Source organism: Tachysurus fulvidraco, chromosome 18 (assembly GCF_022655615.1).
Source record: "Tachysurus fulvidraco isolate hzauxx_2018 chromosome 18, HZAU_PFXX_2.0, whole genome shotgun sequence".
In the NCBI taxonomy this organism is placed as follows: Eukaryota; Metazoa; Chordata; class Actinopteri; order Siluriformes; family Bagridae; genus Tachysurus; species Tachysurus fulvidraco.
The window spans coordinates 7,740,711-7,812,159 of record NC_062535.1 but is presented as its reverse complement, the minus strand read 5'-3'; the positions used below and the strand labels follow the sequence as shown (position 1 = coordinate 7,812,159).

The window sequence follows — 71,449 nt, the reverse complement described above, 5'->3', positions numbered from 1 at the left end:
AAAGAAGTACCCCCTGCATCCCGTCCCCAGCCTCCTCCACCCGTACAGAATGAGACTCTTGTAGCATTCCGGGTCTATCATAACCAGCATGAAACTCACACACTGGTATTTAAAGGTCATGATGTTGTGTGTTTTGCTGTTGGAAGAACAAGCATTAAAGTTTGGTAAAATGCCATTTTGTGGCATGTCGCGGAAGTGTTTTGCTCATTTATTTGCACATTTTACTTTTCAACAGACTGCTTCGAATTGTGGAAAGCACAACAAGCTACCCAAGACAAAATGAAAAAGACACTCTGTTCTTCAACAACGACACACACTGCATATATTTCCCAATCTTGTACTTTCTACCTCCACCCCATCCATCACCCCAAGATAAAAAAAAGACATGATATCAGTATAAGAATTCCTTTTCGGCATCTGCATCAGATGTTTTTCTGTAAACAATGTTTTTTAGGTGGATTCTAAATGGTAGAATATAAGGTAGATTTTTCTGAAAGCAAACACAACAGCACCACCAATGGTCATACAAAATATAAACAGAAAGGTATTAAGCTGGGGGCTGATTTCTTTCAATCCCAGATGGTACATTTATAGAGCCTATTAGTCTCAGTCATGTCTAATGAATACATAGAGTGAATCCCCCCAAGATTTGATGTCTGCTTGATCTGATGTTTTGACGCATCAGTAAAACACATCATTAGCAGTGATTGAGAAGACACACGAGTTTACTCTATCATGCTTTTCCCTCCAATATCATTGTGGAAAACAGAAAAATTTTAAATAGATCTAAACTAAGAAGACATTGTCTAAATAAGGTACAAATTACACACAAACAAAAATAAATAAATAAATTAAAAACACAGAAAGGGGGGCACGGTGGCTTAGTGGTTATCATATTTGCCTCACACCTCCAGGGTTGGGGGTTCGATTCCTGCCTCCGCCTTGTGTGTGTGGAGTTTGCATGTTCTCCCCGTGCCTCGGGGGTTTCCTCCGGGTACTCCGGTTTCCTCCCCCGGTCCAAAGACATTGTACGTAGTGTGTGATTGCATGAATGAGAGTGTGTGTGTGCCCTGCGATGGGTTGGCACTCCGTCCAGGGTGTATCCTGCCTTGATGCCCGATGACGCCTGAGATAGGCACAGGCTCCCCGTGACCAGAGAAATTCGGATAAGCGGTAGAAAATGAATGAATGAATGAATGAAAACACAGAAAAACAGACAAATGTTGGTTTGATGTTTGTTATTCATGGTATGATCCTAGTGAAACATTATGGACTCGAATAGATGGTTATAAGTAGCACTTAAAAACTAGAAAGCAAAGATGCAGATGCCTATCTGCCTCGAAATGTGTGTGTGTGTGTGTGTGTGTGTGTGTGTGTGTGTGTGTGTGTGTGTGTGTGTGTGTGTGTGTGTGTGTGTGTGTGTGTGTGTGTGTGTGTGTGTGTGTGTGTAAAAGTTTGCCCCACATCACTCTTATCATGCCATTAATATAATTCTGTAACATAACATAATGCATTGCTCAACCCTAAATGTTTCTATGCTATTGATAGATTTTTAGATCTTACATTGAAAATCAGGAGAGTAGTTTTTATGTGTAATCTGCTTACTTTATTATTGTCCAGTGTGAAATAAGCTGAATACTTGATACCGCGTTATGTTGTATTGCACTTGACAACATGCTACTCTTTCACAATATGTATGCTCGGTTATGTAGTCATATGTACTTCATATCATATATGTACTTGTATGAATCGTCTGTCCAATGTATGCTGAATTTTCTTGATGATCAACCATGTCACCTTGTGACTATTGACAAAGTTTCAATGCTGATAACGACATCACATCACATCTGCTGCTCTGTGCTCTGGGATAGCATTTACACAAAGCCTGTCCTCACCTTTTCAAAGCAACATTCAACCTCTCTCCAGCAAAGGCCCTTAGGAGAGCATGTTAACAACGAAACAACACTTCTGCTTCTCACACACCACACCTCCAGCTCTCCTTGGCTTTGCTACAGAGAGCCTGCGACAGCATCATCCATTGTTATGGCAGAAGCGGAGTCTCCGGGGACGCGAACAAGATGGAGTGGCTACCATGGACCACAGAAAGGATTTATGCCACGTTCCTCTGGCGTTGCTCTCTGCGCCTTGAGCAGCGAGCTGGGGATGGAAAAACAGAGCTGTCGGCCAAAGGTGGTGGCCAGCTAGCCCTTAGGGATGCAAGGGTATTAGTGATGAGAGAATTTGTTGGTAGACAACAATGGCAGAAATAAGAATAAGAATGTGTTCTCTCAGTACTCTGTTTTTGTGAGGTGGCTTACATCAACAGCTTTTTAATCTAACACAAGGAAATATTTCATGACAAATTTGTCTGACTATTTTTTTCTCCGAAGGTTTAAAGAGAGGTTATATGTTTTGCCTTAAAATTCAATGGAGACTTTCTTGGATATAATATATAAGACCCCAAGGCGCTTGAGGTGCAGATATTAAAATCACTATGAATGATGGTTGTGATATGCTGCTGCATATTTAAGGCTGTGGCTGGCTTTCCCAAAAGCTCAATATGGAAAACGGTTACAGTCCCAACCAAGTGTACAGAACATAGTGAAGATAGATTGGTTACTAGTTTGGGTTCTAGATTATTCCATAAAACATTTTAAGGTAATTTAGAATAAAGGCAGCAGCTTTCGAGACTTGGGTTGAAGTATGAGTTTGAGTTCATGCTTACATGAAGTTTTGCATGTTCTCTCGTTTCCGCATGGGTTTCCTTTGGGTTTTCTGGTTTTCTCTTCCCTCCCAAATACATGCCAGTAAGTGGATTGTCTTGCAGATTGTCCTTAAATGTGAATGTGAATGAACATTATACCTGGTGAAATGCATCATGACCCTGTCCAGGATAAAGCAATAACTGAAGATGAATGAATGAATGAATGAATGAATGAATGAATTTAGAGCAAGTAAACTGACCTCAAATTACCCCAGCATGGTGCTACAAAACACAATTGTTCCAAGAGATCTTGGAAACAGCAGGAACTGCTCATCAATATACTAGTGTGCATCAGTCAGATTGTTACGATTTTTTTCTTAAATTACTATAATAACCGTAATTATGTCCCAATTGTGTCTGGCAAAGTCACTGTGTTAGCTTAAAAAGAAGAAGTAAAATACAAAAATCTATCATACATTACACAGCATTTGATGAAATCAATGAGGCTAAAATGAAAAGCAGCAACTGTGCTTTTCCCCCCTGCCATTAATGTGATTCACTCATTTATTCTTGAGGTATCCTCCCAAGTCTCACTGCTGCTAGTCTTTGTCTTTCTGCCTTGCTCGCTACTGCCATCTAGTGGCTACACAAGACTCCAGGCTTTATTATTCAGGCGCAGAGGTCACTCTGACATTGTTTTAAACGAATTAGGGAAAGATAGTGTACTATACATGTACTCAGCTCTGATTTATTTTAGATTGGGATGCCATTTGTCTATCACTCATATTATATCATTTATTATATATATATATATTTCCTATTTTTATGATTTTATGTATTTCAGAGTGTAGATATTCTAGTCTAATTCAGTCTTATTAGAGCTCTAGATGTTTTTATTTTTTTATTAATGCAAATGTAAATACATTTTAGAGCACTAAGAAAACAGTATTTTAACAGGAAGTTGCACCATTCAAATTCCCAAAAGATCTGGAGAAGAAGAAAATTCAGTTCTTCTTTGGACAGTCATGGCCTAATGGTTAGAGAGTCTGATTCATAACCCTAAGGTTGTGGGTTCGAGTCTCGGGCCGGCCACTACTGAGGTGCCCTTGAGCAAGGTACCGAATCCCCCAACTGCTCCTCGGGCGCCGCAGCATAAATGGCTGCCCACTGCCCACTGGTGTGTGTTCACGGTGTGTGTGTGTGTTCACTGCTGTATGTGCACTTTGGATGGGTTAAATTCAGAGAACAAATTCTGAGTATGGGTCACCGTACTTAGCCATATGTCACGTCACTTACTGTTATGTCCAGTGATGATATAAATATTGTGATGAATAGTCATATGAAAAGCTTTGCTGCCCATAGTATGGAGTGTAAATAAAACGAAGAATAGAAATCACCCTTAATTGCTTGACCTTCAGTTTTTTTCCCATCTACATTTCCATCTTCCATCTTGTTTCCATCTATCTGTCTACATTTTCTCCATGCGATTTGGCTCACCTGTAGTGTGATGCATATTTTCAGCATTTATAACAAAAGCCCCAGTAACCATCAACCTCCATTCTTACCACACAATGCTACACACATGGCTGCACAACAGCATGCTACTATACTGCAGAATTAATCACAGCATACTGTATTTACAACACAAGAGGTGAGGGAATACTGAAACTGACTACCTAGGGCCCCTAGGTGGATGAGGACCTCTAGGGGATTGGGCTAAAATTGTCAAGAACTGTGAATAGGGACCTCAGAGACGGTATTTGCACAGAAATTTGCAGAAAAGCCCTGAACATTTACACATACTTTTTTACTATGGTAATATATGGGTTTGCCAGAACTGTGGAGCTACTATGATTTATAATAGTACATCAGATAGCAATAGAATATACAATAAATAGCGATATAATATACAGTACATTTCTATTTAACATGATAATCGATAGGTGAGGATTCTTTAGACTGTGGTCGTAGTATCAGAGTGTTTCTAAAAAAAAAAATTGGCTAAAAAATTTCAATTTATTTGTACAGCACTTTTCAATTCCCATTCCCACAATTCCCATAGTTTCAAAGCAGCATTACAGAAGTATGGAAACAGAAGAGAGAGAAAAAAATAAATAAATATATAATAAGAAAAAGAAGAAAAAGAAAAAATAAGGATAAAAAATAAATAAATGAATATATGCAGTTAAAGTTTAAAAAATATTAACTTAAAATTTAAATACTATATATATATATATATATATATATATATATATATATATATATATATATATATATATATATATATATATATCCCTATGATGAGCAAGATATGAGGAAGAAACCTTGAGAGGAATCAGGCTCAGAAGGGAACCTCATAGTCATTTGGGTGACACTCTACAATAAATATTGTAAATGTAAATAAATAATGTCCTTTCTAACAGTTTATAATAGTTCAACCGAGAGCTCCTGAGGAACGAATGTGTCATCATAAACTCTGAGTTCAGCACAGACCTGATTGACGATAAAGACCAGACCATACAGTTGACTGACACAACATTAAATATGTTTCTATTTTATAATACTTCCCCAAACATTTGCCAAGTATTTTTTTTCCTACTACAGCTGGATACTAATCTACCTGTATGCATTTTGAGATACAGGCTAATTCGATTTTGTCATATCTATCTTTCTAAATAATTAGCAATCAACTGAATCACTCATCCATGCCACTCAAGCTTGACGTGTGCTCTGTGGTGTGGTAGTAGTGTGTGTTTATTTAGGATGTATCTCCTGTCTGATCCGCTGTGTGACCTTGAGTCTCCACGGTTGCATGAAACGATGCAATCTTCTCTTCGCACATGCGCGGATGTTGCGAGCACACCTGCTGTCTCAGACTAATACAAATGCGCACTTGGGTATGAAATGCATCCGGTTGGCAAAGAAATATATATTAATGTATTTCTTTTGAAGGGAAGGGTTGTGTGTCGCTTTGAGTTGCCATCACCTCTTCCTTCAGGTGACAAAATGCAATATGTGGTGTGAAATTGGGTCAACACAACACTGAAATAGCTGTGAGGAAGACGCAGGATGAGGATGCATTTGCATATTCATATGGGCAGAATGGGCCTTCAAAAGGACACTTTCATCCTCCACACTCTGCCTCCGAATAAGGGGGGGGGGGTGTATGGGAATTCACTAAAGTCTTGTTGGTTTCTGAATTCTAAACTAAAAAAGTAAGCTTAATTACTGAAGTTTTTTTTTTTTCCATTGAACTATAAAGACTTAAATGTTAAATACGTTAACAGTAATTGTTTGATAGGTTTGATCATATAGTCAGATCGTACAGCAGAGATGTTCATCCGTCTCAGCAAAAGGTTTGGTTTTGGCTCGAGCTTTTTATGGCCTTCATTTGGACACTGGCCCTTTGCACATAATACTGAACACATTTGTTATGTGTAGGGGTAAATGCAAATACATGTGAGTATAAGTCGAATATCAATCTTGAATTTTTGTATTGTATTAATCTTTATATTAACCTTTAGTTTTATGTTTATGTTCTGTAAAGCTGCTCTGAGACCATGTCAATTGTTATAAGTGCTATACAAATAAATTTGAGTTGATTTGAACTGAATTGATTTGGGGGAGGCACGGTGGCTTAGTGGTTAGCAAGTTCGCCTCACCCCTCCAGGGTTGGGGGTTCGATTCCCGCCTCCGCCTTGTGTGTGTGGAGTTTGCATGTTCTCCTCGTGCCTCGGGGGTTTCCTCCGGGTACTCCGGTTTCCTCCCCCGGTCCAAAGACATGCATGGTAGGTTGATTGGCATCTCTAAATTGTCCGTAGTGTGTGAGTGAATGAGAATGTGTGTGTGTGTGTGTGTGTGTGTGTGTGTGTGTGTGTGTGTGTGTGTGTGTGTGTGTGTGCCCTGCGATGGGTTGGCACTCCGTCCAGAGTGTATCTTCCTTGGTGCCCGATGACGCCTGAGAAGTTCGGATAAGCGTTAGAAAATGAATGAATGAATTGATTTGAATTTGACACTTTTATACCACAAAACCTGTAAATGTTATGATTAGTGTTTTAGTTTTTTTAGTTTTGGTGCAGTTATAAAGGAACAGCTTCAAATATTGCAGATTGAATTTAGTACATTATTAGTTCTTCTCTTCTATGACGGATTACATGTAATTTATACAAGACTTATGGAAATCCATTTGATTGCCTGTATGAGGTTATATATGTGTAAGCCTACCATCTTTTCCGTCTCACAGGACTCACTGCTTTCTTATATTACAAACTGAGGCAATTTGAACCCCTACGTTTCTATGACGATGACATTGTCGTCTTTTGTCCTTTTATTTGCAGGTCCGTGAGCAATCTCCAACCTATTTTCAGATGTATGGGATACCTTGTATGAGTCAGCACTTTCATTCAGCATTCTGCTGTGATCTAGTTGCTAAAGTCACACACATGCATATTTGAATATCAATTTAACACATTTTTGAGCGTTACAGTTTTAAATAACAGAATAAACAAGGACACAGTGTTTATTCAGCCTCCAGACAGATTTGTGTGTGTGTGTGTGTGTGTGTGTGTGTGTGTGTGTGTGTGTGTGTGTGTGTGTGAGAGAGAGTGGGGGGGGGGAGGCAGAAAAAAGAGACAGACAGACAGACAGAGATAGAAAGAGAGAGAGAGAGAGAGAGAGAGAGAGAGAGAGAGAGAGAGAGAGAGAGAGAGAGAGAGAGAGAGAGAGAGAGCGAGAGAGAGCGTCGGAGTGGAGGAGGATGGGTTTGTATATGCTGCACTTCGGCATGCTAATGTTTCTTTTGATCTCCTGTTGCTTTCAGAAATGGTCTTGCTGCGATCCTGTGCTTTGTTTGTGTTGTCCCTCTCAATTTCTTCTTAATTCAAAGTACACACACGCACACACACACACACACACACACACACACACACACACACACACACACACACACACACACACCACACATACACAGATGTCTTTTTTGAACTCATCAATTCCATCGGGAGCTAATTACAGTCGTACATATTTTGCAATCTGCATCCTAAAACAAATTAATTTTTCATGTGAGAGCAAAAAATATTTGATATGTACAAACTGTCTCTAATAATTGCTCTTTGTTATACAAGTGCCTTTCTTAGATTCTAGTCTAAACTTTCTAGCAATGCTGCTACAGATGTAGCACAATGGGAAGAAATGACGCTTTGTTTCACAGAAAATAAAATTGGATTTTAAAGAATACACTTGCAAAGCAAAGTAGAAATAACAACTATCCCGATGTGTCTGGGAAAGTGAGTATTTTCACAAGAACTAATTAAAAGATAGAAAGTGAGATCGAGCAACAGTAAATATTGAATTAATGTCTATTTTTATAGCATTATAACTAACTTAAAGTGGAATAAAGGTGGAATTAATGTTGGGATAAAACATTTTGATCACAATAACTGCTTTAAACCTGCTTCAGTTTCTCTTCTTTTTTTGTTGGGGTTCTTAAACTAAAAATAAGGTTTTGAGTGAAATGCATGAACAAAAGTTTTAGCAGAAGGAAAAAAGACAGATTACTGGACAGACCATTAGGTAAGTAACAACTGGGAACAGCTAAGCAATTGGCAGCATTTTGGTTGGCTGAGGTGTGAAGACCCTTTGCTTTAAAAAAAAAAAAAGGTCATCACTAATATCAAGTAAATGCTGTGCAGGTTTATCAAGAAATTTCTGGTAATTCTATCGAACTAAGTCTTTCATTATGTTTTGTTGTTGATGATGATGTTGTTTGTATCATAAGTAATCCGTTATATAACACAATATATTCTTTACTGACATCTAAGCATTAAAAATTACTGAGCAGTTTGCCTTTATGACTCATGAAACCGATCGATAAACATGCTAACACATGGGGGAAACGTGATAAAGGTCATGTGTGGTAAGTTATCGAACTAAAGATGACCACGGTAGAGAAAGGTAACTGCTGAACTACTGAAATATAGATTTAGGTTCGTTATAAGGTGCTTAAACACACTATACGTTGGCACGGCAACCAAAGAATCTCCTCGATCTGTCGCATTTGTATTCTTATACTCTGTCACTGATTCCTTCATTAAACACACACACACACACACACACACACACACACACACACACACACACACACACAGAATCGAAGGTGTTAAGTATGTGGGTGTCCCGTCTCGATATGTCATCCTCCCATCTGCTGTCCACAAACACACTTACACCCTCCCATTTGTCACTTTAGTCCTTTACTCAAACTAATCCAGCTTTTCAGCTCAGCACAAAAGGCCCGAATGATGTGTCACCTTGGTAAAACTCCAGCTGTCCTTGTGCCACCTCTGAGGTGACATGTATTTCACTCCTTAAGAACACACATAGATAACATTATAAGCAAGACTTGCTTAGCCAGCGACGTTAAAGCAGCCAGTGAAACGTAATGTCCTACAGTATAAATAACATGAACATAAGATACGAAAGTCCACTCTGTGCAAAATGTAATAAACGTATAGATAGCGTTTAAATTGATTATTGAATCCTACGAAGACTTTAATTAAACGATTCTTCTTCAAAACGTTACCAGGAAATTTGTATTTATTATAGGACTTAGTGTAGATAGTACAGTTTCTTATCCGTACATGCCGGAGAATAGATTTGTAATTCAGTTCAGTTTGCAGTGGTTTACTGCGTTTAATAATAATAATTCAGTGTTTTTGTGGGAAATATTTCATGTGACAAAGGATTTCGGACGTGTGTAAAATGATAAAATGGGACTAAATCTTTGGTATGATAGGTGTGATAGGTTCAAGGCTGAGATGTTGTTGGAATTTCTACATGGAGACTACATGATTATTACAGGACTATTTTTCATTGAAAAGTTTCATTGCTTGTGCATACCACCAAATATTATTTTCATTCCAATACCTTTTACCTAACTTGTGTAGAAACGGTGTAAATTGCGTTGCAAATCCAATCTGTACATTACATTAAGTTCTTTTTATTTATTTATTTATTTTTTTTTACAAATAATAGCAAGTGTCTCTTTTTCAGTCTACATTTTGCAACACATCAGCTCCTCAAATCAACACATCTGATTGCACTCACACCTAAACACTTGGCTCATCCTGACTGACTGAGCGCTAATGTGCTTAGAGCCACCGCTCAAGGCACTAATGGCGTCTGTGATCTGGCTTTAGCGCCCTGCCGACGTGTCAAACCGCATGCAATTTGAGGTCACATGAAACCTCAGCCAGACACCAAACTCCTGTTTAATTCTCTAGCTTAGTCCCAAAATAGATCTCATGTTGTCAATATCAGTGCCACATACAGAGCTGATGTGCCATTGCTTCTTACCACATCGAGTGCTATCCATTGCTAGATTCGATCATGGGTAGGTCTCCACACATGGAGCACCGTGGTACTGAAGGAACGTTCTCTCTTTTCACGATGTACTGCACCAGCTTTATATGGTAGAAATGACAAGAAAAGCTTCTTGAATTGACTTGAAAAATAAATAAATAAATAAATAAATAAATAAATAAATAAATAAATAAATAAATAAATAAATAAATAAATAAATAAATAAATGTGACCATAGAGGTTAAACTGGCTAAACGTCTGACGTTGACATTAGTACATTAGCAGGTTTTGGACATTTTCAGCTAGACTGATGAAAAATGGCACATTAATCTTTTAAGGCAGCTTACTTAATAGCTGGATTATCCTCAAATCCACACTTGTGGATTAGTTACAGCCCCATTGCCTTAATGACCATCATTAATTAGCATTAAATGTAAGAGCTTTAAATAAAAAAAATTAATCATGTCTAAATTCCAGTAAATTGCTGGCCATTTTTCACCTGACTTCGATTTCGTATCATCCTTGCTACGGATAATTCTGGGAATAAAGTATCTGATGGGCGGATAATTAATTTAATGTAATACAATTAACCTCACTAAGCTCTTTCACAGAAGCTCCAAATAAGAACAAGCATGTCAATCTCTCTCTCTCTCTCTCTCTCTCTCTCTCTCTCTCTCTCTCTCTCTCTCTCTCTCTCTCTCTTTCTCTCTGAAGCCTACATTCCTAAATCAGAGCGGACAACTTCAACCCCTTTTCAACTTTTATCTCAAAACCATGTTTGTTCCATCCTCTTAGCTCCTGAGCTGAAATCTCTCTGGCTTTTTTTTTCACAGTTTATATTTATTTATTTATTTCTTTTCTAACACAGCACAGCCTCACTAGACCTATGAAAATCCTTGAGGATGTCTGAAAGGATTACGACATGTTGCACTTGAACTTGGATTTCCACAGGATGTTGTAATACAGCTGTGGGGATTTGAGTTGATCCAGCCACAAGATCATTAATGAGATCAGACACTGATATGGGTGATGAAGTTAATGGTCAGTCAGCGTTCCAATTCATTCCAAAGGTGTTCGGGGGGGCTGAGGTCAGGGTTCTGTATAGGACACTCAAGTTCTTCTATCTTCATCATCCTTGCACCCGCTTCGAATGAAAGTGTCCAACGTTGCCGCGTTATCCAGTCAACGTCCAGTCATCGGTGAACTGGATTCCCGGTGAACTGGATTCCTCTGTGTGGATCTGGAGTCTTCTCTTGTAGTTGTATCATTGATTGAGCATTTGATAGATGATAACAACCTTCTGAGCCTTCCAGTAGCCACAGCATGCCCCAGCTGGACCATATCGATGGTCCCATTAACCACTGATAACATCCATTGAATAGTGTGATAACATTCGAAGTGGGTGATCCTTGGCAAACCATGTTGTTATGAAGCTAGCTTTGTGCAAAGGGAACAGGCTGGAACAGGTTTGGATGTTAAGTTCCAGTGAAGGGAAGAAAAGACATACATAAACAAAATACTATTCTGGCTGTCCAGCTTCAAGTCAAGTCGAGACACATTTATTGTCATTTCAACCATATATAGCTGACACAGAACAGGGTTTCTCCTGGACCACGGCTCTACATAAAACAAAATAGAGCTTAAGAATAAAGTAAGTTGTCCTAGCCACAGTACAATGTGCACAAATGTAGGGTTGTTAACAAAAAAGTGTTCTTGCCAACATACAGTGGTGTGAAAAAGTGTTGGCCCCCTTCTTGATTTTTTTTTTTTCAAGTTTTTTCACACTTTAATGTTTCAGATCATCAAACAGATTGAAATATTAGTCAAAGATAACACAAGTAAACACAACATGCAGTTTTTAAATAAAGGTTTTTATTATTAAGGGAAAACAAAATCCAAACCCACATGGCCCTGTGTGAAAAAGTGTTTGCCCCACCTGTTAAAACATAACTTAGCTGTGGTTTATCACACCTGAGTTCAATTTCTCTACCCATGCCTACAGTAGGCATGATTACTGCCACACCTGTTCACAGTCAAAAATTACTTAAATAAGACCTGACTGACAAAATGAAGCAGATCAAAAGATCCTCAAAAGCTACACATCATGCCGAGATCCAAAGAAATTCAGGAACAAATGAGAAAGAAAGTAATTGAGGTGGTGAACCTTCCCAGGAGTGGCCAGCAGACATAAATTACCCCAAGTGCGCAGCAACAACTCATACAAAGAACACCCAAAGAACTGCAGACCTCACTTGCCTCAGTTAAAGTCAGTGTTCATGACTCCACCATAAAAAAGAGATTGGGCAAAATTTCCAAGACGAAAACTGCTGAGCAAAAAGAATGTAAAGGTTTGTCTCAGATTTGTCAGAAAACATCTTGATCCCAAAGACTTTTGGGAAAATACTCTGTGGACTTGATGAGACAAAGGTTTTTGGAAGGTGTAAAAGTAGCATTGCATTTCAGAAAAAGAACATCATACCAACAATAAATATGGTGGTGGTAGTTTTATGGTCTGGGGCTGTTTTTCTGCTTCAGGACCTGGAAGACTTGCTGTGATAAATGGAACCATGAATTCTGCTGTCTACCAAAAAATCCTGAAGGAAAATGTGCGGCCATCTGTTCGTGACCTCAAGCTGAAGCGAACTTGGGTTCTGCAGCAGGACAATGATCCAAAACACAACAGCAAGTCCACCTCTGAATGGCTGAAGAAAAACAAAATGAAGACTTTGGAGTGGCCTAGTCAAAGTCCTGACCTGAATCCTATTGAGATGCTGTGGCATGACCTTAAAAAGGCGGTTCATGCTCGAAAACACTGCAATGTGGCTAAATTACAACAATTCTGCATAAATGAGTGGAGCAAAATTCCTCCACAGCTCTGTGACACACCCATTGTAAGTTATCACAAACGCTTGAATGTACTTCTTGCTGCTAAGGGTGGCCCAACCAGTTACTAGGTTTAGGGGGCAAGCACTTTTTTACACAGGAACATGTAGGTTTGGATTGTTTTTTCCCTTAATAATAAAAACCTTCATTTAAAAACTGAATGTTGTGTTATCTTTTGATTTATAATATTTAAATTTGTTTGATGATCTGAAACATTAAAGTGTGACAAACATGCAAAAAAAAAAAATCAGGAAGGGGCACACACTTTTTCATACCACTGTATATCCATTTTTGTGTGTGTGTGTGTGTGTGTGTGTGTGTGTGTGTGTGTGTGTGTGTGTGTGTGTGTGTGTGTGTGTGTGTGTGTGTGTGTGTGTGTGTGTGTGTGTGTGTCTGTTCAGTAACAAAAAATAATCAAATATGGGTATGATATTCAGGTATCCACAATTTCCGGCTATATTTTATACACTGTATATTTTTCATGCTCCAATGCACCATACATTTGTAAAAATGAAATCATACATTTCACACACGCACCATACATTTGTTTCTGAAATATCTCTCACTGTAGTGTTTCCATCCATCCATTTTTATACAAGGTTTAACAGTAGGCATAAGAAAATCCAGTAGGCACAGTGACTTAGTGGTTAGTAAGCTTGTCTCACACCTTTGGGGTTTCCTCTGTAGGCTGATTGGCATCTATTAAAATATCTGTAGTGAGTGTGTGTGTGATTGTGCCCTGTGTTAGTGTTGTCACCCAGTCCAGGGTGTCTCCCTCCTTGTGCAGTGAGTTCTCTGGGATAGACTGCTCCCTATGATATTGTGTTTAATCATGATACAGAAAATAGAAAACAAATGGATGGATTAATAAGACTGAAAAAATCTAACTTTCCAAAAACTTTACCAGAAATTTGTATCTAAGGTGGAAAAACTGACTTGTTTCTAAGAATAAATTAAGATGTCATATTTCATTTCTATTTATTTAATTATCCATCCACACAACGCAAACGGGTTCCCACTCGGACACCGTATGGCGAGCTGGTGACAGGTTGCAGGCAGCACTGAATCTGCTGAACATGTTTAAAACGTGCTGAGGCTTTTTGAGGCAATTACCCTTAACGGCATCCTGTCGGGATGAGACGTGCGCAGACAATAGAGCTTTACATCTGACAAGTAAAGGAATGTCCAAAGAGTATGGTTCAGTGAGTGTGTGTGTGTGTGTGTGTGTGTGTGTGTGTGTGTGTGTGTGTGTGTGTGTGTGTGTGTGTGTGTGTGTGTGTGTGTGTGTGTGTGTGTGTGTGTGTGTGTGTGTGTGTGTGTGGGTGGGTGCGTGCGTGTGTTTGTATGGGTGTGTGTGTATATGGGTATATGTGTGTGTGTGTGTGTGTGTGTGTGTGTGTGTGTGTGTGTGTGTGTGTGTGTGTGTGTGTGTGTGTGTGTGTGTGTGTGTGTGTTAGTTAATTAAAGTCGAACACTCAAGCAGTCTTTCTGAATGACTTGGTTTGCGTTCACTAACCGCATTAAAAGAATCTTTTGTGCTCCGGAAGTTCCGCATGCTTGCCAATTAGTCCCATTTGAGTCTATTGAACATCCCCAGTGTTAAATCAACAAAGTCCAGTCGATTCATAAAGCACTGGTTTTGTTTTGTGTGAAGCGCCATTCACTCCAAATCCCGAAGTTTTAAATCCAGATGTATGCGCATTAGAGCTTATACCTGTTCTTGAAAAGTGTTTTTTTTTACCTGTGTATATTGCATTTATAGTCCATTTACTTAGCTTGTATATTTGCCTGTAATTAGACCAAATTAATATAAATGACTGAAGCCAAAAATACACTGATTAATGTGATGAACAAGATCTGATTGCACGTGGATATTTTATAGGCGTGCTATTCATAAAGAGACAAAACCAAATGAATAAAATAGGGGCAAATCATAGTGCAATATCTCACTTGTGTTAAAAAAATGAACATAGATTAATGCATAATTCCAGTTTCAGACATTCCAGGTCTTTTGGCATGCTCTAAAAAGCCGTTGATGGTGGTCTGTGTTTAGATGATAAAAGAAGCAGAACTCAACAAATCAAACAAAGTCCAGAATTAAGTTTACTTAGTCATTAAGTCATGTTTACTAAAAGCATCAGAAATAAGGGAGAATTGTATTCCTTGCAGAGGGAAATGGAAAAAAAAACATCTGGGAGGAATTTGTGAATGTATTTGTTTAATTGCTTAAAAGGTTATAAACATTTTTCACAAGAACATTAATTAAATCAGCCAGTCTAATATAATAAGCTTCCGCACTCCCTCCTCTCCATGATGTAGTCTGTCTGAGAATATCTTGTTAAGGGGCTGCGCTTCAGTAAGGTGTGAGGAGCAACAGGGCGCAACATCTTCACACCTCGCGCTTTACCCCCGTCTGGCAGATGGCACGGTCACACCTGCCACACACACACACACACACACACACACACACACACACACACACACACACACACACACACACACACACACACACACACACACACACAAGGCGCTAAATCTCTAATTCTGTCAACATACTTACAATATACATTTATTTGTCTCCCATCCGTTTCTTGTCCTTAAAATGTGCACAAACGTTTTGTCTCAAGCAGGATATCTAAATAATTGTTTAAAATATCAAAGAGAGTGTCAGTTAAGGTTTTAAACTTGGCACAAATTATTGATGTATAACTAAAAAATTATACCATAATATTAGCTGTGTATATTTTAGACAGGTAAACCTATACATCATAAATCAGCAGCGTTGATTCATTGTTGATGGGTATATATGTATATGTTTAGGCCTAAGTTTAAGCATATAAGTGTAATATGATACTCTTTGGGAATAAAGCCAATCAAATTGGTAATACAAAAGCAAACGGAGCCTAATTTTGGCACTACAATTTGCTATAACATAAGGAGGCTGTTAGTAAAAAAAAAATAAATGGTGCACATTTGTTTGCGTTCCTCAAAGTTTGCACATGACGTCGAATACCTTTTGGTGTATCCGAGCAAGCTCATTGGTCAGTGGGATACCTCATTTGCATAAATGCATGGTTTAAACGCAGTCCTTGCGCACACCATCTACACATCGACTGAAACGCGAGGAGTCTCCAAGCGCGAGCACTGAAGCCGTTTTAAATGTTTTTTGACCGTTTTTAAGTATTTACGTACTTATTCAGAGATGGAGATTATAAAGTTGCTACTAAATTTGAGCTTAGTTGTGATCTTTGCCGTATGGACAGTGAGAGGCACAACAACAAAGTATTACACGTATGAAGAAGACGCACCAGGAACCTTTATCGGAAATCTTTCAATGGATCTGAAGATCGACCTGTCCGAAGACCCACACACGAGCTTTCGGTTCATGCAAGAGGGCAATGCATCACTGATTCGCATGCGAAAGAGCGACGGGCTGCTTACTGTAGGAGAGCGCATTGACCGGGAGAGTTTGTGCGGCTCCTTTACGCAGTGCCTGATCTCCGCAGATGTGGTGGTTTTCTCCAAGGAAAAATTCCACCTGATACACGTCGAGATCCACGTGAGAGACATTAACGACCACGCTCCTGTATTTCCACGTGACGAGACACGGCTCGAGGTTTCAGAGAACGCGGCTTTGGACGCACGCTTTCCCATAGAACTCGCCACCGACCTAGATGTCGGAAACAATTACATTCAAAGTTATCAGATTTTTAACAGTAGTCATTTTGATATTGAGGTGGGTACAGGTGAAGATGGCAAGAAGTTTGCACAGCTTGTGCTTGCTCAAAAGCTTGACAGGGAGCTTGAAGAGTCTTACACACTTCAAGTTATTGCGGTTGATGGCGGAAGTCCACCAAAGTCTGGATCTGTGACCGTGCGCGTAAAAGTTTTGGACTCTAATGACAACAGTCCACAGTTCGAGCATGATGCGATTAGAGTCGAGCTGCACGAAGACGCACCTGTTGGATTTCTTTTGCTTAGAGTTCAAGCGTTCGACCCAGACCATGGCGTAAATGGGGACGTGCGCTACGATTTTGCAGAAGGCGAATCCAACGAAATCAAAAGCACCTTTGATGTTGATCCCATTAGTGGAGCGGTGGTCTTAAAGTCTTCGGTCGACTTCGAAACGAGAACATTTTATGACCTGCACATAAGGGCGTATGATCTTGGTGACAATTCGGTTCCGTCGACTTGCACGGTCACCGTCGATATCGTGGACGTAAACGATAACGCACCAGAAGTCACGATTAAGCCGATGGCTTCGAGGAGTGGAGACATGGCGTACATCACAGAGGCGGCTGCGGTGGAAAGTTTCGTTGCGCTAGTGAGCGCCGCGGACAGAGACTCCGGCGCAAATGGCTACGTGCGCGTCAGTTTACACGGACACGCGCACTTCAAACTCCAGCAGGCGTACGGAGACAACCTCATGATTGTCACCACATCTGTTTTGGACCGGGAGAAGATTCCTGAATACAACCTCACTGTCATAGCAGAAGATCTTGGCTCGCCGCCATTTAAAACTTTCTCCCAGTATACAATCCGAGTGAGTGATGAGAATGATAATGCTCCATCCTTCAGTAAACCTGTCTTCGAAATTTCAGTGATGGAAAACAAAGCACCAGGATCCTACGTGGCTTCTCTGGTAGCTCGTGATCCTGATGAAGGAGCCAATGGCAAGGTAACTTACAAGCTTCTCGAAAATGATGTTGATGGCGTCCCGGCGAGTTCTTTTCTAACTGTAGACCCAGCTTCTGGCACTATCTACACAATGAAGTCTCTGGACTATGAGGATGTAAAGCAGATCGAAGTGGCCATCCAAGCCACAGATGGTGGCTCCCCGCCTCTCTCGAGCACAGCTCTGGTCAAGGTCAGGGTTGTGGATGAGAATGACAACGCACCCTTCTTTGTTTACCCCATGTTTATTAATGGCTCAGCAAACATATCTTTACCAAGCAACGCTCCTGCTGGTTACGTGGCCCTGAAACTCGAGGGACGTGATAATGATGATGCAATGAACTCAGAGCTTTCCTATACCATAATAGAGGATGAGGCATTCCTGTTTGCTGTAAATGAAAATACAGGTGAAATGGCACTAAAGCATAACCTGGCACTTGGACTTGGAGAAACACTGCATGTCAGAGTGGCAGTAAGCGACCATGGCCGAACACCTCTTGTTCACAAAGCCTCAATACGCTTTGTGGTTTCGGATGCCATGCCCATAGAAGAACAAGTGTTGGTGGTTCTTGAGTCAAGTCAGAAACAAAACAGGCCTAAATTTGATGTTTCCTTCATCATCATTGGGCTTTTGGGTGCTGCTTGTGCTGTATTGCTGGCCGCTATTGTGGTCGTTGCACTATCACGCTGGAACTTCCAGAGGCATGTCAGCTCCATCAGTAAAATATCTAGGCAAAACTTCAGACAAACTCAATTACCAACACACAGCATCGACTCGACAGATTCCAGCAGCCTCTCCGGCGGTAGTGTAACAGTTACTGAGCAGATTTCTTCCTCGAGGGATGAATCATCTTTCTCTTATGAAGATGAACAAAGCAGAGATTCTGACAGTAAGGTAAGTATTATGCTCAGGAATAAATGCTATAACTTCCATTTTAATGTATTAAAAAAGAATGAAAAATAGAAACTTTTTTTTTAATTACTGTCAATTTCTTTCCTTAGATATTTCGACCTCTCCTGACTAAAGGTCAGCTTGAGCCCGCTTCCGTTTGGCAAGGAGACAGATACACACTTCATTCGAGGTTTGTTGAATTTATCTTCACATACACTAAACATACAAACTTTGGCATGGCTGTCACTGCAATTATGTGCATTCGGCTTACATTGTTATTCAATTCACAGTGAAATCGGATCTGTTGATCAGACGAGCATCAAGGACAGCGGTAAAGGAGACAGCGACTCTAACGACAGTGACTCTGACAGCGGACAAGCCAGGCAGAAAATTGCTAACACTGGCCAACAGCGAGCTAGCGGTAAGTTGTGCTAAATCCTTTATTTTATTAATATTCTTAAAACACTGGCTTCAGTTTATCGTCTAATTCTTAAGCATTTAATTAGCTGCATTGAGTGTTGAGATAAGATCTGAAACAAATTTTTAAATATTATAATAACTAATCTTTATCTTAAGATTTGCACTTAACAATAGCCTGATATTTCTTGAGCATTTCATTTCAAATGTGCTAATGTGAATTATAATCAAATCACAGGTTCCTTGTACCCTGGACCAATGGATGGAGCTGGAGTATACAGAACCAGAGAAGTTCCGATACACACTACCAGCTCTTACACGGGCAACAATGCATACACTGTCGCATATCGGACACTGGGCTATAGCCGCCATCCAGCTGCGGCCAACCAAGGACAATCCTTCAGGGGCTACAGTTGTAATACAGTCTTCAACCAAACCAAAGATTACCCACATGCCCCTGTGTTCTACAGGATGGCAACACAATCATCCTTTTACAATCATCATCAGGTGCACAGACAATTAGACAAACAAGCGACATCTCCCAGAGAGCCGATTACAGACATCACCAGCATACCTGTAGCATCTTTTTAAAAAAGCTCTTGAAGCATAAACCTCACATCGTGACACACTGTTTAAAGCTCACTTTGTTTTTCTTCAACGCTGTAGTTTTGTCTGCTTTATATCTGTTCTTTTTTTTTGTATACTATGGTAGTAAGCAAAACAAAGTGAATTAGTTCATTTCACATAGAATGTCATACAAGCTTTTTTGTTTATGTAAATAACATGTGTAAATAGCTGTAAGTAAAATATCTCGTATTTATTGGCACATCTTGTATAGATCCAGTGGAATTTTGAATAAATTAATGAAATGAATGGGTGGAATTCTGTGAGTTTTTTTTTCTACTTGATGCTATTGAATTTAATTCATAAATTCAATTAATTCCATAGCTAACTAAAGCTTAATAAAATTCAAGCTAAAGAAATAAATTTCAATAGCTAACTCATGCTATTGAATTTGCTATGGTTATTTAATTAAGTAGAGCTGCTTGTGATTTACGTGCTACTCGTGAATTTATCATGTGAGTGATAAACAATAAAGCTTAATAAAAAAAATACAATTTCTTCACATGTCACATACATAAACATACACAGTATGCAGTTAAATGCTTGTATGGCTGTGTTAGTATCAGAGAGTGTTAATAAGAGTTAAACAAGAGATAAATAAATTGCAGTACAGTTCTGAAATAAGGTTAGATATCTGTAAAGGATAGATACAGTATAGTGGAAAAAAGAATAAAAATGAAACTTAAGTATAGTAAAATTTGAACAAATGATTTATTAATTAGGGAGTTCAAGGGAGTTACCTTTTTAGTATCTTTGCTGTCATGTGAAAACGTATATAGAGTATGGTTTCAGAAGATATTTTCAGTGTATGTTGGGACTAACTTGAGCTAAGATGAATTAACAGCGAAACAACTTAGACTTGATTTTCCCAGTATGAATTCAAAATGTCTGCTCACATCATAAACAAGAGAAATAACGAAGCACTTCTTTAATTCCGAACAAGTACAATTCACTGTTTTGTGGATCAAACATATCAGTAAGAACAGCTGTCTAGATTGTTATTAAACTAAGACAAACACAGAAGGATTCATGTTTTCCACTTTGTGGCCTGAATACACAGAAATCTAGAGACTTTTTGAACAGACATTGGTAAGTGCCCTGTACTCCATACAGCTCACATCATAGCAGTTGGTTTTTGTCCAAATCCTTTTTATTTTATCCAATGCAATCCAATTTTATTTGTATAGCGCTTTTAACAATGGACATTGTCTCAAGGCAGATTTACTTAACATAAGAAATATAGAGCAAAAGTTGTATTATTATTATTATTATTATTATTATTGTTATTATTATTATTATTATTATTATTATTATTATTATTATTATTATTATTATTATTATTATTATTATTATTATATTATGAGGGGCACGGTGGCTTAGTAGTTAGCACGTTCGCCTCACACCTCCAGGTTGGGGATTCTATTCCCGCCTCCTCCTTGTGTGTGTGGAGTTTGCATGTTTTCCCCGTGCCTTAGCTGTTTCCTCCGGGTACTCCGGTTTCCTCCTCCAGTCCAAAGACATGCATGGTAGGTTGATTGGCATCTCTGGAAAATTGTCCGTAGTGTGTGATTGTGCTTGAGTGAATGAGTGTGTGTGTGTGTGCCCTGTGATGGGTTGGCACTCCGTCCAGGGTGTATCCTGCCTTGATGCCCGATGACGCCTGAGATCCCTGAGCAGTGACCCGTGACCCGAGAAGTTCGGATAAAAGCGGTAGAAAATGAATGAATGAATGAATATTATATTATATTATTTATTTTATACAAAGATTAATATGATATGAAAATTCAAGATTAATATTACATATATTTAAATGTGTTTGTATTTATCCCTAATGAACAAGCATGAGGTGACTGTAGTGAGGAAAATCTCCATTAGATGGAAAAGGAAGAAACCTTGAAAGGAACCAGACTCAAAAGTGAACCTCATCCTCATTTGGGTGACACTGGAAGGTGTGATTATAAATGTTATTATGAATATTGTCCTTCTTATGGTAATATATAGGGTGATATATATATATATATATATATATATATATATATATATATATATATATATATATATATATATATATATATATATATATAGTCCTTCCTCGGGAAATGTTGCTATGCAAATGAGCACGACAACTCTATGAATATGCATATGCAAATCAGCATATAGTTATTTGGGTATTAGATGTTTAGAAAAGACGCAAATGAGCAAAGGTGCTTGATCGCAGCCACCACACACCGGCTACAAACCACAAAACCACAGAACCAATGAACGTGTGAAAGGAGAAGGTTGTTCCTGACTTCATTTCCCACAATGCATTATTTCTAACGCGGAAGCGCTTTGTGTATAAATAAGACTCCAGTGTCTTTTAAAAGAAAACGAAACCTTTACCCTTTATATACTTATTTTACGTATAGAGACGAGTTTGACGGGTTTTTATAACCAGACAGAAATGGTTCACGAAGATTTGTTTGTACGTCTTAACGAAGTTGGATATAAAAACTGGTTAAAAGCAGGTTTTTGCCTCCTGAAAGTTAAAGATGGATTGTGCGGATTTTTAGACAGCGAAATGCGGAGTTTTCACAACGCAATTGTTAATAACAACATTGTCTTACAAAGAGGACAGATTTGCAGAAGCAACTGTAAACCGAGGGGAAATCAGGTACTGGTTTATTCATAATAATAATAATAATAATAATAATAATAATAATAATAATATTATTATTATTATTATTATTATTAACAACAACAACAATAATAATAATAATATGAACTAGACTTGACAAACTTTGCTGTTGGCTTGTCGGAAAAAGTATTCCCAAAGGCCGGTTTGCTAGGGTGCCAATACTTTTCAAATTCAAACCCTAATTCAAACATTTCGTCCAGAGCATCAACCTAAAGAATCTGGCTGAGTTTGGTGTAGATAGATCGAAAGCTTGCAGAGTTATAAACCTCTAAATTTTATAATGGGTGTCTATAGCATAAAAAAGGCCATTTTGAGACCTGGTACCATGAGTACCGGAACTAGGACCGCTTAGAAAAGTAATAGCAACAAACCTCAGACCAGGATCTACGACATATCCGATTTTGGTGCTTGTGGCTCGAAGGCTCTAGGACGAGGCTTGATAAATTTTTGTCTAAGAAGAATAAGCAAAACAAAATATTGGCTTTTACAAGCCACCATAATAATAATGATGATGATGCTGATAAAAATAATAATACTACTACTAATAAAAATGCCTGTTACACCATGTAGAAATGAACAGAACTACAAAAATATCTCTGTTTCTGTAAGTCTGACTCCTAACCCTAAGGTTATGGGTTCGAGTCTCGGGCCAGCCACGACTGAGGTGCCCTTAAACAAGGCACCTAATCCCCCCAAATGCTCCCCGCGCACTGCAGCATAAATGGCTGCCCATTGCTCCGGGTGTGTGTTCACGGTGTGTGTGTGTGTGTGTGTGTGTGTGTGTGTGTGTGTGTGTGTGTGTGTGTGTGTGTGTTCACTGCTGTGTGTGTGCACTTTGGATGGGTTAAACGCAGAGAACAAATTTTGAGTATGAGTCACCGTACTTAGCCATATGTCACATCACTCGCTCACTCACTTTTATATTAATTATCAATTCACAGTTAGTAAAACACTAATTTTGTTAAAGCAGTAAATACTGGTAGAGCTCCAAATAGGATTAAACCAGTAAATATTCATTTAAACAACTTCTGTCTTTTTGTGCTATTCTTTCCAGTTTGAATCTGCTTGTCACATCTGTACTGAATGGAGAATGGAAATATTGAAACACCACACTAAACCACATTGTACTATCAACTGGGGAAATTGCAGACCCTGGCTGTGGCCGACTCAACACTGGGAACTGGCAAAGGTGGGTTGCAGTAAAGTGTGTGAAGTGGTTGTGTATTGTTGTAGATCTTGAGTGAGTGTTATAGAAGTCTCAAAGATCATTGTAAGATGCCGCTCAGGTCCATGTTGTCAGTGACCCACATTCTTGTTTTCTCACCTCTGTATGTCACTGCAAACTCCCTTTGCATCACAGGTTACTTGACTGTGATGATAATCTTGAATTGGTTGTACTTAAAGGCAGTACCTCTATTTCTGCATTCCAGTTCTCTATCTCTGTTCTCTCTCTCTCTCTCTGTCTCTCTCTCTCTCTGTCTGTCTCTCGCTGCCTCTCTCACTCTTTGTCTGTCTGTCTCTTTCTCTATCTCTTTCTGTCTCTCTCCCTCTCTCTTTGTCTCTCTCTCTCTCTCTGTTTTTTTCTGTTTCTCTCTCCTCTCTCTGACTTTCTCTCTCTCTCTCTCTCTCTCTCTCTCTGTCTGTCTGTCTAAATCTGCTTTCTTAATTACAGTCCATCAGGTTCTCTTGTAAGTCTGCCTGCTTATTAAAAAGGAACGAAAAGAGGAAAACACTAAAGAAGGCCATCAGTTTGGCAGAAATGACCCAGTATGACTTCACTTTGTGTGTTAAATGAAGTGGCTCCCCTTATCACGTTCAACAGCTCAGGTCATTCGGATTTGAATATGTTCAATAGCTGTTCTCACATTGTGCAGGCTTATATGGGACGTGGGCTGGAACATTTATCCAGAGCAGACCAATGTGATGCAGCTGCACTGCTTAACCTTCTCCACTTTTGTGACCATTTCAGCTTTATCAATCCGACCGTCGTAACTCAGGTAAAACAATGTTGTACATATCTCTTTATGCTTGACGCACACTTGTGGAATCACACAGTTAAGAATGAGCAAAGTAACATTACATATATTATCTTTATAGGATAATAAAACATTCTGAAGAAAATGTCTGCATTTATAACGATGACGTTATTGATGACTTCAGATTACATTGAGTTTATTTGTTTGTAGTGAAGACGTGCGAACACATTTTGTCCATTTGGCCGATGTACATGTGATGTCCGTCTGTTCCCCACAGGTCATCCGCTGTAGGAATGAGTTAATGCACTCGTGTGAGATGCAGGTCTCAAATGAGTGGATGGCACACTTTCAGAAGAGCCTGGAGCAGTTGTTACTAACTTTATGCCATGTCCCTGAAGTGGCTGCAGCAGGTCAACAGATCCAGGAGGTATAAGACAAAACAACACTACATAAAAGTGTCAATCATCAACATCGTGGTTTTTAATGCATGTAATATCTGCCTAGTAACATGACTATTACAAGACATCGTACACTGTAACGTAGTGCGCTTGGTGTTATAGTATATTAATGAACATGTGATATCAGGTGATGATACAGTATAAATGATTAAGCAAATAGCATTTTGTTTATTTTGATAGTTACAAGAATGGACTTTTTTCCCCAGATACAAAAAAATGGAATTTGCACCTATTTTAGTCCAGAGTCCAGAATCAGCAGTGTATGTATATATATATATATATATATTTTGTCATGTCACATTTTACAGTCTTGATTAATGGCTCATATGAAAGTAGACACTCAAGGCTTTAAGACTACTTGGTTGGCTCAAACACTTATGGCTCTGGGTTGTATTGTGGCTGAGTCTGTGATCTGACCCTAACTTATGTGATATGTGAAGAAAAGATTTTCACTGTTCTGTTGTAACCGTTACACGTGCATGTAACTCTGACTGTGCGTCATAGCTGTGAAGTATGTAAAATAAAGGCTAGTTCTGCTTCTCTGGTGGCATATGATGCATGATTAAATGACTTTATTGCGGCAAAATGACACTTATTTGCATTAAACCTCTTTCAGTATTTCAGTCTTATACTGATCAGATGGTCGGACTGACTTGGTCGGAGGGCCAGATTTGTCTTATATTGTTGTATATGATCTAATGCCAAAATTTCACATGATGTGACACAAATGCTAACGTTATTCTGGAATACAAATGCTAAATACAAACAAGGTCAGGAGTATAAATAATTAGGTAACTGTTATTTTTGTTTTTGTAGATGTTTTCTGTTGATCTGTCATTGCACATCCCAGGGGTAGACAGTGTGGATGGAGCCACAGTGGAAGGATTATTGATTGAATCTATCAGCCAGTGTGAAACGGAATTGCTGAGGGAATCTCTGAAAGACCTATTAAACAACAGTGAACTCGAGAGAAATGCCATACCTCTGGTAGGTTCTGATCATTATAATAATTCGAGACAGTGACTTACAATTCTGTAACCATCTCTTTGTCTCTTTGTCTGATAGAACCATAGTATAAATCCTTCTACTGTTTATATAAAATCTATATTGTTGATAGGTTTTTGCTGAAAAAATGTTTTATTGTAGTTGGGAAATTTAATTAAACTATCTGATCCTCATTTCTTTTTGTTTAGGAGAATCTCCAGAGCATCCGTAGATTCCTGAGCAGCCACAAGGATCTCAAAGAGGAGTTCAGTACAGAACTTCAGCGCATTTGCCTGCTGGAGGCACAACAGCTGCAAGGAGCGAACACTGCTGCTGATGAAGGCTGATGCGGAAAGATGACCGTGCTACAGAGACAGTAGAAGAAAAAAGGACAAATATTATTATTATATAGGGTCAGGGGTCAATGGAAAATTCTATTTTGATTCTTATCATATAAATTTCAATCAGGTAATTAATTCAGGTTTTTCATAAGCTGGGCATTCTATGCATTTTGCAACGGTACACATTACCACACATGACATATTGGTTTATGGTATAATGTACTTTTCATAGGTTTTTAGTAGTATGCATCTGTGTGCAAGGTACAACCAATAAATTGTTATGAAATGCTCCTTCGATCTTGGACATTTCTTAGACTGGAAAGAAATCAACGTTCTCACATGCAATATGTTTACATAACTACTGATAAAATACAAAAGAAGACATAAAAACAGAAGAATTCCTCATCCTCTGCTGTGAGACTCAATTGGAAACCAGCTCATGATATTTCTAGACAGACAGACAGACAGACAGACAGATAGATAGATAGATACATACATACATACATACATACATACATACATACATACATACACAAGTGCATAAGTGCCTAAATCTCTAACATTGAATACATTAATGATGGCTCACCATGGTTACATACTAAAGATACCATGAGTTTAAAACTTTTGTTCAAATTTACAATGAAAAAGTGTCAAAGGTTGATTTTGTTTGTTTGTTTGTTTTTTTAAATGCAAAAGATAAGGAAAGAAGTGTTAGTTGAAGTGTTTCCTCAATAATATTTAAACCACTGCTTAAATATATACTCCAGACAGACAGACAGACAGACAGACAGACAGACAGACAGACAGAGATAGATAGATAGATAGATAGATAGATAGATAGATAGATAGATAGATAGAAAGGGTGTGCAAAGCAGCCGGTATTTGTATCTGTATTTGTATTTGTTGAGGAGGTAAAAGTATTTCTATTTGTATTCGAGTAAAATAGGTGTAAAAATACAGTTTTTTTTCGTTACACTTCTAATTTACGTTATAGTGTAAGTATTCTTAAGAATAAGTATTCGTAAGAATTATATTCATTATAATAATTATGTATATGCAATATTGGTTGATGTTTTTGAACATGTAACAAGGAACATCATTGAAAAGAAAATAACAGCCATTACCTCATTCATGGTTAAACCAACAACTAATAAAATAGCATTGTGAGCATTATGACCCACCACCCGTCCTTGTTGGAGGATGCTGAACAGACAGAATAAAAACAAATAATACTTCAAAGAACTGTTCTTCTTCTGAAAGAACTACTTTCTAATGCACAGTATTCCTAGAACTAAACTTTATTAACCCCTGACTGGGAGATCTGGCAGAACAAAAGTCGTATTCTATTTAATACTAAAAGATACAGCAATGCTATTGTCAACTGTCTGCCAAAAAAAAAAAAAAAAAAAAAAGGACACAAAGGTTTTTTTTATGTTTTATGTTTTTAATTCTTTTTTTTTTATGTTTTAAATTTTTTTTTAATGTTTTATGTTAACCATAACTTAAGCGTATTTCACTTGGAAGAAGATAAATGCTTCCACACAGAACTTGAGAACCAATTTTTGATAAAAAATCACACAGAACCAATTTTTTTTTTTTTGGCAGCCACACTCATTTCATCTTTTCAAGATGTTGCCTATAAGCCTACATCTTGCTGCCTGCAAAAGACAGAGTAACTTAAACGTACCATATAACTCCCACAAGTGCATACAATTCGACACAACTACACAAGCACTGTTTATCCTTTTTAACCGAACGTTAACGTTACTCTGTCAACAGCCTATTGTGTAAATTACCGAGCTAACAGAGCTACTGTACGTAAACAGAGCGAACATGAGAGCACCCGACTGCAGATGTCAATAATGCAGCGTAATGAAATAATCTCCCGATCTTCCCGAAAGTTATAAACTGTTATAACTTATAAACTTGTACTTTATAAAACGTTATAAAGTACAAAAATCTATTCAACAAAAATAATGATGCAGTGAAGTATTTTTTCACTAAGCCGAGACATCTCTGTTGTGTGAGCAGCCTGTGTCAGTCACCTCTTTTACCCCCCACCCCCCGACTCCTGAACGTCACTCACTCACTCACTCACTCACTCACTCACTCACTCACTCACTCATGCGGGCTGCACTGCGGTCTCATGAGAAAACGCAGCTTTTTGATATAAAGTTTTTCTTGTTTTCTTGTTAATATTTTTTAAGTATTTATTCGAAATAAGTATTAGTAAAACACACGCTATTTGTGCCTTTCCGAATACCGTACTCGGCTCCACCCCTGATAGATAGATATGTCCCTTTCCATTACCGTCAACTATCTAAAAGCCGCGCCTGTATTTATTTCAGGTTCAGCCAGTCTAGCATCGGGAAGAGCGCCTGAATTAGCAGCTGTGTTAAAACGACCAAGCGCGATTTACGTTAATCTTTCCGTTTGTAAACCCTTTCCTTTGTGTTTTCGGCTTATTTTAGCGATTCTGATTTTGAACGCGTTTGCTTCATTACCTGCGCGTTAATTTTTTTGACAACTGTACTAAAATATCTCTATACAAGAAACAGGAAAGCAAAGCTCCGTGAATACCTGGCAACCCTAGGCGTTAACTGCAGTTGTCGGGTGACACACTGACAGTTAGTTCTTCAGTTCCCTACCTTTACTTACTATCCTACATTTTATGTGACTTGGGAGCTTAATGGATTCCTACAAACGCTTCAGCGACGATAATTACAAAAACTGGCTGCAGACTGCTGAGAGTCTGTACATACTGAGGAGCCACATTCAGGAGTTTGTGGAAAACGAAACCGAAACCTATCACAAGTCTCTTCTGGGAAAGTTAAAGGGTAACGTTTGTGGATCAAAATGTAGTCTCCTTAAATGTTCACCAAAACTAAAGAAGGTAAAATAAAACAGTTCATCATCATTCAACTTCTCATTTATGTCATTTATTAGAAGCACATACAAGAGGTTAATCATTTTTTAAATAAATAAATAAATAAATAAATAAATAAATAAATAAATGTTTTGTCATTTTAAAACTTGCCATTTAAAAATGTTTTTAAAATAAAAGTCATTGTTTATCCTTAGGCACAGGCTCCCCGTGACCCGAGGTAGTTCGGATAAGCGGTAGAAGATGAATGAATGAATGAATGAATGAATGAATGTTTATCCCTGATGGATTATAATATAAAGCTGCAATTGGAGGTTATATTGGAAAGAAATTATAATAGTGCATTCTGTATTAAAAACAAGGTTGTGCATTTTGCACTTTGTGTTATTTCCGACTGTATATGACAAAAAGTACGATGACTAATAATTCACTAAAAAAACTGACTTGACAAAAATAAATAAATAAATAAAAATAAATAAAATTAAAAATAAAAAAGGGACGGTGGTGGCTCAACTGCTTAAGGCTCTGGGTTGTTGACCGGAGGATCGGGGTTCAAGGCCCAGCTCTGCCACTGCTGGGCCCTTGAGCAAGGCCCTCAACCGTCCCTGCTCCGGGGGTGCTGTATCATAGCTGCCCCTGCACTCTGACCCCAACTTCCTCAGTTGGTGTATGTGAAGAAAAGAATTCCACTGTGCTGTAATGTATATGTGGTGATAATAAAGGCTTCTATTTTTTTTCTATTCTATTCAAGCTTAATAGCTAATCCTTTATTTAAAATCTGTACAAACTTTATGCAGGAAACGACACATTAAAGGTGGGGTCTCCGATTTTTGAAAGCCAATGTTGACATTTGAAATCACCAAAACAAACACACCTAACCCAAAATCACCAAATCACCAAACCAAACAAACCCACCCCTGTATTGATAGCTCTGCCCACACATACATACATAACCCAGGCAACTAATGGAAAGAAATGTGTCTTTATCATAGCTGAAGGGAAGAACAATATGATTGCAGATAAACAAACAAGCAAAAATGACACAGAAGCATAATCATGTAAAGGACAAAGGCATATATTAGTTCTGTGTAATAAAGCAGAACCAACGTTACTCACCTATCGAGAAGGAAAAAAGTGCCTCGGCGTCTTAAGTAAAGTCGGCCGCATATTCACAGATTGGAGTTTCCCGAGTCAGTAACTCCTGAGCTAAACACTGTTACTACACAAAACGCGGTTGTAGCTGCATCTCTACATTACTACGATAGAAAAGAGGTGTTATTTGTGTAGTAACAGCGTTTAGCTCAGGAGTTATTGACTCGGGAAACTCCAATCTGTGAATATGCGGCCGACTTCCTGCTCCTTCAGTTCTCTCCAGTGCTGGAAAGCTGATCCTATATTAACACGTCCTACTTCTTGCCTTATCGTAAGCCTTTCTTCGCTTTCTTTCTTTGTTTTTATCCTCCATGTCAATGTTAAAACCGCTTTCTGCTAATGTCACACATGCGCACTGAACTCTCTCTCCGCCCATATTAACAAGACACGCCCCTTTCTGCTCATTGGCGACATGTTTGTTTTGATTTTTGTTTTGTTTGTCGTCCCGACTCAGTTTTCTGAAGCATTTCTCAAACAGCGGAGACCCTGCCTTTAACTCAGCGGTGTCCATCTTATCCGGAAAGGGCGGGTGTGTGTGGGTGCAGGTTTTCATTTCAACCAAGCAGAAGTCACACCAGAGTTTACTAAAAGCCAAGAACAAACGATTAAACAGGTGGAATCAGGTGTGGCTTCTGCTTGGTTGGAACAAAACCCTGCACCCACACCGGCCCTTTGCGGATAAGATTGGACACCGCTGCATTAAACAATGTCCTTGGAGCTCAGATTCGTTATATGAATGAATGACGAGTAAGAATAAGCCGCATGCCACGATGGGCGAGCCTCACTGATTTGCAGAGAACATAATAGACCCTGACCTTCGAATATGAGACCAAAAAAGACTGGTTGAAGAATTTGTAGCCCTTCCTTGTCTGTAATATTTGATGGAAAAGATTTTTAGCTAAGTGCTTAATTTGAACTTAAAATAAAATAACTAACAAGAGCCTAATAAACCCATTGTATGTGCTCCTTAAACTAATGTGTTATCCGTTTGTTCTACATGTTTAAGTTTATATCAACACAATGTTCATTATATTCACGTACACTGGAAAATACACGAATTTGTATCTGTATCTTTGTTTCTCACATTATCATGAAACTCTCCACAGTTACCAATTTGTGATAAGTGTCAGCTGTGGAAAGATGCAATCTTGGACAATCATAATCAGAAGGGTATTGACATACCCTGGAATAACTGCCAGCCACATCTGTGGCCTACAGACAAATGGGAAGTGGCCAAGGTGAGTTCTGCACAGCATACTGACTTACATTTTCTTCATCATTAACCATGTGTGTAATGTATCTTTCAGAGGTTCACATGAGCTGATGCTCTGCTGTAAATCACTGTGCATTCAAGACCTGCTGGAAAGTTTGTAATTTTGAGTTGGGAAGTCAGAATTATGGGGGGCACGGTGGCTTAGTGATTAGCACTTTTGCCTTACACCTCCAGGGTTGGGAGTTAAATTCCCGCCTCCGCCTTGTGTGTGTGTGGAGTTTGCATGTTCTCCCCGTGCCTCGGGGGTTTCCTCCCCTGGTCCAAAGACATGCATGGTAGGTTGATTGGCATCTCTGGAAAATTGTCCGTAGTGTGTGATTGTGTGTGTGTGAATGAGAGTGTGTGTGTGCCCTGTGATGGGTTGGCACTCCATCCAGGGTGTATTCTGCCTTGATGCCTGATGACGCCTGAGATAGGCACAGGCTCCCAGTGACCCGAGAAGTTCGGACAAGCGGTAAAAAATGAATGAATGAATGAATGAATTATGATCAGAAGAATTATGAGTTTATCAGTCAGAATTATGATACCAGATGTATTAAAAACGGTTTGGTTGAAGCAAGATGGATGTGTAACTCGTGTTAATTAACACCATCAAGGTTTTTTTAATTCGATTTCTAGACAATAACAATTTCTCTCTATGAAAGTTAACCAGTTTGCATGTATTTCAATAACTGACCTAACAAATAATAACTATTGATAAAATAGCTTCTGAGATGAGTAAATATCCAATTTCATCATATTTACCAACATTTTTAATCAGGAATCCCACTCGTAATTACGGTGTCATTTAAGTGTGTTTAACTTGTAAATACGATCTTTCTGACATGACCTGAGCACACCATCATAGCAGCTTTGACGTATAGCTGCATTACATTCTGGACCTCTGAGTCCAGCGATTTCTGTCTGCACAACCTCTATGCTGGATTTCTTGTTAATAGAGCATTGAAAATCACAGAGAAATGGCAAGTTAAAAAATGAAGCTCTTATTTATTGTTTGTAGGGACTAACAGCAAAACCTGCTTATTATCACTCATGTTATGTAGAATAATATGGATTTATTTTCCTCAGGTTTATATGATACGTGGAGTAAAAAGACATTGCAGTTTTGATCAGTTTGACATTTCTGCCATTCTGAACTTCATGTATCACTGCAAGTACTTTGCATCCTTTACACCAGGCCAGTATCTAACCAAGGTAAAATGACTTATTGAATAATTCCGGTCACACACACATTTTTTTTTTAAACATAGTAATATTTGTGTATTCGTTTGTAGATGTATACAATCCTGATAAATATGTTATGTACTATAAGTATAGACTTTAAGCCAAATGAGATGCCATTTATAACATTTTTTTCTGTTCATCATAAAGGTCATCAATGTGAGAAACAAGGTGATGCATTCCCCTGACTTCAGTTTAAGCAAAGAGGAGATGACCGAAAGTATAAACAGTGTTCTGGAGCTGGCTAAGATTCTTAAGAAACATGTACCTGGATTAGAAAACATATCAGAAAAGATACAGAAGGTATCAGTCATATAAAGGCATAACACAGCAACAATTATTTTGCATATTAAGGTTTGGTAATTCGATTTGAGAAAATAAGTTTCCACAACATTAGAATGGTCGAAGGAGAAAAAAGAGGGAAATTTGTTCTAGGTTGTTTTTCTTTGTCGTACAGTTCAAGAGCATTTTGGAGAGATGTAGTAGGCAGGTTTCAGAGCGTACAGAAGACAGCAAGAATGAAAGGCTAAAGCTGCTAGACAGAGAGCAACATGCCCTGAAGGAGAAGATTGAGTTCCTGGCCCAGTGCTATGAAGATGATCAAAGCAAAGAGCTCAAAGTAAGAATAACGTCTTATAATATAACATCAGATTAAATAAACAACAAAAGCTTGGTTTCGGTTAAGTTTAAGTCGCTTAAGAGAACTTGGCTAATAACAAAAATAGCATGAAAGTTGCAGCTTTGATTCTTTACAGCAGATCTTTTTTTAATGTCCATGTTATTTATAGAAAGAGCTGCAGGGCATGAAGAACTTCCTGGAGCAAAACAAAGATTTGCTGGAGAACTTGGGCCCTCAATTGAACCGGTTGAATGAAATCCATGAGAAGGTGAAAGAGCATGAGAAAGAAATCAACAAACTGAACACACAAGTGGACTTCCTGCTAAACTTTTCACCTGGTGAGTGAAAGATGAATGAGGATAGAATGAAACAATAGAAACAGATTCAGCTTAGACATGCATAGACAGTTTATGGCAAAAACAACTTAAAGACTTAAAACAATACCAAATAAACATAACGCATACAGAGACTGGAACAGACTCATCTGAGGATGAGGTTCACTTCTGGTTCTGGTTCCTCTCAAGGTTTCCTCCTCATATCATCTCAGGGAGTTTTTTCTTTGCTTCCATTGTCTCAGGAATAAATGTTAAAGATAATCAGTAACTTATTGTATGCTTCTGTAGAGCTGCTTTGAGACAATGTCGATTGTTAAACGTGCTAAACAAATAAATTGAAATGCAAATGAATTGTGTATAAAAAAATATATGACATAAAACATTTCGAAACTCAATATTTGAATTAAACAAAACATATTAAATTATGCAATGTAGTGCTGTTGGTTAGTAGCCTTATTTTTCTGAGATTTAATTACACAGAATTTATGACAAATTCATTATTTTGTCTCAGGGCCCCAAGTTTGAGAAACACTGGCCTAGATTACATGCTCTGAGCAGGTTTTGTCAAATTGGGAATTTGTTGTAACATTACAACAGGAGATCATGACTTACTCTGTGCTCAAAGTGATGCTCGAGGCTCCAGGTGAACAATTGAAACAATTGAAATTGGTGAACAATTGAAAAAATTATGTCATGCTCGACTAAGAACTCCAGGGAAGACGAGTTTGATTTCTGCCCGGTTCCATAGAGACAGTGTTGTGGACAGATACATTTTGGGCATTGCGGCATATTAAATATATGATAAATAGTACGTTTTTCTGCGTGAGAAATACAACGTGTGGCAGAAGAGTGTGACAAAAGACAGAAATAAGTGACTGTCATGCTCAATGCATGATACTTGAGAGCCCTGCTAACAGGAAACAGGTGAGGGGAAAAGGTGGGAAGAGAGCAACATGTCAGGTGGGGCAAGGAAACCCTGAGGGAAACCAAAACATAAACATATACAAAAACACCTGTTAATAGAAAACATAAACAAAGCCCCCTAGTGGTCAGACGGTGAAATGTCCGAGCAGCCCCTGACAATTGCAGTATAAGGAAAAGTGTTAGCGAGTGTGTTTATTAATAGAGAGCTGTTGTGGTTTAATAGCACTCAAAGCTGTTTGCAAGCAAAAAAAAAAAAGCAAACTGAGCAAGCAGTGACGAATCCATCTACAAGACGCACACAGTACATTTTCAAAGTAAAATTGTATTTATATTTCAATAAAAATGACAAATGCATATTGTAATTTTTATATTTTATTTAATATCTTAATGTATATATTCACTGTTGGGAAGAAAACTAAGCCACTGAGATTCTATTAATTCACATATCATTAAAAATCAGGAAAAAAAAAAAACAAGAATCTGCTTGAAGCTATAGAAACTGCAGTGAGTTTTCAGATATTTCTAATAGGATTTAAATGTTTTGTTCTTGTAGATTTGTTTGCTCATAAATCACAGCAACTCGCACTTTCTGTTAATAAGCACACCAGCTAACATCGTTCTGCATGATTAAATTGGCCTCCCTCACGCTCTATAATAATGATGCTGTTTAAATGTCACAATGCTTCTAATGTGACCAACAATTATTGACTAAAGAAAGATAAATGAAATAGTACACTTTGCCTTTTGCCCAGCAAGACTGTTTTATCCTTTAAAGATAAATCCATTTCTCTAAATGTCATTTTTTGGAAATTTGAATAGGCAAGAAATGATATATCATGTAAATTCAAAGTGTAAAGTCCTCGTATATTATATATATATATATATATATATATATATATATATATATATATATATATATATATATATATATACTGTAGAATTTAAACTGATTGTGATTTGCAGACCCAATGTTCACTGGTGATGCATATAAATATAAGAATCACGTGTTTGAAGAGGCTCGAAGAAGGAACATGCCAGATCCTGAATTTATGGAAGAAAGTGAAGCTAGCGGTAACTGAACCTTTATTTTTTAATGTATTTTATATATATATTGCAATACATTTTATAATTGCTCTTTAGTGCAGATTTGCAGTTGCACATTTGCACAGTTATTACAAATAATAATAGACACTCTCTGTTGAATGTATTTTATTCTAATTCAAATTACTGTTCAGGTTACAGGGGTATTGTGACTGTGAATGGGCGTACATTTAGAGGTCTGCAGGTTTGTAAAAATAAAAAAAACGCCCACCAAGAGGTTGCTAAGATAGCCCTGGAGTACATGAAATCCCACCCTGATTGGAAAGAAGAGACAGTTGAAACCATATCATCAATATCCTCATCTACAGCATCGTCAACAAGTAAAGTGTTTTCCATAGCTCTTTTCTTATTAAGTGCATCTAAAGAGAAAGTACACATAATAAACTTGTAACTTAGTGCATGATGAAATGATAGAGAGAAATAGTATTAAGTTTTATGTTTCACTTTAAACGTGTGAAATTGACTTTTTAAACTGACCATTCTAGGCAACACATATTATGGTATTGTGACTGTGGATCTTAACAAACAAGAGGTTGTGTCTGATGGTTGTGATCAGGAGCAGGAAGCTACTGAATCAGCTTACAGGAAACTAGCCTGTCAGTTTGGCCTGAGGTCTCTTGATGGTGGGTGCCAAAATTTACATGACTATAAAAGTTGAACAGATTAACTCAGAGGCTTGGTGTTCATCTAGTATTGCATTTCTTCATGTAGCAGGCAATACTTTTAGGACAGCTGTCCTGGAGTATTTTCAGAGGTGTAATTTCCCGACCCCAATCGAACTACCAGTTCACCAAGACAAGTTCTTTTGCAAACTACAGATCAGTGGGCGTTTCACCTTTTACGACAAAGGTAATTCAGAAGCTTTCTATCTATACTGTTAGCCGCCATGGCAATGTTTGATTGGACTTTACAGCTCTCTTTGGTATTTTTCACTGATGCTCTATACGTGCTGTATGAAAACCCCTTTAGATGGCTCCTCAAAGAAGAAACAGGCAGAACAGCAGGCAGCTAAGGTGGCCTTGCAGAATTTGTCAATGATTCTTAACTGTAGGTCTCTGGATAATGCTGGTGAAAACTGGAAAGGATTTCTGAAGGAAAGTCTAGATGCTCTTGGTCTGCAGCAACCTGAGTATAATTTTGAAATTAGAAAAACAGGCATTGGTGAAGATGTAGAGGGAGCCGCTCCTAATGAAGCCAATTCAGAAAGTAAGTTTAAATGTATTTATATAACGTCTAGATCTGTGAGACTTCAGTTAATGTCAACGTGCTAAAAATATAATATAACCTAACAACACCTTGGAAAATATGTGTTTCAAAACATCAGTGGTCTTCTTTTAATAAAGTAGTTTGCTTGTTATTAAAATTATTGTTTTGAACTCTGTAGCATCTGCTACAAAGGTAAGTAACAAGAATGATAGCCTTCAAGCAATGAACAGTGACAGAGTGGTCTCGGACCTGCCTAAAGCTGACACATCCAGTGCTGTTGACAATGAGGAGACAGAACCACTGGACTCCACCGGAGTGGATTCTTCAGGTATACAGAGGTTTACTGTACATATACATTAAACATGTTCTATTACAGAAACAGCTGTTTAGAAAGTGAAAGAAACCTTTGATTTTGCTGTTTCCATTTCAGCCATTATCTTTTTCGGTGCTGTGACTGTGGCCCTCAACAACCAAGAGGTTGTGTCTGATGTGTGTGTTCAAGACGAGGAAGCCACTGAATCAGCTTACAAGAAACTAGCCTGCCAGTTAGGACTGAATTCACTTGAAGGTGGGTGCCAATACTTATGTGACTGTAATATTTATCCATGTTTAATCTTTGGCTTGGTCAAAAGACTTCAGGGTTTCCCACAGAAAATTTGTTAGTTAAGGCGTTAGGGTTTGGCGGGTGGGCGGGGCTAGTGGCGGGTGGGCGGGGCTTCTTTGTGAGATAGACCACAGACTACATTTAACAATTATTTATTTAACACTAAATATAAAATAGACCACAGACTACATTTAACAATTATTTATTTAACACTAAATATAAAATTTTAAAAACACAATAATAAATAAGAAAGTGCAAAACAACATTCAAAATTTTGCGGACACGCGTTTTATCAACTGGCTAGTTATCCTCTAGACAGTGACGGACCACGTTCGCTGCGGGAAACCCTCAGACTTGTTTTACCCCATGTAACAGGTAAAAGAGCAGTGCTGGAGTACTTTCAAAGACATAATTTCCCACCACCACTGGAAAGCTCAGATTGCAAAGACGATAAGTTCTTCTGCAAACTCCTGCTCACTGGTCATTTCACATTTTTTGACAAAGGTAATTTCGAATTAGTCGATGTTATTATCCACAATATCATTACCCCATTAAATCTCTCTCTTTTCTGATGTTTCACTGTTTCTTGGTGTTTGAACATCCTTTAGATGGCTCTTCAAAGAAGAAACAGGCAGAACAGCAGGCTGCTAAGATTGCCCTACAACATTTGTCAGGACTGTTTAACTGCAGGTTTGAGACTGGACCTGTCAAAAACTACAAAGGGATTCTGAAGGAACAACTAGATGCACTCCATCTTAAAAGCCCTGTGTACACATGTAGACGAAAAGACGAACTTACTGCAGCATCTTGCACAACAGCCATTAGCAAGAAATTTTGTCTTCAACCAAACATTCAGGAGCGTCAGGTAACGGAAACACCGGATCCAGGTCCTCACACATCTCCCAACATGGATAATTCAGGTACACAGTGGTATGTTTTACATGTAGAGTATCTATTGGTGGAATAACAGTCAGTAGATTTTCCACCTAGCCTATATGTCTTTGAGTAGTTCACCTGTCTGACCTTTATGTGTGTTTTACAGCCATTAACACACTTCTAGCATTGTTTCATCTCAAGCCTCCATCTGTAACCTGTGAGGGCATCAGCACCGAGATGGTTTTCAGTGGTCGCGTGGACATAAAGTTGGAGGAATTCACTTTTCAAAACAACAGCCATTACACTGTTAAGAAAGATGCCATTCGGGAAACCTTTTTATTGCTTGGGAATGCTTTGGGAATTTCTGAAACAAAATTAGGTAATGATATGTCATGGTAACTGCTGTCAGGGGCTACCGGTAGTCACTTCCCGCTAACCCCACACCCCTGACATAAACATAAATATATCAATTGAATATTTTCTCCACATCACATTATTACGCCATCTATTAGACTTTATGAAATAATGCGTTTACCAACTCCGATAAATTCATCTTCGAGCTGTTGATAGACATTGATAGACATAATTTTGCGTTGTATCTAATATCATCAAAGACCTTTGCTATCATATTGTTATACAAATATAGTTAATAGATGTCTGTATTTTGTCTACCTCTCTCTTTAAGATAAAACAAATGCTTCCATGCTGGTGAAAGAGCATTTTTCAAAGAAGTCTCTTACCCTTCCTAAAGAAGTCTTTGAAGAGAACAAGTGTTCCCTTAATGATATATCATACAATTTAGTCTATGATGGAGAAGGTGAGTTTGGTTAGTTTTATGTATTTACAGTTTTATACGTGTTGTAATCCATGTCACGTTATTAAAATTTGCTAAATGAAATTAGGCCAAAAACCCTGATAAATGTTAGAGAAAGAAAATTCATGTTCTGTATTGTGTTGTCCTCAATAATCAAGGCTGCCAACTCTCACGCAATTGACCCAATTCTCACGCTCTCTCGCCATACCCCCATATTCTCACGGAGACTCGTGCAGCAGTGAGAAGAAAAAAACAATCGCGCCGCATGATCTCGCAAAGCAACGCGGAGAGAGACCAGACAGACAGTGTAGTGAGGTTTTTGTGACAATTGTGAGGGAAATACACAATTTATTCCCATAAACTGTGTAGTCAATGGCAGGTCAGTGACTTACAGGGCGCTCCGTGTCTCCGTCCAGTTTTGGCTAGTAACTAATAGGCCTGTGCTGTTATATAGTTTATATAGAATTAAGTTAGCATTAGCAGAGTTGTTTGTTTTGCAGCACTGAGCAGTTATTTTACATAACATTATCATAAAAATAGTACAAAAGCATTTCCACATGACAAATATCTGGACATGCGTAGTAGTCAATGTTAATTATTGTTTTCTAAGAACAGAATGTCAGGTCAACGACATCGCATATTAAAATGATTTTATTTATACCAATCACAACCCATCAATCATGTCCAGATGTTTGACTTGAGTAGAGCACATGTTAATCTGTGAAGATGTTAATCACATGTTAATCCTATTTCTGTAAAATGTTTGTGAAAATTAAATGTAATGTAAATCTCCCAAGAAATTCTGTACAGATACCAAATACTTTGACAATCAATATTTACTTAATACACTTTTGCTAATGCAAGGATTTTGTGTTTGTATTTTTTTCCACACCAATCCACGCCCCTCCATAATCCCCTCCCCCATAACCAAAGCCCCGCCCCCCCAAAATCTCACTCTAAGCTGAACTCAAAAGTTGGCAGTCCTGTCAATATCGGTGTGTGTGTATTTCAATTATTTATTTTTTCTTATTTTAATGGAACACCACTGCACAAATTTTTGTGTATCAGGAAAAACTGACTTGACCTGAATAAAAATTTATTGTTTTTTTATTCTCTGCAGGTTCCACTGAGGCAGAAGCAAAGCGGGATGCCCTGCAGAAAGCCCTGGACACACTAAGCTTGCTCTTTGGGTTCAACTCTTTGCCAAAATGTAGCACAGTTGAGGAAACAGAGGTTCAGATTAATGCCTTACTAGAAACAAAAGGCCAAAAAAACCTAATTTATTCACCCCAAAGAAACCTATATAAAAGCTCAGTTGAGCTCCTGTTCAAAGATTACACCCTTGAGAGCAACCAAGAAAAGAGGAAAAAGGAAAATATTAATAATCTCAGTAGACGCATTATGGGCCTGCTAGCGGTGGAGCCAGGTAAAAATCATTTTCTAAAGCCGTGAATTCTAACCCCTGTTTTTTACTCAGAAAAACAACAAACAGGAAAAAATAAAAGGAAATGGTGCATTTAATGAATGTGTAAAGGTTGCAAATGATTTACTAACAAAGTTTATTGAGATTTGCATATTTGAAAAGAGCAAAAATAAATGTGCCAGAATGAATATGCAGTTTGTAGTGTTTATGTCCTGTCAAATAAAATAAAAAAACAACACAATGGTATCTATACAAATATTTAAAATAAGCACACAGTGTGATTTTCCTACTAGAAGTATGATATAATAATATTGTGTTCTCAGCATAATCACAATGCTCAAAGGGCTTTTTTCCCATTTCTTTAAAAATGGAACACATTTAATTTTGCAGGTTAAACAGGTTATGTATCTTGCTCAAGGGCTCAACCAATGGCAAGTTGCTAGCATTTAAGATTGAAATTTATGACTTTCCATCAGTAACTCAGTAATCTTTCATTATATACTGACTTCAAGCTTTAATTTTTCTAATTTTATTTGAGCAGATTTTTCTCATTTCTCAAAATATATGCTAAAACTATCAACATTATTCATTTATTAAGATTCATTTTTGTTGTAAACTTTTAATAGGAAATTCTACATTTCTAATGGATGTCATTTTTTTACAGTTTGGGATAAATAATAATAATCCACAGCCAGCATGTATGCACAAGACATGTTTTCATATACTTGACCAATTCATTTATTTGTTGTTTTGCAGACTCGAATACTTCATCTTTAAGAAACTGCCTAGATGAATGGTTTATACAGAAGAATTTGAAGCAGCCTGTGTTTGAGAACACTGAGGAGGCTCATGGATCGAAAGTCATATTTTCTGTCAAAGTTTCCTGCTCAAATCCAAGTGAGGAGAATAAAATCAATACCCGCTCTGAATAACGATAAATAAGATCTGCTAAATAAGATCTACTGTCTGTCTCTCACAAATCTCTCTCTCTCTTTCAGACTGGGAAGAAAGCAGGAAAGTCGCAGAAGATAAGTTGGTTGAGGTACTCAGGCAAAGGTTAAACTATCTGTCTAATTAAGGTAGATTATTATGAGATTTATGAGATTTGGGATAGAAATTTGTTTGTTCTTGTGTGAGGAAATCATTTTCCAAAACTTAAAATTTTCAAGTTACTTTTTTTCATTATTTTCAGTGACCATATTTTCAGTATTTTAAGGCATCTCTTGTTAAACCTTTCCTTGTGAGACCATATTCTTGATCAATCTGATCTCTCCAATTATTGTCCAATATCCAATTAATCCTTTGTACAGTGAATAAGATTGAGAAAATTCCCACTCAGGAAATCTGTTCTATTCTAAGATGGATGATGTATTTCAGACAATTAGTCAGGTTTCCTGAAACATTTGTAAAGATTAATAACTACTATAGAACGTTGTTCTACTGTAGATTGTCATTATTTGCTAACAATGCATGCATTTTGACCTCAAAAAAGACAGAGGCCACTAATTTCAAAAGTTATTTTTAGTGTAAGTTTTGGCCAAAATATTTGGCCATATTTTATCAGAAATGTCAGTTATTCAATACTGATTGCTTTTTATTAAACTGTTGTAAAAAAGCAAAATCACACAAATGGTTATCGGCACTGATCACAGATTACTTTTATAAAACATTTTTATTAATAGGATTTTGATTCATATCAAGTATCTGACATTAACCCACAGCTAGAGAGTGTAGGGTTTGAATGACTGACTGCTAACGGATTCTAGGTAACTTAGACCGTTATGGAAAACACTGTTAAAAGTCGCAGTGCAGTTATATTAAGTCTAAACTCTATCGGAACACCATCGTCAGACCAGAGACGCTCTAGAGGATTAATTAGGTTATTAACTCTAAGGAAACTGAACAAATAGTTCACAAACATGGCTGAAACTTCAAAGTGCAATTAGATATCCAGTGACTGTAAACGTGGACATGCGGCTGTGTTTCGTCTGGTGCAGCCATGTTTGTAGTTCACAATATGTACAGAAAAAAGTCTGTCGAGTCTGTAGATTGACTTGACCTTACAGCTGCTTCCCCAATCAGATTAGTGGACCAGAACTATCTGTTGTATAACATTATAATATAATATTATATTCTTTAGTTTGTGAAACTCTATTATTTATGAATACATACTTAGTTCTTAAAGGAAGGAGAGGAGATAATCTGATTGGATATCTCAGCATTACATCATTAATGCAGTCATTCATTCATCTTTACTGTTTTTCTATGTACTTATGTGCTTCACTGCACAATCACACTGTCGGTGGTCAGAAACATTCCGGCGATATTTAGTTTGTTGATCTCATGTCTTATTCATGCATATGCATCGCCCGTAGTCTTTTATGAGTCATGAGAAGAGAAGGAAGGGGGAGGCCAGGCCTACTGACTGAAAATCTTTTGATGCTTAAAGGAGTGGAGGTGTCTGAAACACTTTCCTGGTACAATGGGTTCATTTTTATGCTCATTTTGTTATTTCTTTTGTTTGAAAAATCCATGGAATAGTTCAATTCAATTGAATTTATTTCTATAGCACTTTTAACAATTCACATAGTCTCGAAGCAGCTTTACAGAAGTATGGAAACAGAGAAAAAAAAATTACTATAAAGTTACTATAATAAAAAGTCACACTGCATTTTTTGGACTGTTTAGTTATCCAAGAACCTTATCTATGAAAGAGGCATGGATGCACTTTTATTTTAATTATTAAAATGTACACCGATCAGCTGAGAGGTTAAAACCACTGAGAGCTGAAGTGAATAACATTGTTATGAGTTCTGGATTTCGATGTTAAAAAAAAAGGCAAGTGTAAAGATGTGAGTGACTTTCACATGGGCGAGATTGTGATGGCTGGATGAATTGTACGGTTTTCCTGGTATGCCTACCAAAAATAGCCCTAGAAAAGATGAACTGGAGACATTGTCATGGACGCACAAGGCTCACTGATGTGGGAGTGCTGGCTAGCCAGTCTAGTCCGATCCCACAAAAGAGCTACTGTAGTTAAATTGCTGAAAAATGTAACACTGGATATGATAGAAAAGAGTCAGAACACACAGAAAATCACAGCTTGCTGTGTTTTGGGCTGCATAGCCACAGACAAGTCAGTTTGCCCATGCTGACTCCTGTCCCGTGAAAACACCTATACGCACGTGACTTTTAGAGGTCTTGTGGGTGTCTTGTGGAGTTCATGACTCCGCGTGTCAGATCTGGTGGCACAAAACAGGAAGACCTACGCAGGTGGTTTTAATGTTATGGCTGATTTGTGTGCATTGCTATAGGGAATCTGTATTATTTATGTGTCACAGGCTTGATATGACCATAAAATTGAGTGTGTTGTATTATATTCTAATTGAGTTTAATGTATTGGGTTTTTATCTGTACATTTTTCTTTCAGGGTGTTCTTTTTAAAGTCATTGCCTTTTTCATCATTCTTGTACTGTAATGATATTATTATGCTTTGATTTTATAATTATTAGTGAAACTCCAGTAGCTTTAGTAGTGTACAGTTTGGATACAACTATACGTTCCAGCTGAAAGCATGTAGCTGGAATAAATGTACAGTTCCGCACATGTTTCTTACCACAGCTTAAAAAAAAAAAAAAGCAAAAAGCTATAGAGACCAAATGCACAGGAAGCAGCATCTGTGTTTACAACAAAAATGTGAGAACAGCTTGAAATGTAGATTGTCTTCCAAGTGATTTATCAAAACTAGCAAGACACAAAAAAGGGAGGTAGTAAGTTTGATAAGATTCTCTAAAATAATCTTGGTAAGATGATTCTATTGGACCACCATGTACCATTACAAATGCACGGACAGTCCGGTCTTTACTGTACACTACTGAACACTCTTTTAATCAAACTTTTTTTTTTTTAAGTTCTTGATACCATTGTATAATTATTATATTTTTAAACAATTTTATCTGAGAATGTCTCATTTGGTTTTAGTATTTTAATGTGTTCCAATTTACACTGAAAAGCACTTTGCAAACTTGTTTTAAAAAAAAAAAGTCTGGAGTAAAAATGATAATGATGATGATGGTTATGCTGTATATTATTATTATTATTATTATTATTATTATTATTATTAATAATAATAATAATAATAATAATAATAATAATAGTAATAATAATAATAATAATAATTGTATTATTATTATTATTATTATTATTATTATTATTATTATTATTATTATTCAGTCTTCATTATACTTACGTTTCCCACTAAGTAGTGCAAATTCACTTTGGTCACCATCAGTTATTTCCTGTGGAAGATATGTGCACTTTGCCCGTTTATTTTCAGAACCACAATACATCAAAAAAGAGTGAGCAGTTTCAGTTTTGATTAGCTTGAAGTTGTGGCATGTGGGTTAAATGTGTTCAAGTGTGCGTGTCACTTGTTGATGCAGAAATGTTTCAACACTTCTGCTGTTTATTATTATTGTTGTTGTTGTTGTTGTTGTTGTGGATGGTGGTGGTATTTCAGCAAGTTCTGCTTTATGACATAACACATAAATAAAAATTCAACAGTAAAATGTACAGCATTCTATTATTTTTACTTTATTATCTACATATTGTTACTATTGAAATTTGACCATGTTTTTTAAGCCTAAGTCAGAATTGCATGCCACTCTGATGGGTTATGCTCTCTGATGCAGTCTGTTCCAAGTTATCCTTAATTCTATTTCCTTTTACATCCAAAGCAATTTACAAGTAAGACAGAGTAGAATTCAGATATAGATAAGATAAGATAAGCCAACAAAAGGCCACACACACACACACACACACACACACACACACACACACACACACACACACACACACACACACACACACACACACACACACACACACACACACACACACACACACAAACACCCAGACACCCTCCAAAAACAAAAGAGCCTGGAGCAGAATCAAACGAGACCCGTGTACTACAACGACAATAGCATTTATAGAGTTAATATCAATATTCTTGTGCATGAATATTATATCTTCTGTTCTTTCCCCGACATGTTTTGTGGCCATTACGCACACAAGGCCTTGTGCTCTCTTTTTCCCACATGTCTTGAGACCTAGTATAGTTCATACAACTTACTCCATAACTGAAACTGATTGTTTTTTTTTATAGGTTTAGATGTTTTTAAAGGTTCCGCCTATTTAGTTTAGAGTATTCTCTAGTGTTTGTGGTGTGCGTGACTGTGAACTCTTCAGTGTGCACAGCAAAAGGTGCGAGAGTGCCGGTTTCTCGGTCACGCCTCTTTTGCTATTCACACGCGAGAAGGGGAACAAAGTCCCCAGATAACACTTTAGGTAAAATGCAACAAAGCGTCTACTATGGCCAGATTGGCCACAAAGATGCAGAAATGTTATTGGGAAAATATGGGAAGGATGGAAGCTTTCTATTGAGAGACAGTGAAAGCCAGCATGGTGCGTTATGTCTCTGTGTGAGGTAAGAATCACATTTGGCTACATCTTTTTTTTTTTTTTTTGGTTAAACTTTTCACTTTTACTTTGAAAAACACAGTAAATATACCACTGGTCCATTTTGAATAAAAATCCTAATAGTAATTCACGTGTCTTTTTATATGAAGGAAAGCTCCATATGTGCTCACGTACAGGATTGCGCATTCACACCAAGGATGGGGGTTAGAGGTAAGCATCAGTAAGCTGATTTTTTTATACTTGAACTTGTTTATTTAGAAAGTATGTCTAACCAGCAAAACTCAGATAAAAAAAATCAAGGTCAAGTTCGAAGGCAATGCCACAGTATTAACACCACCAGCAGGGTTTTTTTTTCCTCCCTCAATATTCTTTTAATTGCATAATTACTGTAAACTGGATGCAATCTTCTGAGCATTACTCAATCCATTGTGCTGCCTCCTAATAAAACATACATCTTCAACAGAGAAACACTTCACATCTGGCTTATAAATACGGATCGATCGCATTTTCATTTGACTTTATACTATATAGTTTATCACTTATAACACTTTATACTGTTAATGTTTTACATGAATGTTCTCTTAACTTACATTATTTACCGTTAGCTCGTTGTAACAAACAACGAACAAAGACGTTTGGTGTTTCGGGATAATTAGTAAGAATATAATAATAGGTTTCATGTATAACAAATGTATGAAATGAGACCGGTTGAGTAAAACTTAATGTCAGGTGTAACGGCTGTAGTTTAAAGACTTTGTAGAAGCCTTTCTTTTTGGAGCCTTTGTTTAAAGTGCACAAATCCTCCTTTTGTCAAATTAAATATAATTTTGATTCATATTTTTTATTGTGGTTACATATTGAAAATCACAAACAAGAAATTTACAGACATTCTTCAAACTGACATAAAAAAATAAATTAAATTAAATTAAAAAAAAAAAAAAACATCGGAAAAAAAAGCTAGACTGTGGTATCTGTGTGACAGACTACAGATATATGTCCAAAGGTTATACTCTCATGTCTGTGGTTGTTGTTTAAAGCAACTTCTGTGTTTTTGCCATAGCCACAAGCCTTACAACACACACACACACACACACACACACACACACACACACACACACACACACACAATGACTGTAGATAACAATACTACAATACAAAGACTGTAATACAAATGCTGAAAAGAATTTTTAGCGCTCAAACGGTGATGGATTCCTTCAAGACTTCTAACTTTCATGCCAACTAATTTGAATACTTTTTTTCTCTTAAGTGTTTTCTTGTTCTGAAATGATTTTACTCATCAAGCCTACTTAGGAGTAGATATTGCTCTTACTTCTTGTCACCTTGACCTCATGTGCCCATTCTTCTCCACTTCCTCTCTTTAACAAGGTCGTTCGGCCACAGAACTACAGCTCACTGGATGCTTTTCATCTTTCACACCATACTTTGAGACGATAGAGGTTAAAATCAGAGGTCACCACTTTCTATAATACTTAAACCAGCTTACTGTTAGAACCTGATGTATGTGATAAACATTAACTGAAGTGCGTGACCAGTGTCTTTTGGTTGATTCTTTCTTTCTTTCTTTCTTTCTTTCTTTCTTTCTTTCTTTCTTTCTTTCTTTCTTTCTTTCTTTCTTTCTTTTTTTCTTTCTTTCTTTCTTTCTTTCTTTATTTATTTATTTATTTATTTATTTATTTATTTATTTATTTATTTATTGGCATTGTGCAGCTCACACATGATTGACAGATTGAATAACTTCCAGAATGTGAATGTGCAGTATAGGTGTTCCTATTAAAGTGGCCTCTGAGTATATCTTCAATCCAACTCCATTCTTTATACTTTATACTTTATGGAGGTCACTATAATAATCAGTAAATTCATATGTCTTTGTACTGTAGTGATTCCATTTGATTCCATTACAATCCCTTTCATTTGGAACTGTATTAAGGAATAAATATTTTCTCTGTTTCTTATATATGAAGACCGAAAACAAGGAGAAGATGAAGTGGTTCCAGTCACTGGATAAACTCATTCAATCCTGTAAAGAGACCCCACATAACATGGTTCCCCTTCTGTATCCTCTTGAAAAGTCAGACCTAAATGTAGAAGACAGACCAAGCAGAGGTGAGCTTGTGTGCACTTATCCTGTCATCAGGATTTGCGGTAAGATATCAGATTGTGTTTGAAATGAAAAATCTTTCAAATCAGTAACTTTTCAGAGCAAGTAACCGCAATCAGATTAGATCTATAAACACGTACAAGATAATTGTGGGAAAACCACTGAGCACGACAAAGAAACCCAAAACCTGACACTCAAACCTAAAGCCTATTGGTAACTTGTGCTAATCGGGAAGCAAAGAAGCAATGTAGATTATAAGCAGTCCTTTATAACTGTTTACTGAAAAATGTATTTTTAAGTCATGTTATTTCTTCTATAACACCATTACATGATCGTTCCACATAAACAGATGAAAGTATGTGTTTAATCCCTGTACCATCGTGATGTTTTCGGATTTATGGAAGGAGTCTCTAGTGCTTTGTAACACTTGTTGTTGACAAAGGTGCTGTTTTAAGTCTGTCTTGTGAGCGGCTTCGGAACAGCAGACTTTGTGGTTTCTCTGTAAGATGCAAATCAATGCAGTGGTAAATTCGTGCCTCGTTTGCTGTCTCAGATCTATACTTCATAATCACTGAGTAAGATTTGTATTCAAACAAAAAAAAAGGGATCAGTATGACTGTAAGACAATGAATTGTTGTGTATTTAAATCAATCAGATAATTCTGCTTACAGTTAAAGGAGCAATGTGTCAAAGAAGGAAATACTCTTCTACTTCATTTGGGGTGCGATAAGAATCTCTGTTTGTTGAGGAAGCGAGTAGCAAGAGACCCTTTATTTTTCACATACGTATACTTCATCAGACTGACAGAAATTCATTCTTTTTTATACCCTGGCTTGTTTGGAAATTTATTAGGAAGCTGGGATCAGAGCTGATGATGCAGCTCCTCTGGATCAGTGAAGGTTAAGGGCCTTGTTCAAGGAGCCCAGAAGTGACAGCTTGGTGGTGCAAGTGCTTTAACCCCCAACCTTCTCATCAAGAAACTAGAACTCAGAGCCTCAACTGCACCATATGACCAAGCATAAGATCTATAAATCAAGTGTGTCAGTAAGACATGAGTGTAAAAGAATATGATAAGATACTATTGGGGTCAATCAGATAAAGAAGAGACGTATTTTTTTGCGTATGTGTGCTTGTGTGTGTGAGAGAGAAAATGTGTGTGCGTGTGTGTGTGTGTGTGTGTGTGTGTGTGTGTGTGTGTGTGTGTGTGTGTGAGTGAGAGAGAGAGAGAGAGAGAGAGAGAGAGAGAGAGAGAGAGAGAGATAAAAAGAGAATAATCTTAACAGTGTAGTGAAACCAGAAAAAACTTGTGTGTGTGTGTGTGTGTGTGTGTGTGTGTGTGTGTGTGTGTGTGTGTGTGTGTGTGTGTGTGTGAGAGAGAGAGAGAGAGAGAGAGAGAGAGAGAGAGAGAGAGAGAGAGAGAGAGATAAAAAGAGAATAATCTTAACAATCCTAACAATCTTAAACCAGAAAAAACATATAAGTAAAAACATTGCCTATCTCAGGCGTCATCGGCCATCAAGGCAGGATACACCCTGGACGGAGTGCCAACCCATCGCAGGGCACAAGTAAAAACATAAAAGTACTTATTTTATAAAGTATATTATTCTTTTTTCTTGTCACTGTGACATATATAAAAGTTTTAGGAATAGAAAAAAAACGTAGAATCTCAAAAACCTGGTTTGACATCTGAAATGTCAAAATTGTATTCATTTTTTCAGCTGTTTAACGAAGACCTGCTAGTTTTGTGGCAAAATAGATGTGTTTTTTTTTCATGCCTTATGTGGGATGTGGTAGCTCAGTGGTTAAGGTGTTGGGCTACTGATCGGAAGGTCATGGGTATGAACCCCAGGTCCACCAAGCTGCCACTGCTGGGCCCCTGAACAAGGCCCTTAATGCTCAGTTGTAAGTCACTCTGGATAAGGCTGTCTGCTAAATGCCGTTAATGTAATGCCTAAAAATTTATATCATGGTTTAATAAGTACAAAACACTGACAAATGGTTTTGGCAAATTTTTATTGGCCTGTAGGTCCAAATTTATTTATTTATTTTTTTGAAAAGGCTTTCAATAGTCTTCCACATAGGCTTTCCAATCTGTATATTATATTATATTATGTCTTTATTCTTTTTATATATTTCCATTTTATTACTCTCGGCTGCTGTAACAGTGAAATTTCCCCATTGTGGGACGAATAAAAGTATATCTTATCTTATCTTATCTTATCTTATCTTATCTTATCTTATCTTATCTTATCTTATCTTAGTCCATACATGTGAAGAAGACCAGAGATTGTTGACACATACAGTACTTGGCAGATATTTCTGTATCTTCTTTAATGGTGCTGTAGGTCTCTTAGCAACGAAACTTTTTTTTACCGAAAAAAAAAAATGGGGGTTGGGGGTTGTGGTGGGTTGGGGTGGGGTGCCTATATGTGTGTGCGGTGAGGTTTCAGACACCGTGAGAAAGACATAACTGGAAAAAAGCATTCTATTCTTGAAAGAAGACAAAATAAGTTCACAGAAAGTTTTGTATCCATTCCATCATCGTATTATTTTCACTCCTCGGTCATTAATAAAAACCTGTAACTTTTATGTGGTGATTCCATCTAGATTCCTAACAGGGAGAGAATAATATTAAAAACACAGGACATTCACGAATACTTCTACAGAATTCTCATAAAGCAATCTCATTTTGCACAGTACACAAGAAATGCTTGAAAAGAGGAAAAGGGAGAATTTCCTATTTCATTTCCAGTCATACCGAGTGATTTATTACTCATCTAAACACAGACGTCTAACTTAAGCGATACTAACACCATCCTATCGTGATTCTGAGGTTTAAACTGACTATGACGGCTTTTTCAGGCATTCAAATATGATATGAATCATTATTAATTATTATATGAATATTTAAATTATTAATAACATAGTATATTAAAAGAACCAGATAATAATCCAGTCATCACTCACAAAATGTTTTATTTCTTTTATTAAAATATATTAAATATATAATATTAAAATGTGTTGAATGAAATGAAATATTTTTTAATGTACAAAACACACTGATTCCAGAACAGTTATACCCCTCGTCATTTTTTCATTCTCCTGAAGCTTGTCATGTTAACAGCAAGGCTCTCTCTCTCTCTCTCTCTCTCTCTCTCTCTCTCTCTCTCTCTCTCTCTCTCTCTCTCTCTCTCTCTCTCTCTCTCTCTGTAAGACTCTGAATAAAACTTCAACTTTCAGCTTTTTATATATATATATATATATATATATATATATATATATATATATATATATATATATATATATATATATATATATATATATATATATGTATATATATATACTATTAAAAAGCAGTGAAAGTGAAAGAATCCTTCCATTTAATCTGTTTATGTGGAACTATCTCTCAAAAAACTCAAGAAAGACACTTATGACTAATAATAATGAGATAAGAAGATATTAATCTTTAACTTTGAATCATTTCATTGTTAAATAAAACATTAGACACAACTGTTTTGAGGGGAAAAAATACATAGATGCGATATTGTGCCCTTGGACTCATGATGTATATATTGTATATATCTAAAGCACTGAATAGTTCGTTGGCATATAATGTCTGCACAATTGTTGATTATTATGACTATTATTATTACTATTATATATTATTATTATGACTATTATTATTATTACTATTATTACTATTCTGATCATTTTTAAATGTCTTAAATATACTGTATGCCCATGATAGAAATTACTTTTAATTTATTTATATATTTTCCGATAGTAAATATGAAATGAAGTAAATATTAATTTGTTTTGAATCTAAGGTACAACTACTTCTTTGAATTGTTTTATTATATGCTTTGGCTGTCTGTTTTGCTCTGACAGTTGTGCATGTGGCTTTAACCACAGCCCTTACGAGCAGATACATCATACAGCTGTGTATCTTTATCTCTTTTCAGTTATAATTTAGCTCTAACTCTTTTTCCTCTGTGTGTTTATTCGCCAACAGAGTCAACCTACATGGAAATGTGATGATCGCTCTAGTCTGACTCACTAAGAGGGATTACTGTATGTCTGTGTTGATTATTTTCCATTTTCTAAGTATTTTCCCTTTTTCTTTTTTAAGCATTTGTTATCTGTTAAATGAGATTTGCCTCCAGTGGTTTAGTGCAAAAGTGACCCTACTGGATTTGTTGTTGTTGTTGTTGTTGTTGTTGTTGTTGTTATTATTATTATTATTATTATAATTATTATTATTATTATTATTATTATTATTATTATTATTATTATTATTATTATTATTATTATTTAAGACTATGAAAATATTCCACAAGATGGCAGTGAAGCTAGTAAACATTAGTGAGCAGACTAACATTTCTAACTTCCCCTTAGAAGGACGTTTGTAAATTCAGAGCCTTCCCCATGACACCAAGTCTGTGTGATGGATTCTGTGTTCAGGAATTGTTTTATTTGAAATTGTTAAATTTACAGGCTGGATTCAGTAAATTCCAAAAATTAAAATATCCCATTGAGTGTATCCTGGTTTCAGGAAATTCCCTACAGTTAGTATATAGTTTTAAATCCTGCCTTATATACAGTCTTCTCTAAGCTTTGCTAAGATTTGTTGAGAAAATGTGGTGTTCACTATAAATTATGTTTTACTACATTGATAAAATTTTTTTGATAAAATACAAGTAATCGTTTTATTGTAAACCTGATTGGAATGAAAATACCAAATATTTGTACATACATTGTTTGGCTAGAATGTTCCAGGATTAATCATTTATGTGCCAAAAATTTCACTTGTTAGGAAAATAGCAACAATTACTACGTACTATCTGTGTTATTTAAACAATGCATGATCAGCAAGTCAAAAGTCCAAGTTGGCAAGAAAAAAGAAGATGTGGAAGTACAGTGACCACATGCCAAACGAACCATGTAAAGTTTAGACATGGGTGACTAGGTACAAGAACACCAATACTGTAAATAAAACGTGGGAACTGATGCAGTGGAGCCAGCGATAGAATTTACGCTTCACGACTAAAGTGTGCTGTGTTTCGTCCGGAGTTTCTCGTCGTTTTGTTATCATGTACAGTGTATGTGCCTTTTATGTAAATTGATAGTTGTCGAGTTGTTGTATCTTAATGACTTAAATTTAAATATAATATAGTTTGGGAAAATTTTTGAAAGCCCCTAATTGTAGCCAAAAGCCAGCAAGGTCTACAGATTACTCACCCCTTTCTAGCTGAGTGAGATGTATATAATTTTAGAAAATGAATTAAAAGAAAAAGACATGACCTGATGGCGTTTAGGTTATTTTATTTTTATCAAATACTGTTAATGCATTTATGTAACACAGTATATATATATATATATATATATATATATATATATATATATATATATATATATATATATATATATATTCTTTCTTTCTTTTCTCCGTAATATATTTCCTGGTATTACTGATCTGACAGTGATGATTAATTACCCACAAACTAAAACTGATGTGGCACCAAGTGGTCACTTACTTTTACTTCTATCAGCTTACATTTAAGCTTATGGAGTGTTTTTTGTTTAAAAATCAAAATGAAAAGAAAAAAAAAAGCAAGTTGTATGTAATATCGTTTATTGTATGTTGTATGTTTGTTTTTTAATGACATACTTATGACATAAATAGTAAATGAATACATTTTTTGCATATCTAGATTTCATTTTTTTTTTTACATATTAAAATACATATTATAAAGGCTTATAGTTTATATTTGTTTCATCACACAAAGCCTGGAAATCATATATTCACAAATCAAAAAAAAAATTTAAAAAAGTGTTATACAAAAATATAATCTATTTGATTAGTCTTAAAATAATCTTAAACTGCAGCACAATAAATTCGATTTCAACACCTACACAAACGTTATATAAAGCACAGCGATCTGTTAGTGGTACACTACGCAATACAGGCAAATCTTTAATCCACCCTTCATGCTACCAGAATTTTCTTATACATCCGGGTCATTAAAGATTGTTCATTGATTTTAAAATGAATCTTTAAAAAAATGTGAAAAACATGGAAGAAAAACAAACTTTAAAAATAAAATTTACATTTGAATAAAACAAAACATTTACATGTTACCAAAAAGGTAAACAAAATACACAACGAGGACGTGAACGCCCTCATCCGAACTTAGTTCATTATGAATTAAAGAATAACTTAAAATGAATCATTAAAAAAAAAAAAACTTTTAGAAGAAAAACCAATCGGTCCTGTTTCAGACACGTCCGATGTCCTCGTATCTAAAGGTTTTATATTGTGATCAATGAGAGATATAAAATATTAAGTATACTGTGTTCGATATTACAAAGCTTTTGGACACATAAACAAGATGGAAAGTACCCATGTGCAATGCTCTATTGCCTTTAAAGGAAGGATGTGCATGTAGACACTGGGTTACTAAAAATAATGAGCGCAGAGAAACAGTTGACAGAAGTGTATCAATGTAAATGTAATAACATTTTCTGCATTATGTGGAAATAAAATATACGTCCCGAAGCATTTTGACTGAAAACTGATGGCTATTACTACAGAGCTGGAGAACATGACGATATTTACACAACTAAATACCCACAGGCCTGTTCATGTAATGTTTTAACACCAAATGTTTAGCTGAAATAACTGAGAATGAGGCATTTCGGTGACAGCAATACTGTTGGCCGACACAAACGATAGCTCATGCTTTTGTTTACTCATTTTGAACCACTTCTGTTTTAGCCTCTCTTTTACACCCGAAAACCACTGAGAAGTTTCATCTATGCAACATCCTCGAACTCTGTTGTACTAATCCTGTTTTGTACAGAGCCGTGCAAAGTCTGAACGGTTTGAGATTACGACCCATTAATAAAAATGTCATTACATTTCTCCTCACTATATGTCACCTCAAGGATTTCGGCTCCTTCTTCGCATTGTTTAGTCGGCATGTCCTGGTAGATAAAAAAAATAAAAAGAAAGAAACACATCATATCATCATCGTTATTGTTGTTGTTCACATTTTTTTCTTTTTTTTTTTCTTTTGGAATTCCGTTTTATTGAATATCCGTTGGGATACAAGTACAATAAAAATTGAAAAATGAACAAGGCTAGAATTTTTATATCAGGACAGGACTACGCCATAATAGTACATATCGGGGAAAGAAAAAAATCATATTAGAGAATATAGAAGAGAACAAAGAAACTGATAGAACATATTTTTTATTATTATTATTATAAAGTATTAACATACTTTATTAAACTCGCACATTTTTTGGAAGTAATCTCACCTAGGTAAGACGTTCCACGGGAAACAACTCGAAAGTGATCTTGTTAACATTTAAGTGATGGAGATTTATTACTATTCCCATTATATGTTCCCATATATATTCCCATATATATTTATATGACCATATGACCAGTGACTTGGTCAAAATCCAGCTGCATATAAAAGACTTTCCAAAATACCTGTGCAGTCTGTCTAATGACCAGAGACGATGTGTTTGAGTATCTACTTTAATTTTACATTTTTAAACACGTAGCCGAAAGAAAGGGTTTAAAAAAAAAAAAAAAAAAACCTTCGTTTAGGAGAAATATGGAGTTTATGTATGACTCATTGTGTAAGCTGAATGTTAGCCCAACAGGATCTATAAGGCACATCAGTTTACCTGATTAAAATAGTTGTTCTCAAGAATCATCTGAACGTTCTTGGATGGGTTTGGGATGGAAGGGAACAGCTTCTCGAATAACCTGAAGAAGGAAAAAAAAAAAAGATTCAATAGAACTGAAGAAAGTTCTTCTTTCTTAATGTCATGTACTACTTTACAGGGTGTTGTGTCACGATTATGACATTTTAAGCAATATGGAGGAATGAGAGTCACATGACTGAACAAACTAAAGAATTATAGCAACAAGCTATTTAAGTCTACAGTAGGTCAATTTTATTTCGAGGATAACAACAAGACTTTGGTGTACAAACAGAAGAATAAGGGTTTGTTTATCGCTTTAATATGCTGAATGTACCAAAAGTGGATTTTTACAGCGGATTCTATAAAAGTATAAAGCGTGTATCTTGAATCGGCCCATTTCCTCATTTCTTTAGTTCACTTCTCTAATGTGCAACCTGATGTCACTGTTAACAAATTTAGTTCATGATCTTTCCTTAGAAGACTTTGTCAGCCAGTGAGCTTTTGTTTCCTATGCATCAAAGGACACCAGCATGGAAATCTTTTGAGCTTCAAAAAAGCGCCTACTTTAACAATCTAAAGTAAATGTTTGTATATTTCTTTCACCTGTAACACATAAAGTGTAGTTGTGAAACAGCCCATTCTCACACTCGCTCTCTCTCTCTCTCTCTGACACACACACACACGCATGGGCACGCACACACGCACACACGCACTCACACTCGCTCTCTCTCTCTCTCTGACACACACACACACGCATGGGCACGCACACACGCACACACGCACTCACACTCGCTCTCTCTCTCTGACACACACACACGCATGGGCACGCACACACGCACACACACACTCACACTCGCTCTCTCTCTCTCTGACACACACACACGCATGGGCACGCACACACGCACACACACACTCACACTCGCTCTCTCTCTCTGACACACACACGCATGGGCACGCACACACGCACACACACACACTCACCCTCTCTCTCGCTCTCTCTCTGACACACACACGCACGCATGGGCACGCACACACACACACACACTCGCACTCTCTCTCGCTCTCTCTCTGACACACACACGCACGCATGGGCACGCACACACGCACACACACACTCACACTCTCTCTCGCTCTCTCTCTGACACACACACGCATGGGCACGCACACACACACTCACCCTCTCTCTCGCTCTCTCTCTGACACACACACGCACGCATGGGCACGCACACATGCACACACACACTCGCACTCTCTCTCGCTCTCTCTCTGACACACACATGCACGCATGGGCACGCACACACGCACACACACACTCTCTCTCTCGCTCTCTCTCTGACACACACACGCATGGGCACGCACACACACACTCACACTCTCTCTCTCTCTCTGACACACACACTCTCTTTCTGACACACACACACACACACACACACACACTCTCAATCTCTCTCACTTTCACACACACACACACACACACAAACACACACACACACACACACTCTCTCTCTCTCTCTCTCTCGCTCCCTCACACACACACACACACACTCTCTCTCTCTCTCTCTCTGACACACACACGCACACTCTCTTGCTCTCTCTCACTCTTTGACACACACACTCTCTCTCTCTCACTCTTTGACATGCCAAACACACTCTCATTTTCTCTCTCTCTGTCTCACTTTTTGACACACACACTCACACTCTCTCTCTCTGACACACACGCACACACACACACTCTCTCACTCTTTCACACACACACACACACACACACACACACACACACACACACACACACACTCTCTCTCTGACACACACGCACACACACACTCTCTCTCTCACTCTCACACACACACACACACGCACGCACGCACGCGCACATGCACGCGCACACACACACACACACACACCATCAGACAAAAGAGATATTTATAATTATTCAATTGCATTTATAGAACATATATAGCTAGATATTTTTTATTGCTTTGTGTACATTTTGCAAATGATTCCTTTGGACTTTAGTTGCTTTTCCGAAATGAACATTTATTTCTAAAAGCAGATCTGAGACGAACATGAGTGTTTAAATTAGTTAATCTAGAATCTAGTCATACTAGAAATATTTACCTCTGGAACTTGCAGACCAGCAAGAAAGCCAATAGAATCATAGGAAGCACAAAAACAATGGATGCAATCACAACTGGATTAACATCAGGTACATTTGTGATGCCCTCTTGTACTAAAAGCACAAACAAGATTATAAAAAACATTATATTTATTTATACTATAGTGCCGTTGAAATGCTTTAAAATGACTCACCCACAGGATCACTCCAATCACTCCATTGACTATTACTGACACAGGTGCTGTCTAGTTTGTTTCTTATTTGAATAGTGTAGCTCCTTGTTGGTACAATGTTTGTTTGGTTATATTCCAACACTTTCTCCAATTGTATAGTCTATTGAGAGAAAAACAAAGATGTTAACTCTGCAAGTAAACTATAACAAAGTAGAAGTATGAAATGTGTACCAATTCTTACCTCATTATTAGTCTTCACCTCATAAATAAAACATTTGTCCAAATCAGAACAAAAGCTTTTTGTCCGTGACCACTGTATCTCCAGGTTTTTTGACTTCTTTGAAGCTCTTATATTATGTGGTGGATTAAGACTTTCTGGAAAACAGAAAACAAAAAAAACAATATACAAATGAAATAATGTGGAATTAATGACGTGACGTACGGCTAAGTACGGTGACCCATACTCAGAATTTGTTCTCTGCATTTAACCCATCCAAAGTGCACACACACAGCAGTGAACACACACACACCGTGAACACACACCCTGAGCAGTGGGCAGCCATTTATGCTGCGGCGCCCGGGGAGCAGTTGGGGTGGGGTCGGTGCCTTGCTCAAGGGCACCTCAGTCGTGGTATTGCCGGCCCGAGACTCGAACCCACAACCTTAGGGTTAGGAGTCAAACTCTCTAACCATTAGGCCAGGACTTCCAAAATGCTTCACTACAATTACAAATGTATATATTTGTATATATATATATATATATAGTTGACATATAGATGTGTGTGTGTGTGTGTGTGTGTGTGTGTGTGTGTGTGTGTGTGTGTGTGTGTGTGTGTGTGTGTGTGTGTGTGTGTGTGTGTGACGTACTGTACTTCTTCCCTTGACCTGTAACTTTTTTTTCAAGTAACCCAGTAAGGGACTAAAGCTACAGTGTCTAATTTCCTTAAATGATTTTAAACATTATGTTAAATCGATAGAACATGAGTCCATTCACACATGCAAATGCTTTAATGAATGGCACTTTTATTTAAATCGAAATGCACTTGAGTTGTCTTTTGTTTTTTTGTTTGTTTTGTGATTGTGTGATTTAATTTGTTCTGCTATTTTGGCCAGGTCTCTCTTGAAAAAGAGATTCTATATCTCAATGAGACAAATCTGGTTAAATAAAGGTTAATAATAAAGGGATGTGGTAGCTCAGTGTTAGACTACTGATCGGAAGGTCATGAGTTCTAATCCCAGGTCCACCAAGCTGCCACTGCTGGGCCCCTGAGCAAGACCCTTAACCCTCAATTGCTCAGTTAGACAAATTGAAATAAAATGTAAGTCACTCTGAATGAGGGTGTCTGCTAAATGCCAGAAGTGCAAATGAGTAACCCGTTTCCTGAGAATATTTATCGGCTCAGCTCTATGTAATAAGGGTCAGCTTGTGGGGGTATTATAACAGTAATGTGTATACAAAGTGCGTACATTGTATTTCAAGAGGAAGTAAATGTCTAGTCTCTAGGGCTTTGTGGCAATACCAAGCTGTCTGTCGTATTTTTTTTATTTCCTTTTCTGTATAGCTTGGAAATCCAAATATCACTGTTGTGTGAATTATATTTGGTCAAACACATATATAAAGAAATATAATGTTTCTCAGCTATATGCATGGAAGCTATGATGTATAACAAGCTTTTACATAGTAATGTACTTTTAGAATGGTTCATGGATTTTGATCATCTTTCAGAAATGTGTAGTTGTAGATAATGAGAACAATTAAAAATTACACTGAACAATTGATGATGATTATGTTAGGATGATGATTATTATAAGTAGTAGAAGTAGTAGTAGAAAGTGGAGGAGAAGGAGAAGGACTGTATTATACTGCTTTAAAGCATATACTGTATGACTCTAACCAACAAGGAAATCTTTACAAAACATGCATGATGGTTAATAATCACATGTAAATACTGATACTTCTAGTGGTTTGTGGTTAATGGAACCATTTTAGAAGGACGTTCTTACCGATATCTCCTGCCTCATATCCTCGGCAGATGGTGTACCAGTGGTCATTTATCGTAATGTTGACCAAGACAAATAGTTCCTCTAAGCATATTTCCTTCTTCTCCTCCACCACCTCCAACCATTTTATTTCAGCGCTGCATTCAACCAATTTCTTTGAACTATTTATGACACAATGTAAAGGATGGTCCTGGTTATTGCTGCAATGTCTGGTATAAGGACAAAAAACATCAGTTATTAATTGTGCCATTTAATTTGGAAATGAACAAAAATTAAACTGATTCTATTAACAAAAGGAATCAAATCAGGCATTAGGGACAAATACAACATTTGGCAACACTTACATATATGAAGCAGAATATTGTGCATATTCAGGAAGCGAGCCTGTGAACCAGGAGCAACGTAATAGGGTTTCATTGTGGATTAAACATCGGAATCCGGATATACCTGAGAAAGAACAGTCAGAATTCAAGGTGTCACGTCATAGAAACTTTTTTTTTTAATAAAATGTATTGTTTCACTTCTAGAATATCACCTAGACACCAGACTAAACATAACACTGGACAGTCAACAGGATATGGAATATTAAAAGAATACTGATTGGCTCATAAAGCCATCAACCCTTTTCAACATTGGGTCCATTAAAAAGCATTAAAAGTCATGTATTTAAAAAAAAAAAGCAAACACTTTAAAAAGCCATGTAAAATTTAATCCTGGAGGTTGTTTTTTCCCCCCAATAACAGCATGCCCTTGCACTATTATTAGATTAGACTGCAAATAAGTAAGACAAGTTAAATTCTATCCTGGCTTACATTACAACAGCTATAACTGCTTTGTAACATTAAGTTGTTTTATTTTTCTTGAGAGATTATGACTGAACTATTACTAATGTTAGGTAACTATTAATGGTTAAATAATACACATTAAAATGTACTATTAATGGTTAAAAAAGTGTGACATGTCCTTTAATTAAATATATTTGCAGCAAAGAAAAACTCCACATGAAAAGTGACGGCGACTTTTCGACACTGATACCTTCTTGTACACATGTTACTGTATATCTCAACACTTTAGTTAAGCAGACTTTCTTTCCCTTATAATTTTAAGGTCCTCATGAAATCCTCTTACTCACAATAATGCCAGAATTGAAATTCTGAGAGAATGAATAGAGGCTCACAATATAAATCTCTAAGTATCTAATTCACTTTATATATTTATGCATTATAAATACTATACATATATATATATATATATATATATATATATATATATATATATATATATATATATATATATATATATATACACATAATCCACTAAATATGTCAGAAGTAGAATGGAGAGGTGAATCCCCCCAACTACTCTGAAATAGGGCACTTATCAGAATAAATAATAAAATAACTAACACATAATACAGTTACATTATTATCATCAGGCAGGATATAAAAAAGGAACTTTACAATGACCAAAACTATTCTAAAATCCAGGAAGTCAATGCCCTTATGTTGTCTATTCACAATCCTGGCTTAAACATGTGATAGCGTAGTCTATTAAGTTAATCTTGAACATTTCTAAAAGCTGTTACATGGGACTATCGTGGAAGGGAAGCTGAAATATCTAAACCTACTTTACATTGTTTCGTTCAAAATACAACGGAGTAATTTTGTTACATGAAAAGAAATGCTTTTGAGGCTGAGTTACTTGATTTGACGTCAGTGTCATTGCCCGTTGCCTGTAATAACACGATACCCTGAGAACAAGAACAGAAATACACATTTAAAACATTTCAACTCTTTTTCTGTACATGGCATTCCAATTAAGCACATAACAACATATCCATACATAGGAGATCAGTACCTCTTTACATATGTCGCATCTGTCACTATCTGCAACCAAAATACAAAAATCAACACTGAATGATAAAATGTAAGTTGCCAAATGAAAATAAATATTAAGATGCCAGAAAACTTCATCTCTTATCATTTACTTTACAGAAAGAACACAAACCGTTGTCCTCTGCCAGCACCAAGGAGACCAGACAGCTCATCAGCAATCCACACAGCTTCATATTACACCGGGCTATGAGAACATGTTGATTAACACGTGACACATCGTGTGTAGCTTGTAGTTTTTAACAATCGTAAAATTACAAGACTTGATGAGAAAATGTCTAAATAAAAACAAGCTTACCTCTCGGTGGCTTTTTCTGAGAAGAAGTTTGGGTAAAACTTTAAGGTACAGAAGGGAAGAGAAATGCGTTTAAGTTTACTGGAAAGCATATTGAGGAAGTGACATTGGGGGGAGTTTCCACAACGTAGAAAAGTAGTTTGCTACTTAAAGTGATAGTTTTTGTTCTATACACAGTATACAGTTACAGTTACACAAATAAAGTCGATCACAATTCAATTTATAAACTGATGTATAGGGAAAACTCTGGGAACAATTTGATGGCTACAGTAGCGTTGGCGTATTTTCATGCTATCTGGCAGCACTATATGCTATAGTGATACTGTATCAAAACACATAAACAATACTTTAAAGTAAGTTTTATTTTAAAAGTACATGACGTACTGATAATCATTTTCTTGCCTGCTACAACGATGTTTTTTTTTTCCTTAACGCTACAGGAAAATTGTTACATTTATGTAGATGTATGAATAATTGGATTAGATTTCTCCAAGTCTATCCTGGATTATCCAGAAGCCTTTTCTAGATTATCTAGAAGAATGTTTTATCTTGAATTAAAAATTCAAGCATTTATTCATTCATTTGTTCTTCTTTTGCTTTTCCTGGCGGTGGTCACGAAGAGAATTATCCCAATTATCTAATTATTATTAGAAGTATCCCAAGTCTATTCCCAGTGTGAGCTCTCCAGCAGGTCCCGGGTACTCTCAAAGTCATGCCCACAAATAGACTACTTAGCAAGTTCTTTTGCAGAAGCTTCTTCTGAAGAAAGGTTCACTATCAGTCATGAACGAGACACTTAAAGCTCACTTAAATCTTATTTAGGAAAATAAATTGTTCATGGTAAATTGCTCCTAGGTGTCTTGCACAGGAATAACAGGATTACTTCTAGGTGCAGCATCATCCTGACCAGGATGAAGTGGTTGCTGAATGAATAAATGAATGAATGAATGAATGAATGAATATTCTTTATACCATCTGAAGTGTCAGAAAAAAGCTGCCACTGTTTGCATTACTGTCATCTACTGTTTTAGGGTGGTATTGCCAGTGGAACAGATAACTGAACAGACATTTAGGTGTGTTATTTCTCAGAAATTTGCATAGCTATAACCCTGGACTAAATTTAAATAACAGATAATAGGAAATGATACTTTACCTTTTTACTTGTTCTGCTTTCGGATGGTACAAACTGCCAGAGCATCAAAAAATGCTTTGCAGCCTTGCATTCATTCGGGGCTGCAAGGTCAATCAACAGATTCCAGGAATTGAGTTCTATGACCTCGGGAAGTACTGGATTTAACCACAATGTCTTCGCAGTTATCTGACTCTTATTTCATGGTTAGCAAGCTAATTAGCAGAGTATGCTAATTTCCATGCTACCCTTTTTACCAAAACGATCCTTGGCAAATAAGCAGTTTCCAGTGACATTCAACCGAAAAAAGTGATGAAAAATCAATATATGGTACAAGCAGCTGAACTTAGAAATGAACACAAATAAAAAACGGCCAAAATCATCAGGGGCCCAATTCAGATGTAGTGATTAGAAAGTATTGAATAATAATCCAATGGGAAGTGACTTCTTCTCAATTATATGCAAATTAGGGGTTGAAGCAGCTACTGTATGTAGTAGAAGTAAATGGAGACTTAGTGAGGAACTTCATCATGAAATATGTGGAGTTGGTAAAAATATTTGAAATAATACAAGAAAGTATAAGAAAGCAGTCCCAAAGTAAAACATTTGTATTTGATGATTTTTTTTTAATATAAGAGAGTACAGGCTAAGGAAAGAAACATTATAAATGAAGCTAACAGAAATTATTGGAGAGAATTTTGTGGTCCTATAAGAGCAAATGTAGACAGTGATGTAGTAAGTGATTTATGGGGAATGGTTATGAAAATGGGTGGATTCTATATGTGTAAAAACCTTCCTGTATGAATTTATGATGGTATCCATTATTATTATTATTATTATTATTATTATTATTATGCACTATTCTATCTAATAGTGAAAAAGCAGATGAATTAGCTAGAACATTTACCAATGGAAAATATCAAATGAAACTAGATTTGTAAAGTTTGTCGCGACAAACTTTGATGTTGGCTTTGACGATATAAGTATTCGCAAAGGCCGGTGCTTTTTGGAGGCGAGTGGACATAAGGGTCAGTGTTACTTTTGGAAGCAAGTAGACAGAAAGCTAGGGTGCCAAAAAATTTGGAGGTAAGTGGAGACGAGCATGTGATGTCATCCGAATACTCTCGAGGATGTTCTCCTGATTGTGCTGAGTGTTTTGATATGTCACATGTCCATGTTGTGCTAATTTTTTATTTTCACGTGACGTTACGTGATGTCATCAGAATACCCGTGAGGAAGTTACCCTCATTGTTCTGAGTGTTTTGATATGTCACATGTCCATGTTGTAAAAATGTTTTTTGATTTTGCATATTTGGGGGCAGGGCTGCTGGACAACCGGAAGGCCAGTCAGTACACCAATTTAAAACTTTGTCCAGAGTATCACCCTAAAGGAGCTGGCCGAGTTTGGTGTAGATAGTTTGAAAGCTTGCCGAGTTATAAACCTCCAAAGGGGAAAAAGAGCCAATTTGAGACTCGGTACCGGAAGTACCGGTACTCGGATTGCTTAGAAAAGTAACAACAACAAACTTTAGACCAGGATCTACAACATATACGAATTTGGTGCATGTGGCTCAAAAGCCCTAGGAGGAGTTACTCTTGATAAATTTTTGTCTAAGCTTAAATAGGAAATCAGAATGTTGACTTCTACAAAGCGACACAACGAGAAGGCACAGGAAGGAATGTTTCACAGAGAGACCAGGAATTTTGAGAAGAAAGGTTTTTAAAACCACAACAGATGCAGAATTTTCTCAATTTGAATTGAAGCAAGTTTTTGTAGGATTTAGACATACCTCCACAGGAAAGGATGAAATATGTTATAAAATGATTAGAAATTTATCTGATATCATTGATTGTCATTTTAAGGATTAATAACAAGACCTGTCTGGTTGAAAACATGGAGTTATTGTGCCATAGCAATCGATAATATAATATAAAATAAATATTGTACCATGGTTAATGTATGAGATTGAAAGTCAGAATTTGATTTTGATTTTCAAAAATGGAGAAATACAATGGATTTTGTTATATATCTAGAAAATGATAATAGAAAAGCGATACCAAATAAAAAGCTTTTCCTTGGTGTATTCTTTTATAGTGAAAAGACATATGATATGTTATGAAAGGTATGTTAATAAAAATGGAGAAAATGGGAATTAAAGAAAGGATGTGCAACTGGGTTATAGATTTTATGATGGTCATACTATTCAGGTAATGGTGGGGTCCTCGTACTCAAGAGTTTATACAACTGAAAATGGTATCCCTCAAGGCAGTGTTTTTACTGTAGCCAGTGTTGTATAAAGGATTAGAAAGCAATACTTGAGTAAAAGTACAAGAATCATACTAGGAAAAGACTTTGGTAGAAGTAAAAGTTACCTTTTAGAATACTACTCAAGTAAAAGTCTTAAAGTATCTGATATTTACTGTACTTAAGTATCAAAAGTAATTTTCTGATATTTAATGTACTTAAGTATTTGAAGTAAAAGTAAAAAGTAAAATTTCAGTGATTTTCGGTAGGCATAAGAGCAGGGTTTCTTCTTTAGGGGTTTTAGCCCTCAGTGAGAATTTAAAACAAGAAGAGTTTTATATTATATATTATATGACTACATAGTGAGCTAAAAGTTATGGTATTATTTAAAATGCCAAAAATGGACACTAAAATTTTATGCATGATGTAATGATGTCAGTCTTGAATCAAATCAGTTCATGTATGTGTGCATTCTCTACAAACAGTGTGTCCAATGAATGCAGTCATTAATAAACAAATATTCTGAAGACAAAGACCAAATCAATAAATGTTATTTTTATTTTGAATGGATTATTTGCATTAATATTTTGTTTGTGCTATCAACTCTAGTAATAAGAATAGTGAAATCTCACTGCTTTTGGTTGCCGTCTTTGCGGCTTTCCACCGATTAACGTTATAGATAAACGCCTCCAGCTCCGACTGCGCGTGCACGCTGCGCGTGCCTGTGCTTCTCCGTAGAGCGGACGTGCGTAATGCAATCCAGGAGCAGTGATTCACCAAACCTCTCTTATTACTGTCGCACACATTTCTTCTTATTTTATTTTGTAGTATAACGAAGATGCTTAGTGGAAATATAACGGAGTAAAAGTATACAAAGTTGACATAAATTTAAATAGCGAAGTAAAGTACAGATACAGATACAGACATTTCTACTTAAGTACAGTAACAAAGAATTAAAAATAAAAGATATGATTGCTGAAAGATGGCAAGTGTTGACATGGACATAGGAAGGAAAAAGAAGACACTTATGGGAAAAATAAATAAAGTAGTACGTTCAAGATAGGTTTGTTGCAAAATAAGGGATGACATGATAATATCACAACTCTGTATTGGGCTGATTGGTAAACACAATACAGAAAGATAATGTATGTTTGTGTGGGCGGGGCTATCAAAACAGGGGTGACACCCAGGGGCGTGTTTGTTTTAATGATTTCAAATGTCAACATTGGCTTTCAAACATCGTGCACCCTACCTTTAAGAAAACAAGTTTGATTACAAGAATTTCTAAAGGTTCAAGGTTTATAAATTCCCTTCTAGTCATTTCCCCCCCTTCTGCATCCGATGTTTTTCCCCTAATACGTCCCCTTTTTCCCCTTTAAGTCCCACTCTTTGGGTGTGGTAATCGCGAAATCGGTTATAAATAACGTTTGTGTGTCTAAATGCTAGTATCCTAATTTAACAACAAACATAAACAAAGGATTAAATAGTATGCTACTAGTATGGGCGATTGCAACAATAAGCTAACCTTTAAACAGTTTTGCCCATGCTTATTATTACACGTCACCATAAGTTAGTACACATACAAACGTGATGCTCACAATTATTAACCATAAATAACTGTAACTTACAGTCTCAAGGACGCACACATCAAAACAAACAATAAATTGCCCGTCCGTAGCGACTGAACTATTTAGAACTTGTCCGAACTTGTCTGGGCAGGTTTATAACTCCGCCCACATATTACGTCACCAACAACCCAGCAGGGTATTTTACAGCAGCACCCTAATTTGTACAATAAATTAGAAATAGATAAAATTACACCTGCGACTAAAGGTTATATACCACTAATCATTTGGTAACTCTGGGAGGACAATGGGTTTGGAAACAGGGCGACTGTAGATGCGGCCCCCAATAGTTACTCTAACTGTTCCATCACTGCTGGTAAAAACTTGCGTTATTTTACCCACACGCCGGTGGGCTCGTGACAATTGAGAGTCTATAACCATAACTACTTCTCCCACTGATAGGTTGGGTGTAGACCGTTTCCATTGAGGACGACGTTGTAGAGTTGGCAAGTAGTTCTGAATGAACTGTTTCCAGAACTGGTCAGCAATCACTTGGCTATGTTGCCATTCTCTTGCTCAGTAAATGTCTTGGACCATAAACCACACGAGACAAAGATGCATCTCGCCGTCCCATGAGCAACAGATTTGGAGTGACTTGGTCAGTACCTGGTATCTCTGATGACACGTAACCAAGTGGTTTAGAATTTAGCATCCCCATCATCTATTTCTAGTAGAACAGTAAAAATGACTTCCTCTGATACAACCTGATCCTTAATTATCACTCAGGGACAGAACTTAATAGAGCGTATTTCCCGCTCCCAGACCCCTCCAAAGTGAGGTGCATGTGGAGGATTGAACTGAAAAGAGATACTCTGTTCAATTAGTTTTTCTTTGAGTGTTGGATCGGTTATTTTAACCCAGCTAGTTGGGTTGTCATGTTTAAACCAGCATGCTGGGTTGTGATTTTAACCCAAAATGGGTCAGAAATGTAAGTGATTAAAATAATGAATATACAGCAATACTTACTTCGGTAATCCAACCCCACCCACGGGAAACACAGGAGTATATGGGAGTAATTCAGGTGATCTAAATAAAATGTCGTCCTTCGTTTTATTAATACACGTTTTCTTATTTTTGGAAAGGAGGTCTAGGCTAAAATAGCAAACCTTAAATCTAATATATAATATGTCTAATATACGGAGCTGATTTTGTCATAAAATGTAAAACGCTCGCATTCTAGGAAAATGTATCAAATATCACAGTAAATGCATCACTGACCTCAGTCAGGAACATTTACTTCCAATTAAATGTGTGTGTGAAATATGAAAACATTTCATGTAAGTGTACAAGTTAAAGAACACAGAATCCAATGAAGCAGTCAGGTCACAGTAATAATAAAAGTTTATTAACTATACACAGTTTAATTAATAATAAAACAAATAAATAAGTTACAGTTTGTCTGCAAAAATGAATGCTGGTAGAACTCTTACTGCTGGTGTCTCCTCCCCAGGAAGTCCATACACCAAACTGCCACACCAGGGAAAACTGCTTGCTGCCATCAACTAATTACATAGAAAATATTAATGTCAGCCAAAAGACATTTTATTCAAGAATTGCTCCTAAATTATCCTAATTATCCTGGGTGTGTCACGAATAAAATGGCGGTCGAACATGTTTAGTTTCAAACCTAAACGTTATTTAGTCTGAGCTGACCTCAGACATTCCCGCTTGTTTCAACCTCACAGCGAAGTTAAACAAAATGTAGAAGCAGAGCAGGAAATTGGATGGCCTAACAAAATACGTTACCATCAAGTAAACTCTGCCGTTCAAAACCTTACCTAACACAGAACTCATTTATAATAAAGTAGATTTAACATGTACAAAAATAATATATAGAATGCATTTACCTTATTCCTTCCAAGCTCTGATGAAGATGCCAAACTTGGATTAAAACAGCCCAAAGTCCTACCCAGTGGCCTCAACCCAGCATTTGGGTTGAAAAAACAACCCAGCGTTTTTTAGAGTGTAACTTCCCATTTTGTAGTGCATGGACTTCATTGAAAAAACAGTCCAGCTGGGCCTGTTTCAGGAGGTGAATTTCAGTGTTGATACGCTGTGTGGCAGACATTGAGGATGTGGATGCCCCATGCACAGACTGATGAGTAGATTGTAGTAAGTCTGCCCATGTAGTGAATTGGTCTGGGGCTGGTAGAGAAGATGAAGTAACAGCAACATGAGCACAGAAGAATGATTTTTTTAACTCCTCATCTGTTGAGGATAAGTTGGGCTGTATTGGCCAGTTTTCTCATGGTTGCTGTAGAAAGTGAGGGCCCTGAGTCCATTGACATACTTGAGAGAGATCATAAAGAAATTTGCCTCTTGTAATGTCATCTGCAGGGTTTAGTTTTGAGTCTACATATTTCCAAATATCTGAACTTGTCAATTCTTGTATCTCGGCAATCTGTGTGCCAACAAACAGTGTAATGACAGGATTCTGATTTGATCCAAATGAGAACTGTTGTAGAATCTGTCCATAGAACACGGGTTTGTATGGGTATTGAAATCTCAGTTAGGAGGAGTCTAGCTAGCTGGGCACCAGTTAGGGCAGCGCACAGATCTAATCGTGGTATTGATAACTGCCTCTTAGGGGCCACATGGGACCTAGCCATTACAAAGGAGGTTTGAACTTCTTCCTCAAGTTGCAGATGCAGGTATTCAACCGAACCATAAGCGCGCTCAGATGCATCATAAAACACATGCAACTCGACCACAATCTGTATTTGGACAGAGAGGGAAGTACAGTAGCACCTTGGCATGCATAATTTGGGCAGAAACTGCAGTTCCCTAGTCAATCTCTCTATTTTTGAAGCATTTCTTTCTCATGATGATATCATCCCAACCTCTTATCTTGTTCCACAGAGCTTGTACTAAGATTTTAGCCCGGGTGGTATAAGGCAAAATATAACCAAGAGGGTCATATTGGAAGGCTAGTACTCTGTATATATTGCGCATGGTGGGCTCTTCAGGTGATAATTCTTTACTTTTGTAACTCAGAATGTCAGATATGCAATGCCAAGAGAGCACAAGGGTAGACTCTTGATGGTCGGTTTTGTGCGCAGTCAGCCATAGTTCACAGTTTTCAAATCGTGCCTCAGTGAGTAAGTGTTCAATTACTTCTGGGTAGTTACCGGCCCACTGTCTGTTTTCAAATCCGATTTCACTGCATAATGTACGGTCTCAAGGACGCACACATCAGAACAAACAATAAACTGCCTCGTCTGTAGCGACTGAACTATTTAGAACTTGTCCAAACTTGCCTGGGGAGGTCTACATAACTCCGCTCACATATTACGTCACCAACAACCGAGCAGAGTATTTTATTCACAGTCCATTGCTCTGTTTATGCACCACTTGCAGGGTTTCACACCCTCACTGAAAGTGTATGTGGCAGCCATTGCTGTGAGACCATGTAATCAACCTTCGGGCCTCCTTGAGAGGCACCTCCAGTCTCTTGCTGTCTGTGTGGTGCCAGGCAGCTGAGGCCTTCCTGCCATATCGTGTCTCCCCTTTTGGGACATCTCAGTGGTCCTGAAAGGGATGCCAGTAGCCCATTTTTAGCCTATGGAGTCAGTCTCTTTTAGGTTTACGACCATAAAAACACTTTCCTCTTGGCGTTGACATCTCTAAAAGGGTAGGGGACTTGCAGTCCCTGTCAGATGCCCCCTCCTGTCTGGAGTTTTGTTCGGCCATGGTCTAGGCTATTTTGCCTCCCAGGATCCCTGGGATTCATTCCTGAGTGCCCACTGTGGCTGGATTGTCTGGCTGCCTTGTAGGCCTTTTGTTCCTCCAACCACCGAGTCAGTGGAGCAGAAGTGTCTGTACCTGCTGTGCCTGGCTCTATGTCTACTACTTGAGCTTGTGGCATAAATCCTCTTCAGTCTTCTGTGCCTGAGTAGTGGAGTCTGTCACTTAGGTTTTCAGCACATACTGCAAGCCTTCACCCCTTGTCGTTAGGGCTCATTCCACTAGCGGTATCGCCTCATCTTTTGCCCTAACTAGGGCTGGTCCCCTTTGTGATATCTGTGTTGTGGCAGGCTGGTCCTCTCCACACACTTTTATCAGGCTTTATAGTTTTGACCAGGACCAAAAGGCGGTTCCCAGGTCCTAAAGGTCTAGCCAGTGCTCTGCTTCCATAGTCTGTCATGCTGTTTTCATGACCCTCAAAATGGAATGACACCAGTTAACAAATGTATGTAACAGTATTACCTGAAAACGGAACAAGACGCTGTGTCACTTTCC

General features: G+C 37.2%; 5 protein-coding genes across 11 annotated transcripts; 4 read left to right on the top strand and 1 right to left on the bottom strand.

The window, feature by feature from the left end:
* Positions 1-16,064: 16,064 nt before the first annotated feature.
* LOC113648983 (protocadherin-8-like) lies at positions 16,065-19,598 on the top strand. Its single transcript, XM_027156535.2, has 4 exons — positions 16,065-18,512; positions 18,620-18,699; positions 18,800-18,930; positions 19,165-19,598. The coding sequence occupies exons 1-4, from the start codon at positions 16,146-16,148 to the stop codon at positions 19,515-19,517; spliced, it is 2,931 nt and encodes a 976-aa protein (XP_027012336.2). The 5' UTR covers positions 16,065-16,145; the 3' UTR covers positions 19,518-19,598.
* Positions 19,599-21,861: 2,263 nt separating this feature from the next.
* Positions 21,862-26,281, top strand: LOC113648671 (uncharacterized protein CXorf38 homolog). 2 transcript variants are annotated; one of them, XM_027155964.2, is made up of 7 exons: positions 21,862-22,203; positions 23,282-23,416; positions 24,102-24,224; positions 24,481-24,630; positions 24,868-24,921; positions 25,478-25,648; positions 25,855-26,281. In XM_027155964.2, exons 1-7 carry the CDS (start codon positions 21,994-21,996, stop codon positions 25,990-25,992), a joined length of 981 nt encoding a protein of 326 aa, XP_027011765.2. In that variant the 5' UTR covers positions 21,862-21,993; the 3' UTR covers positions 25,993-26,281. The 2 variants fall into 2 exon arrangements, with proteins under 2 accessions (XP_027011765.2, XP_027011767.1); XM_027155966.2 differs by lacking the exon at positions 24,868-24,921 and having other exon boundaries at positions 21,864-22,203.
* Positions 26,282-28,097: 1,816 nt separating this feature from the next.
* On the top strand, positions 28,098-44,990 carry si:ch211-91p5.3. Of its 2 annotated transcripts, none has more exons than XM_027156107.2 (20): positions 28,098-28,879; positions 31,129-31,260; positions 32,364-32,489; positions 32,667-32,819; positions 32,974-33,135; positions 33,305-33,473; positions 35,358-35,465; positions 35,630-35,815; positions 35,981-36,118; positions 36,210-36,344; positions 36,465-36,701; positions 36,880-37,029; positions 37,132-37,269; positions 37,681-37,809; positions 37,914-38,225; positions 38,348-38,560; positions 38,867-38,998; positions 40,116-40,421; positions 41,175-41,315; positions 41,417-44,990. In XM_027156107.2, exons 1-20 carry the CDS (start codon positions 28,676-28,678, stop codon positions 41,494-41,496), a joined length of 3,351 nt encoding a protein of 1,116 aa, XP_027011908.2. In that variant the 5' UTR covers positions 28,098-28,675; the 3' UTR covers positions 41,497-44,990. The 2 variants fall into 2 exon arrangements, with proteins under 2 accessions (XP_027011908.2, XP_027011907.2); XM_027156106.2 differs by having other exon boundaries at positions 28,099-28,879; positions 36,207-36,344.
* A 324-nt stretch (positions 44,991-45,314) lies between these two features.
* Positions 45,315-53,315, top strand: LOC113648766 (SH2 domain-containing protein 1A-like). Of its 2 annotated transcripts, none has more exons than XM_027156111.2 (4): positions 45,315-45,903; positions 46,046-46,106; positions 47,879-48,059; positions 52,028-53,315. In XM_027156111.2, the coding sequence occupies exons 1-4, from the start codon at positions 45,770-45,772 to the stop codon at positions 52,048-52,050; spliced, it is 399 nt and encodes a 132-aa protein (XP_027011912.1). In that variant the 5' UTR covers positions 45,315-45,769; the 3' UTR covers positions 52,051-53,315. The 2 variants fall into 2 exon arrangements, with proteins under 2 accessions (XP_027011912.1, XP_027011913.1); XM_027156112.2 differs by having other exon boundaries at positions 45,325-45,903; positions 47,879-48,020.
* A 315-nt stretch (positions 53,316-53,630) lies between these two features.
* LOC113648765 (interleukin-13 receptor subunit alpha-1-like) lies at positions 53,631-67,248 on the bottom strand. Of its 4 annotated transcripts, XM_027156109.2 has the most exons (13): positions 67,214-67,231; positions 63,365-63,444; positions 62,215-62,252; positions 62,032-62,103; positions 61,882-61,910; positions 61,726-61,774; positions 60,369-60,471; positions 60,028-60,233; positions 58,265-58,398; positions 58,045-58,183; positions 57,853-57,964; positions 55,714-55,795; positions 53,631-54,999 (listed from the first exon to the last, which is right to left on the bottom strand). In XM_027156109.2, exons 4-13 carry the CDS (start codon positions 62,090-62,092, stop codon positions 54,904-54,906), a joined length of 1,011 nt encoding a protein of 336 aa, XP_027011910.2. In that variant the 5' UTR covers positions 62,093-62,103; positions 62,215-62,252; positions 63,365-63,444; positions 67,214-67,231; the 3' UTR covers positions 53,631-54,903. The 4 variants fall into 4 exon arrangements, with proteins under 4 accessions (XP_027011910.2, XP_027011909.2, XP_047658940.1 ...); XM_027156108.2 differs by lacking the exon at positions 63,365-63,444 and having other exon boundaries at positions 67,214-67,248; XM_047802984.1 differs by lacking the exon at positions 67,214-67,231 and having other exon boundaries at positions 63,365-64,105.
* Positions 67,249-71,449: the final 4,201 nt, after the last annotated feature.

Coding starts and splice junctions, on each gene's coding strand:
- LOC113648765 (XM_027156108.2), bottom strand. CDS start 67,233: ATGTGTGCGTCCTTGAGACT. Junction 61,911..62,031: donor GGTGCTGGCAGAGGACAACG/GTTTGTGTTCTT, acceptor TTTTGGTTGCAG/ATAGTGACAGATGCGACATA. Junction 60,472..61,725: donor TGACACTGACGTCAAATCAA/GTAACTCAGCCT, acceptor GTTCTTTCTCAG/GTATATCCGGATTCCGATGT.
- LOC113648671 (XM_027155964.2), top strand. CDS start 21,994: ATGGTTCACGAAGATTTGTTTGTACGTCTTAACGAAGTTGGATATAAA. Junction 24,922..25,477: donor CAGAGTCCAGAATCAGCAGT/GTATGTATATAT, acceptor TTGTTTTTGTAG/ATGTTTTCTGTTGATCTGTC. Junction 25,649..25,854: donor AGAGAAATGCCATACCTCTG/GTAGGTTCTGAT, acceptor CTTTTTGTTTAG/GAGAATCTCCAGAGCATCCG.
- LOC113648983 (XM_027156535.2), top strand. CDS start 16,146: ATGGAGATTATAAAGTTGCTACTAAATTTGAGCTTAGTTGTGATCTTT. Junction 18,700..18,799: donor AGATACACACTTCATTCGAG/GTTTGTTGAATT, acceptor TTCAATTCACAG/TGAAATCGGATCTGTTGATC. Junction 18,931..19,164: donor TGGCCAACAGCGAGCTAGCG/GTAAGTTGTGCT, acceptor ATCAAATCACAG/GTTCCTTGTACCCTGGACCA.
- si:ch211-91p5.3 (XM_027156106.2), top strand. CDS start 28,676: ATGGATTCCTACAAACGCTTCAGCGACGATAATTACAAAAACTGGCTG. Junction 31,261..32,363: donor ACAAATGGGAAGTGGCCAAG/GTGAGTTCTGCA, acceptor TATTTTCCTCAG/GTTTATATGATACGTGGAGT. Junction 35,816..35,980: donor ATCTACAGCATCGTCAACAA/GTAAAGTGTTTT, acceptor TGACCATTCTAG/GCAACACATATTATGGTATT.
- LOC113648766 (XM_027156111.2), top strand. CDS start 45,770: ATGCAACAAAGCGTCTACTATGGCCAGATTGGCCACAAAGATGCAGAA. Junction 45,904..46,045: donor GCGTTATGTCTCTGTGTGAG/GTAAGAATCACA, acceptor TTTTATATGAAG/GAAAGCTCCATATGTGCTCA. Junction 48,060..52,027: donor TCCTGTCATCAGGATTTGCG/GTAAGATATCAG, acceptor ATTCGCCAACAG/AGTCAACCTACATGGAAATG.